Below are 72,089 nucleotides of genomic sequence, written 5' to 3'. Positions count from 1 at the left end.
CAGACCCCAGAGGGTTAAGACATCAGATTTAACACACTGTTTATTTTATAAATAAAAAATGTTATAGATCTGAAATTTTTTTTGCTTTTGCAGTCTTAACATATTTTTGATAGTTAATCATACAATCTCGCACACATTCGTAAGAGATTTGTATTTTGTCCCTCTTCCATTTTCTTTCCGCATTCCTCCATTTCTGTCTATGAGTGCTCTGAAATGTATCTACAGCAGGGATGCTGACAGAATAAACCTTTATACGTTTATATTTTTATACTGTTCAATTTAATTCTCTGAATGGGGACTCATCCTTCGTTAAATAGTAAGCCCGTCAGGCTCATGTATAGACCAATTTTTATCGCCCTGACCAACTTGTTCCTCAACGACAGATGATAGAATCCCGAAAGAATAATGGCACAGACGAAGCAATACACGCGTTGGTTCGCCATCACTCCTTTGGGGAATATTCTCTTATTCCAGCCACCTCATTCTGCGGCTGGGCTCACCGGTCCATGCCTGATCCCCTCTGCCGTGAGCAGTTTGCTTTGAATGGTTAGGGGAGAGAGAGAAAGGCAGAGGCCACTCCTCCATTGCCTTATTAAAGTGCATCCTCCCAGAATGACACAGAAAATGACAATAGGGACAAAGGGGACAATTTCTTCCCTTCCAACGACTAATTGTCTCATACAGTGTTTTTTAATGGTGATGGCTCAAGACACGTGTGGTATCTATTTCACACGCTATGTTTGTTAGAAAATGGCCACCAAGCAAGGCTTAAGAGCATGTCCAATGAGACTCTCGCTTTGCTCAGGGGGAGGGTGACAAACACGAGGAAGAATCCGATGTCCGTTCACACTCCAGTTCTCTCAGACAGAAAGTCGAAATCCTAAATGGCTCCCACACACGGAGCTCCAAATTTGGATAATATGTCAAGGTGAGAAATTGCGCGTCTCGAAAAGCACCACTGTCCCTGTCAGATCCTTGTAATGTTTGGAAAAACCCAATCAAAATTGCTCTGAAATTTACACTGTATAAACAACGTCCTTACGTGTTCGCCACTCAAAAGGGAGAATTAATAATCCTCACTTCGAAGTGAGTCGCTAGAAACAAACACGGGCTTAGAAATAATCGTGCACTGAAGAACAGAAAATTGAGTACCTTTATGGAAACCGTGACGCAGGGGTGTTGCTTAAGTGCCATCAGCCAATAAATTGGCTTGATTGTATAAGGGTTTCAGGCCACGTGACACTCAGACGTGTTCCATAGTGATTACAAAGCTCAAGTTTCTATGAAAGGGAACTACATTTCCCATCAACGAACGGACGTGATGTATATTTACATATGTATGAAAAGTATGATATAATAGATAGATTACACATTAATTACACATCTTAAGGCCCAGATATATTTAATATGAAAATCAAGAACGTACGGGTGTAATGAAATTTTTGAACAAAATCTGGCCAAAAAGAAGGTGTTTTTCAGTTTGTTTTGGTGGTTTGTAACAGCTCTCCTGAGCGAACTTTTAGGAAAATTTCTAACCTTACTGCCATTGGTCCATGTCATCGGCAGATGTGACCTGAAGCTCCAACAACTACTTTGTTTACATTTTTCAGTCAGTTTTCATGAACACACCTGCGTGCATTGTTATTAGCAAGCTTGTGCATATTAACCAACAGCAGTATGATCGTTCGCATAGAGACATTTTCCAAGACCATATCATGCATTTCTTTTGTTTTTTGTTGAATTAGTCTACAAAAGGTATCAAATCTACTCAAATACTCTCAAGTGCCCATTCACTCATGAGCCATCTGCAGCCATTCACACCTCTGTCTAAAGCAGTGGTTTTCACCCTTTTTTTGATGAATGCTCCACAAAGCAGAGACTTTGTTGTACCAAAAAAAAAAAGCTTTAAGAGCTTTGAGCTCGCGCTTATCTGTCCATTGAGCCGTATCCATCTACAGAGCCATACAGGTGCATTAGCCAAGGTTGTGCCTTCACCTGTGTATTTGACGCTGCTAAACCAGATACTTCAGATGTGTCGCTAGACTTCAAAATCAGATGATCCGCGGTACAAATGCGTACCAACCCGTATAATTGAGAAACAACTGATTTACTCCAAGTGTAGATAAATGTTTTAATGCAAAGAAGAACTTGACAATAGATTTGATTATTATAACTGATAATACTAATTTGCTCTCAGCTCCCCTGGCAACCTTTGAACATGCCCTGGGTAGTGGTACCACACCCATTGTGGTACCACTACCCAGGTAAGATATACCTCTATCACAATTCTTTTATCTATATTCAGAATATTTACACTCTTTTATAAACCTATCTTTGCAGTAGTATGTATCGTCATAAATTACAATAACAGTGTAAACGGTGCATATTATGGCCACGTATACACCATGAGTCAGTGCATTAGTGTCATGAATATTTGCAATGTAAACAAGACAAATTAAATCTTTTTCTACTGCATATTTTTTGCAAATAATTATTGAGTGGTTAAAACAACTTCTTTTACTGATCTAGTGTTAATTCTTCTCTAGAATGAGGCATGAAGTTTTTTACACACATTTTTAAGGTTTTACATGTAGCGTTCTAATATTTAAATGCACTTCTAAAGTATGGCATGTGTCTGAATGTTCGCAAACAGTTTACCGTTTGTTCGGCTGTTTCGAACTTCTGTTTACCCCTGAATGGAGAACGAAGAAGAACTCCTGAAGTATACTGTGGCCATAATGAGTGGCTTTGCAATTATTTTGTTGCATTGGTTCTAAAAAAAACGTCCTCCCTACATTAGTAAATTAAAAAGAGACAAAGAAATATGTAATTGCAAAACTGTCCCGTTCTTTCCGATTTCATTTGAACACATACGAACTACACAGGAGGACTTAAATGCATCAATATTCACCAACCGCAATATAATTTAAGTAGGCACAATCAGTGCAAATGGAATTGCCCTGTGTCTTGTGTATTTAAATTAAGTCATCATCGGGGGTCTGGGTAGCTCAGTGAGTACTGATGCTGACTACCACCCCTGGAGTCACGAGTTTGAATCCAGGGCATACTGGGTGACTCCAGCCAGGTCTCATAAGCAAACAAATTGGCCCGGTTGCAAGGGAGGGTAGAGTCACATGGGGTAACCTCCTTGTGGTTGCGATTAGTGGTTCTCGCTCTCAATGGGGTGCGTGGTGAGTTGTGAGTGGATTGTGGAAAGTAGCATAAGCCTCCACATGCTTTGAGTCTCCGTGGTGTCATGCACAATGAGATAAGATGTGTGGATTGATGGTCTCAGAAGCAGAGGCTACAATGTAGCACTCTGAATCGCCCCACAAAATCGGAATTGCAAATTCACCTCAGGTTTTGTGGTAGATTTCGCAGTTTTTCCACCGCCTGATCTGCGGAATTCTTTTAGTGAATCGACGCTAAAGCAGGGCAGACAGCGCGTGCAAATAACCGGGTGCAATTTATTTTTGTGTAATTTTCCTTCCTGAGGACTTTTGAAGTGAACGAATAAACTGATTTAGTTTTTCAGGTTAGTGCCATCAAATGTTTGTAAAAAGTAAACTAGACATTGTTGAGTAGAACTTTATTTATTTGTATTATATTAGTTAAGTCGTACATACTATTTAGCACGGACAGAAATTCTGTTCACCACGTGTACACACGATAATCTGTTTTGTCTGTGTTTCCTTTAGAGATAATAATTAATGCATTTGTATATTCAGGTTTTACCTATAAATGTAGATGTTATCTATTCAGCACACTCTATTTGTAGTCAATTTAGACCGGTTTACCTGTAAATGAGAGGAGCAGCAGCTTTTCATTCAGAGCTACGGGCCCCCACCCTGCAGTGAAGTGTGCTTATATCAGCGTAAGTATATTAATGACAAGGTGACTGTAGGGGGTGCAAGCAGAGGGGTTATCATTAGTGAAGCCCGCTGCTGCGGTACACGGCTAGTTCCAGTAATTACCTCACAAAGGGTGCTGTTCGCCGTCCCACTGTTTTTCCCACACAGGGCAGGCACAGAATTCCAAGTGGCCTCAGACTTCCAATCTCCTTGCTTTAACCCGGGAAAATTGCTAAGCTTGGCCATTTTTCAGAGCACTATAATTGCATTTTAATGCTGTTTTTATTGGTGCCGGCTTGCCCAGCCACCCACCCCCATTGCTTTGACCACTCAACACTAAAGGAAGGCAAATTGAGAAAAAATTATTTGTTTATTGGGAGGTTTAAATTAGGGGTTAAATTGGGAATTCTAGAGGATTAGGAAGGGAAAAAATCAATTAAATGGCTTTCTTCCTGTCACGAACCCCGCTCCTCTGCCCCATCCCCGCTTCCTCGAGCACGCGCACGCGCTCCCCTTCGTCCAGCTCACGCGCACGCTCGGCTTCACCAAGCACACACACGCACTCCGCGAGCGTACTCGCTCGCTTCCCTCTCCCTCGCTCCGCCACCTCGAGCTTCTACGCTCGTTTTGCTCGCTCGAGCTTGCACGCTCGTTTTACTCCTACAAGCTCACATGCCCACTTCTATCGCCAGAACATTATGTACACCTGCACTCGCGTCATCTGCACTCCTGTTCATTGTATACACCTGCACTCGTCCCTATCACCTGTCATTGTTTACACCTGCACTCGTCTCTATGAATATCACAGCACATTCGTCTCCCGCTTGTTGGTTATTGTATTTAGTTTCCCGTGTCTTTGCCCCCCACTAGTCTCGTCTAGTTTTGAACTCCTCTTGTCTTCCTCTTAGCTTGCCAGCTCCCCTTGTTCCCCTGTCTTTTGCTCCCACCAGTCTCGTCATTCTTATATCCTGATTCCCCGGCTCTCGACCCTACGCTTACCTTGACCATTCTCCCTCTGGATTTTCCCCACTGTACCTTCGCCTGCTCTTTAAAATAAAAAGCAGTTTTGATTTGCATTGTGACTGTCTCGTCTTGTGTGTGTGTGTGCGGGTTACACTTCCACTGTTTAAACACCATCATAGGACAGCGGTGTCTGCAACATGCAACTTTCTCAACTCCATATTTCTTTATAGATACAGAGCTATATTTTATATTTAAAATATATGTAATAAATATCAAATGTGTTTGTTGTTTGCTCAGCAAAACTAGCCTCCTCAATACTAGATTGCGCAGGAGACTGAAAATGAAATGTTCAGGTTCCAACATCCTGCTGCCTACTTTCGAATTGGTAAATTGGTAAAACTTTAACCGGATTGTTCCCTCAGCACCTGTAGCACAAACAGTGCTGGACGAGTTACGTGACTAAAGTTCAAATTTTTGTTGAAACCCTAACCCTAGGTATGAACTAATAAAGATTTGGCCGAGTAACAATTCAGCACATATTGCATTCTCAATTATCAAGATTAAAAAAATACATTTAAATCCACTCACATACACTTTTCTCATGGATACTGGCATTGGTATTGGTCAGGCTAAATGTGAATGCTGAAGTCCATCTCATTAAAAGACTCAAAGAGATCTAATTTTGTTTTTGGCTTGATCAAGCTGCTCTTTCTTAAGTGTCTCAGCGTCTCATTGACAGCACAGATACATTCCAGAGCTGGACAACCAAACAAGTGCTGTTTGCATTGAATAGAAAACTGAAATGGTCACGGGATTAAGGGATCTGAACCGGATAAAAGGATAAAAGATTCTTGGTGTTATCCATTTTAGCTTCAGAAATGGAGAGTCTTAACTGGGATTTTGGACCTCACAATGCTTAGAGCCTTTATTTCAGGCCAGACTACTTTCATTACAACATGTCTGTGCCATTTGTAATGATCCAAATGGACATTCACACTTTTCTTTGTTGTATTACTTTGTGCCATTTGGTAAATTGATTAGTAGACTGAAAAGGGTTTTAATGAGTGATGAGCGCAGTTTGAAGCTACACAAAATTGGCATGTTACAGCTTGAAAGTAATAATTAAAAGTCAGCTTTAAAAGGAGTAGTTGATTTTCTTTTAGGTTGGGGTGGTAAGAATTTTGATTTGTGACTCACAACTCTACTGTCATCATGTCTGTTCGTCAATTAATCTTTCTTGCATCCATCCAATGGTTCTTTCCAACCAGATCACAAGAAAATTACATGACTGTGGCAAATTTATATTTCATGGTTCCTTACACATATCGTGGCATTTTCAAGGTAAAATGTCAACTGTGAAGCACTAAAAGAGAGTCAAATTTTCTACCAAAAAGATGAGGTTTTTAAGTGAAATGCTTTATGGAGTTCTAAATCAACAAAACCGAATGTAAAGGAGTTCAATGGGAAGGAGGAGGCGAAAACCGGCTTGGCAATATAAATAATATTTTAATGAATAACTTAAACCAAAAGACAAACACACGCATGACTGACATGTCCGTAAATCTCTCTCTCGTCGCACCACTGTCTGTCATCGGCCTTTATCCCTCTCTGAGGCTTAATTAGCCTGATAAGGGACCGGGTGTGTATAATCACAACCCAGCCCTGCCCGCCGCCCTGCCACATTCCTCCCTCGTTCTCTCAGGCTGGGGAGCCACCGGCCTGACGTACATCCCCCTCACCCCCTTCCCTGGGGGAGGGCGTGCTTTAAGCCTGGTCTGCCGGCAGGTCATCCCCATCTACCTGGATGAGGGAGGGGACAAGGGGAGTGAAACATAAATAATTAAAATGGGGGGGTACATCCTGTAACAGTGTAGTACCCCCCCCCCAAAAAAAAAACACTAAAATTTAAACGAGAGGGAAAAGGCCAATGCAGAGTGGCAGAGAGAGAGAGGGTAGAGAGAGATGAAGAAAAAAAAAATAACCTACTCGCCGGTTCTCCGATACACCGTCGCTTGGTCCTCGATCACTTCTCCACCCTCTCAGGCGGACGACAGCCGCTTCTCCCCAGGTGGACCGGAGTCAGACTCATGCCCCTCCGTGTTCTCGGTGACTCGTGGGGACACTCCTCTGCCCCTGGCAGCGGCTCTACCGCTCCAGGCGGTTGGGGAACACTTCCCTCCTCCCCTCGTGGACGGCGGTTTTCCTCCGACCCCTCTGCGTTAATGGGGGATGGCAGGGCTCTCCTCCGCCCCTGGCAGCAGCTCCATCGCTCCAGGCAGTCGGGGAGTCCAGTCCCCACTCGCCTCACGGACGGCAGCTGTTCACCGCGTCAGGGTGGTCCGTCTACTGCCTCCCCAGGTGGATGGCAGCGGCGCTCCCCAGGGTGGACAGCAGTGTCGAGGACTCCGCGACGGGCATCCCTCCTCCTTCCGGGCGTGTATAATCACGACCCGGCACCGCCCTCCGCCCTGCCACACCGACATCCCTACCCTAAACTTAAAACCATGTTGACTCGCATTCTCTTCAGGACTCATACACTGGTTCTTTACTTTGCTAGAACAATGTTGCATCAGTTGAGCTACTGCGCAATTTGATCGTGCCTGAACAAGCTTCTAAATATACAGTGGCAAGAAAAAGTATGGATTACCTGCATTTATCTATACATTTGTTGCTTTACATGAAGCTGGAAAGGGTTACAAACTTGTCACGAAGAGATTAGATATTCATCTATCCACAGTTAGACACATTTCCTATAAATGGAGATGATTTAGTACTGTGGCTACACTCCCTAGAAGTGGCCGTCCAGTCAAGATGACTCAAAGGCCACACAGCAGAATACTCAATGAGGTAAAAAAGAATTCTTGAGTGACAGCTAAAGACTTAACTGGAACTGGTTAATGTAACACAGTTAATGAAGGGCAAGGAGGAGGTGAGAACCGGCTTGTCAATATAAATCATAATTTAATGAAACTCAAAACCAAAAGCACAAACATAAACACACACATGACGGACATGCCCGTAATTCTCTCTCTCTCGAACCATCGTCACCGGCCGCCTTTATCCCTCGCGCGCCTCATCAGGCCGATTGGGGACCGGGCGTGCAATATTCCGGCACGGTGTGAAAGAGAGAGAGAGGAGAGAGAGAAAAAGCTCACTCACCGGTTCTCTGATGTACCGTCGCGTGGTCCTCGAACACTCCTCCACACTCAGGTGGACGACAGCCGCTCCAACCCCGGGCGAACCGGAGTGAAACCTTCGACCCCCAGCGGGCAGAACATGCCTCCGCTTTTCTGGCAGCAAATGGGGACACTCCTCCGCCCCTTGCAGCGGCTCTACCGCTCCGGGTGGTCGGAGAGTTTCTTCCCTCCTCCCCTCGCAGACGGCGGTCTCCCTCGACCCCTCCGCGTCTCTGGGGACGGCAGGGCACTCCTCCGCCCCCGGCAGCGGCTCCCTCGCTCCAGGCGGTCGTGGGTGGACGGCAGTATCGAGGACTCTGCGACGGGCATCCCTCCTCCTTCCCGGGCTTCGGCACCAATGTAACACAGTTAATGAAGGGCAAGGAGGAGGCGAGATCCGGCTTGTCAATATAAATCATAATTTAATGAAACTCAAAACCAAAAGCACAAACATAAACACACACATGACGGACATGCCCGTAATTCTCTCTCTCTCGAACCATCGTCACCGGCCGCCTTTATCCCTCGATATTCCGGCCCGGCCCGGCCCGGCCCCCCTCCGCTCCACAGTTAACATCTCTGTTCATGAGTCATGAGTGTCCATGGCAGACAGTGGTGGGTATTAATGTGCTACATTTATTCTGTTACATTTACTAACTTGAGTTAACTGGAAAAATGCAACTTTTATGTTTTATAGTGGGTACATTTCACTCTTACTAAAGTACATTTCTTATGAAATATTTTTGGTAGCTTTCCTGTCGGTACAGTACTGGTTTTAATTTAATAAGTCATAATAAATGTGTAATTTATTGAGGATTTTTGTATGGGATGCTTACGACAGGGGAAATTCCCAGCTGAACGCTGTCACTCAAGACTACAGCAACATTGCACAAACATTTCTTCACTCCACACAATGCCTTCTTTTACACCAAAACAAGGATATATTTCAAGATTAAAATTGCAACTTAAGAAAACACGGTGAGGTAAGTTTTAGAGATTGTGATAATGTGGGCTTGTCTGTGTCATGGTGGTGCTCATACATTTTCAGCGTGAATCTGTATCTATGGGCTCTTTTGACCTCAGTTTCTAAGTTTGAGTTTTTATATCAGCGCTGCAACATATCAGTGCTTACTGTAAAATCCATGTAAACATCCACATTAAGTGCAAATGTTTTGCCCTGCCTATCGATTGTGAGCATTTCTGCATGTGAATGGTTGGCACGTTTGACAGATGTGGGCAGCTTTATCTTATGGACAACATGCTTCCAAACACAGATATAAGGTGCAATTTACCCTTAGTGTACAGAACTAATTATCTAAATTCTTTCGACACTGACAATACTGGACCTTCACTGAACTAAATTCACCCAGGATGTAAAAAGCTGTGAAATAATGACAGAATGCATGAATAAAGCATGATTTGCTTCAGTGTATCATTAAGCATTATATCATTTGGGACTGTGTGACATTGTTACATTTTTTTACTGTAATAATTACAAAAAAAAGGTTTCAATACTTCTCTTCTAATTGACAGATTTGTCCAAATCTGAGAAGCATCCTTAAAGTGATAGTTCAGCCTTTAATTAATATTATATCATCATTTCCCCACCCTCTTGTTCTTCCATCCCCGTGAACCTTTCTGTATTCTGTGGAACCTAAAAGATTTTAGACAGAATGTTAGAAACTGACAGTCTCATTTACCATTCCCCTTCAAAATATGGATGGGGGGAAAAACATGCAGTGAAAGTAAATGATGATTAAGCCTAGCATTCTGTCTAACATCTCTTTATAGGTATAATTTTTCCAAAATTGAAAATTCTCGCATCATTTACTTTTTTTCTGCTGCTGAACACAACGATTTTTAGAAGACTATTTCATCTCTGTTGGTGCATAGAATGCAAGTGAATGGGTACCAATACTTTGAAGGCCAGAAAGAACATAAAGGCAGCAATAAAGGAATTTAATGACACTGGTTTAATCAATGTCATCAGAAGGGATATAATAAGTGTGGGTAAGAAACAGATCAATATTTAAATCCTTTTTTACTAATAAATCTCTATTTTCACATTCTTCTTCTTGTGTTTTTAATGATTCAATTATTTGTGCATATCCTGACCTACTGGGTAGGGAGGAGAATTAATAGTAAAAAAGGACTTTATATATTATGAAGTTATAAATATTTATCTGTTTCTCACCCACACCTTTTTCATTGCTTCTGAAAATCACTGGAGTCCTATGAATTACATTTATGCTGCCTCTATGTCTTATTGGAGCTTCAAGGTTCTGGTCACCATTTACCATTCAATTATGGACCAACAGAGATATTCTTCTAAAAATATTAATTTGTGTTCTGCAGAAGAAAGTAAGTCATACACATCTGGGATGGCATGAGGGTGAGAAAATGAGAGCATTTTTATTGTTTGGTGAAATATCCCTTTAATTTGATGCATGGTAGAAAGAATTAATATGGGTGAATGATGACAATTTCCATTATTAACAATAATAGTTATTGTATTATTATTATTAATCATTCTGTAATGCATGTTAAATGTGTATCATGTACTGGAATATAGGAGAGTAAAAATCCATTACATTATATGTGAAAGTAACTAGTTACTCACTACTTGAGTATTGTTTTTATTGGACAATTTCTTACTCTTACTCGAGTAATTTTTAATATCATTACTTTTACTTTTACTTGAGTAAAAAAAATTAAGTTATTGTACTTTTACTTAAGTGAAGTTTTTGGCTACTCTACCCACTTCTGATGGCAGGACACCATGAAGGAAACCTCTACTTTCCAACAAAAAAATAGCTGTATGCCTGAAGTGTGCCAAATACCACCTTGACACTCCACTGGGAAATATTTTGTGGTCTGATGAAACTAAGGTTGAATTGTTTGGGAAGAACACACAGCACTACCTATGGTGTAAAAAGGGCATCACATACTAAAATGAAAACATCATCCCAACAGTAGAGTACGGTGGAGGGAGCATCATGATTTGAGGCTGCTTTGATTCTTCGGGGCCTGGACCGCTTGCCATCATCGAGGGATTATAACTGTTTGTGTGTTGTCTGTAACATTGTGTTTGTCTTTACTTGTGACTTGATAAAGGTGAGATTTACGACTAAAAAACTTTTTACGACTAAAAAATTGTACGGCACACCACTATCCCACAAAGGCTAACCATCGTCAATATTTTTCCTTTTCAAGACCTTGTCCATGTTTTCTGTACTTGTAATTCATGTCTTATTAACGTCTTTACTTGTAATGTTTGAAATTCGGCTATACAATTTTTTTTTTAACACAAGTTACATAGGTAGACTACCACTGTATGAGGTCACAGGTGGCAAGAGCACTAAATGGGTAGTGAAAAAACAACAAATTTTCTTCTTTTCTAATTTGTTCTTGCAATGCCACAACAAATTTCAAGGATGCAAACTCATGAGGGGTGAAAAAGGTAAGACAATCACTCATATTTATTTTATAGAATAAGGTAAAAGCACCAATTCCTGCTATTTTAGTGATTCAAGTTTATTCAAGTTTACAATTGTGCAGAATTAGCTGCAAAATAAAGAGTATTTTGGTGAGGCTTGCTTCTGTTTCACAAATTTGTTCAATTTTATTAACTGATTTGTTCAGTGACCCCTTCTGGAAATGTTACTATGCGGCAACAAATGAGCATCTTATGCGCTATGAGTGAATCAGTGAATCATTTTGAGTCGTTCATGACCGAAATCTACCAAGAGACAGTGTTTAAGCATTAAAAGAACAAAAGCGAGAGAGAGAGAGAGAGAGAGCATTTACAGGCAGCTGCACGTGTGTGTGTGTGTGTGTGTGTGTGTGTGTGTGTGTGTGTGTGTGTGTGTGCGTGTGTTTGTGTGTGTGTCTTTTTGTTTATTTCTTTGTTAAACTATTGTTTATATTGTAAAGCCGGTTCTCGCCTCCTCCTTTCCATTGAACTGTTTTCTTAGCATCTCTAGTGTTCATTTCACTAGAACACTGCTGTGATACATACAAGTCATGTAAAAACCCTTAAGCAAAAATGTATGTCTAGTACTGGGATTTTACTGAGAATAGGCTGGATCTTATTGACATACATGGACGCTTAAGACCAAAATTGTGATTATTGCACTTCCCTTGTTACCATGAGTGGCCATATCATTGTTTTCCATGGAAAAATGAAGGACAAACTCCATCCAGTCAGGCAAGTATAAATCTGAACCAGTAAAGAGAAGAATTATGAGAGAAATTAGAGTGTCAGAGAATAAATCTTCAGAATGATGACCATTCAACAAAAGTCTGTGGAATTTACTGTAAATCTGAAGACTGCCCACATAAAACATTATCATAATTTACTCAACCTCATGTTGTTTGAAACCCCCTTTTTTTTCTTACCAAGGAACACAAAAGGAGATTTTTATCAGAAGGTTCAATCCATTATTTTCTATACAATGAAAGTGAATGCTAATTGATGCTGTTAATCTCCAAAATTGACAAAAAAGTACCATAAACGTAGTCCATACCATTTGTGTGCTATATTGCAGGTCTTCTGAAGCCATTCAATTGCATACAAATCATTATTCATAGAAAATCTTCTTCAGTTGTCTTGATGTGCCATAAATGTAACATCTGCCAATTAGATTTTAGAGCTACAGCAGAGGATTATCAGCAAATAACTTTATCTCACTTAAAGCCATTGTATGGCTTCAGAAGACTTGGAATATAGCACATAACTCATGTACACCGATGAGCCAGAACATTATGACCCCTCACTGGTGAAGTGAAAAACATTGATCATCTCATAACAAGGCCAAATGTCAAGGTCTAAGTAGATTAGATAGTAAGCGAACAATCAGTTCTCATAGTAAACGTGTTGAATGCAGGAGAAATGGGCAGGAGTAAAGAATTTAGCGACTTTGAGGAGGGCCAAATTGTTATGGCCAGACAACTGGGTCAGAGCATCTCTGAAATGGCAAGGCTTGTGGGGTGCTCTAGGTCAGCTGTGGTGAGTACCTACAGACAGTGGTCTGAGGAGGGACAAACCACAAACCAGTTACATGGTGTTGGGTGCTCAAGGCTTATCAATGTGTGAGGCCAACGAAGGTCTGGTCCAAACTGACATAAAGTCTACTGTGGCACAAGTCACAGACATATTTTAAATACATTTTTTCCCCTTTTTTCTCCCAATTTGGAATTCCCAATGTGTTGTAAGTCCTCGTGGTGGTGTAGTGACTCGCCTCAATCAGGGTGGTAGAGGATAAATCTCAGCTGCTTCCACGTCTGAGAGCGTCAATCCACGCATCTTATCACATGGCTTGTTGAGTGTGTTACCACGGAGACATAGCGCTTGTGGAGGATTCACGCCATCCACCACGGCATCCACGCACAACTCATCACGGGTCGTGGAACCGAGAGCGAACCACATTATAGCAATCACGAGGAGTTTACCCCGTGTGACTCTACCCTCCCTAGCAACCGGGCCAATATGGCTGCTTAGGACATCTGGCTGGAGTCACTCAGCACGACCTGGGATTCGAACTAGCGAACTCCAGGTGTGGTTCTCAGCGTCTACAAAAGAGTCAAAAGATAATGGTTTTCATATTCAGAAATGAATGATGCAGTCTTTTGCTACAGCTGCAAACTTTTCTCTACCCTAGTAATTAATTAAAGGAGTATTATAAGACTGGAAGAACATCCACACCATCCTGTGTAGCCGTGAGAACAGTTCTGAGCATATAAGCACCATGCAGAAGTGGAGAGAATTTGAGTTGAGGTCTACAGCAGGTCAAACCATAGACCAGAGACAGATGGCCCTCTTGGAGGAAGAAAGACAGAGATGGCTAAATATTCTCACAAGACTGTTAGCAATTATACAGTCTCTTGCTAAGAGGATTCTTGGATTTAGGGGATCCACAAAAACTCAATGTTCCTGATAATGGTCACTTCCTAAAGGAAGTGGAGCTCCTAGAAAAGTTTGATCCAGTCATTCAGGAGCACTTGGCTAAAATCAAAGATGGCAGTACACACACACTACTTGGGGAAAGATATACTAAATGAGCTACTGAATCAGATGAGCAGTCAACTGGCCAAAGAAATAGTTGGAAAAGTCCACACTGCAAATTACTTTTCAATCATCCATGATTGTACACAAGACATTAGCCACCAGGAACAGATATCTAAGCATTGTGTAACTACAGTCAGAGCCAGAAATAAAATAACATTTCCTGGGATTCTTGGTTGTGGAAGAGACAACTGGCAAAAATGCGTCAATAATAATCCTAAATAGGCTGAAGGACTTTCAGATGGACTTCATTGACTGTCGAGGTCAGTCGTATGACAATGGCTTCAATATGAAGGGCAATAATCAGGGTATACAAGCCAGACTGCTTGAAAAGAACCCAAGAGCCCTGTTTGTCCCATGTGGGGGACACACATTAAACCTGGTTCTGGAAGATGCTGCAAGAGCTTCAAGGGATGCCATTGGATTCTTTGGACAATTACAGAAACTATTCAGCTACTTTTCAAGATCAACTCAGAGATGGTCTATTTTCAAAAAATATGTGGACCTCACTCTTAAATCATGGAGTGACACAAGATGGGAGAGCAGATTACATAGTGTTCAGGCTGTCAGGTTCCAGGTTGCCCAAATCAGGGAAGCATTTGTTGAAGTATGGCAGAGTTTGTCTGACCCTGTTTCTAAAGTAAATGCCCAAGCGCTTGCTGAAGAATTGGGGTCTTATCGCTTATCGTGTGGTGTGACATTCTGACACTCGCCAACCAGGTCAGTAAGCTTTCCGGTCATCCTCTATGCAACTGGATGTTGCTTCAAACCTGATTTCTTCCACCAAAAGCAGCACTTTCACAGTATAGGGCCTCTGGCTTTGCTGCAGCACAAGCAACTGCAAAGGATCTCTGTGAGTAAATTAATGTAGAGGCAGTTATCGTACAGAAAAGCCTACGTAACACCAGGAAGCAGTTCTCTTATGATGCTGCTGATGAGCCTCTGACTGATGCAATGCGGAACCTGGAAGTGACATTTTTTAACACAGTTCTGGATGTAGCACTTCATTCTCTTGAGGAGAGATTTCAGACCATGGAAAATGTCAGGGACACTTTTGGGATCCTTTTGAACTGTAATGATGTTGCAACCATTTCAAGAGGTACAGCGAAGAAACGATGAGGCAATGGCAGAGGAGATCCTCAACTTTCCACCATTACCGCCAAGAAAACGCAGTCATGGAGCTTCTAACATTTCTCAACCAGAAGCAACTGCAGGAGATATATCAAAATATCTGGATTGCTCTCAGAATTGCAGTTACCCTGCCAGTAACCGTAGCAGCTGTTTCTCAAAATTGAAGCTTGTAAAAAATTCCCTGCGTATCGCAATGAATCAGGAATGGCTTAGTCGACTTGCTTTAATCAGCATTAACAGAGAACTCACCCCGCAGATTTCTTATAAAGCATTTATTGATGACTTTGCTTCCAAAAAATGTAAAAGAGTGCCATGATAGCATCCTTAACAAAGGAATAAGAGATGGTCCAGATGACCTTTCATTCTTTAATTCTTTTTTTAGTGTTTACCTTAGTTAAAGTTTAATTAATATGGACAAATTAGTAAAAATATACAAATATTAATAACAGATAAAAAAAGGCTAGGAATCATTTGTTTCAAGTGTTTTTTATTTGTTCTGAAAGGTGGAGGGGAGGAGTGGTTCGGGGGGGCTCCAACATAAATTTAGCCTAGGGCCTCCCAATGTCTAGAACCAGCCCTGAGCTCACGTCAGCATGGATTGCTTGTGAACAGTCAAAATATGATACAATCTTTACAAAGGAATTGTTATTGAATGATGGGACAGTTAAAAACACTTCAAAAATGTAAGTAAACCATTTCATTCATGAATATTTCAAAGGTAATGACTGTTTATGGTGCTGAGTGTTAACAGTTGTGCTCAGATGACTAGTTTCATATATTCTGATGCAATGTGTTGGATGTGCGTTATTTGTTATCCCTGCAATGTTGTTTTATAATGTCAAGGTTCATTCTCTTCTGATTGAGTTTGCTGAATTTGAGGGGCTGCATGATGTTAGCCAATCAGAACAATGATTACACTACACTTAATTTATCGGGTTCTTGGTCACCTCCCTGACTAAGGCCCTTCTCCCCCAATCACTCAGTTTGGCCGGGCGGCCAGCTCTAGGAAGAGTCCCGGTGGTTCCAAACTTCGTCCATTTACGGATGATGGATGCCACTGTGCTCATGGGACCTTCAATGCTGCAGAAATGTTTCTGTACCTTTCCCCAGACCTGTGCCTCGATACAATCCTGTCTCGGAGGTCTACAGACAATTGCTTGGACTTCATGGCTTGTTTTATGCTCTGACATGCACTGTTAACTGTGGGACCTTATATAGACAGGTGTGTGCCTTTCCAAATCATCTGAATCCAATCAACTGAATTTATCACAGGTGGACTCCAATCAAGTTATAGAAACATCTCAAGGATGATCAGCGGAAACAGAATGCACCTGAGCTCAATTTAGAGTTTTTTAATACATTTGCAAAGATTTCAAACAAACTTCTTTCACGTTGTCATTATGGGGTATTGTTTGTAGAATTTTTAGGAAAATTTTGAATTGGAATAAAGAAATTGGTCATCAAGGATGAAATGTTACAATTTTGTCAGAAGGACAAGTTATCATCAAAGTTCAAGAAATAAAATACAATTTTATCCTTCTTTAAAATGACAGAAAAGATACAGCTTTACAAGTAGTGTATCAGTGTATGATAGAAGGACATGTTAAAACTGAGGATTAACCTTAGGTTACTGTGTGCAGTAACCCAATTTCAAATCAGTTATGGCATGCATAAAAATTCCTGTGAATATCCATATGATTTTGCTCTGATGTCGCATTCTGCACAGATGTACATGTAGATCTTTTAAGCACTGCCTGGACTGACATTCCACCTTCTACACACATCAAACACACATACCCACACACACACAGATACAAAAGTCCCTCAAGAGCCCTTTCATGGTGCAAAAAGCCCTTGTAATTATGATGTTCAATGGTTAGCCTCTGTTCTGTTGTAATCTGTGCGCTAATCATTGTAGCCCACCGCACACTCATAGTGGCCTGACACATTTAACCCCGCACACAGTGTCAAACAGCCTGTCAGTGGGGTTTAATGAAGCAAAATGACAAGTCTCCTGAGACATTACCACACTACCGTGTCAGACGGCAATGAGCAGTTGTTGCCGCCTGCCAGTTACTGAGGTATTTTATTTAGCCTTAAGGAGGACAGGTGTGCTCTGCAGCAGCAAGAGAAAGCAAGAATGCGAAAGGTCTTCTTATTGGAAGCCGCTACAGGTGTTGGCACACAGACAAGTCATTGCATTATGGCAAAAAACGAATTGTTCCATTATCAATGTCCTCATGTATTTGTGAGATTAACATAGTGTCTTTTGATTCCGATAAAAACAACAGGAGGGCTCTAAGTCTGCTTACAAATGTATTACGCAGTTTTTAACTGTCAAAAGTGATGCATACTTTACAATCAATAGACTGACTCTGCCACAAATGCAGGATTAAATATAATTAAAGAAATTACGCCCATCAAGAAGTAAATCCTCTCTCTGGGGATTTGATAATATCAAAAGAGGTATATCGGTGTGATGTGAAATGCAGTGAGGAGACACACCTGGACCACCTTCGAGCGATGAGCTCTATGAAGCTTTGAGAGGCTCTTTAGATGGTTAAACTCCCTTTAACCCTGTTAGGGGAATTCGGCTGCCGTTTGTTAGCCTTCATCCAAAGAGGATGCAAACCCGTGAGGCAAGGGTGGCTTACACATTGCCTAGCATCAAAACGACAATGGGGGACACAGTGCCAAGTGGAGCTGCCTTTGATGCCCAATGTTTGAACTCCACCAGGTCTGCTTCAGCAAGCTAAATTTTCCATAAACCATGCCGAGCAAGGTGGTGCTGGTTCATACTTTAGCCTTTTGGCCTCCTTCTGTTGGCTATATCGATTTAGTTTCAGTCAGTTGCACACACCTCATACAATTTTACATGTACAGTAATGTGCAAAAGTCTTAGGCACATAAGATATTTCACAAAAACTTTTGTCTTAAGATTGTTATTTATATCTTCAGCTTTAGTATGTCAACAGGAACTATAAATGTTAGACTCCCAAATATTACTTTTGCTAATAGAAATTATTAGAAAAGAAGAACAGGGAGCCCTGCAACAGATGTCATGGCCCCCACAAAAACCCCCACTGAACATTGTGTCAGTCTGATATTACATAAAGAGACAGAAGCAATTGAGACAGCTGAAATAGATAGAAGAACTGTGGCAAATGCCCCAAGAAGCTTGGAACATCCTATCTGCCAACAACCAAGAAAAACTCTATCCAGGTAAACCTAGGACAATTGGATCTGTTTTAAAGGCAAGAGAGGTCACACCAAATACTGATTTAGCTTTTTTATGTTTACTGGACTTTGTATGGCATTAAGTGATAAATTAAAACTATTTATTTCATTATTTTTAAAGACACAAGTGCCTAAAACTTTTGCACAGTACTATAAATACAGAAGAAAACACGGTTTCATACCAAAAAATGTGTGCCAATCCTGGTTAACCATTCTATTGTCTTAGGGCCATTTTTGATACAGCATAGGTAAAGAATGCATTATAAAAACAGTACAGTAACCAAATGTTGTGACTTTGTCAAGACCATCACAACAAACAAAATAAAAAAGAACATTTCTTTTTATATATAATTTTTAAGAGAAATAACTATTTAAAACTAATAGTTCCTTCCATTGTCTTTACAGGTCAATTTTGACCCGTATTGGAAAAACCAGTTGTGGCCTTTCACCTTCCGACTTTCTGGATGATTTCAGAGACTATTTAGCAGAGAGGTGCCATTTCTATAAAAATAAATGGGAGAAATTGGAAAGCCTAATGTTCAACAGATATAGAAAGGAAGTCCCACATTGCAGTTAAAGAGTCAGTCACCTTTTAGATACAGCTTGTACATCGCCAGTTTTTAGCATAATCTGAGGTAAAGAACCACAATCTATGATTCCAGTGTTATCAAATTTTATTGCTGATTTAAAATATGTTCTTTGATCGCAATCTTGACCAACTCTTTTGGAGACTTCTGTGTTTCCCCCATTCAAGTAGATAGGAGATGTACAGCCTCCCGAAAGCATTCCAAAGATGGCAAACGGTGGACTGACTTGCTAGAAAGATTATGCAGCTTTAACTTGTTTGCTGTAAATATATTAATACAAATTTGACTTAAAATATTTCACATTTTCCCAAATTTAGCCCCTAGCCCCATATTGTTCTCTAGCTTACCCACCTGAGAACTGCATCTTTCTCACAAATTGCATTATTCTTCTATAAAACGGGATTTTGAGCACACATGCACATGTCCACACACAAATTTTTTTTACCGTTTTGAACAGGTAATATGTAGTAAATACTGTACGTTTACTAGCATTCATTTTTTTTAATCAAAGAGTACAATGGGGCTTTATGCATTTTGAATGGTTTTCAATATGGGTCAAAATTGACTCGAAAGAAAAAAGGAGGACAGTTTCTTAAGTCAATAGGAGGGTTGTGCTTCGTCTTAAATATTTGAAAGATTCCCATTTTTTTAGGCACTTTGTAGCTGGTAATGTAGATGTCCTATGATATACAATATGTCTGAAGAATAATCAGATTGCTGAGCCTGTGAAGAAAACGAAATGATCCAGGCAAAAATGTTCTATACGATGATGTCTTCATCCCGAAACTGCACTGAGCTGCGTTTCCCAAAAGCATCATAAGCTTGTCTACGATCAGTTAAGCTTGCAATGCTTTTGGGAAACGCAGTCCTGGTCAGTAAGACAGTCTCTTCCTGTTTAAGTGGGTGGTTTATGGCCAAAATAAGCTGCAATGTGGACCAGACCTTATGCCAATAGTCCAAAATCTAGCTATGCAAGACTAAGTTCATACTAACAGCACAATGTTTGGCAAACATCCCTCACAACTACATACTAATTTGGTGGTCCAATGGTAATATAGTCATGGTTGTGACATCACAATCGTGAAGATGTTTCAACAAACCGTTTTTGCAGCATTTTTAATAAATGCTATTTCTGGATTGGGCAGGACGTTTTAAGGTCTGAAAGTTGGATTTTTGTCTGCATAGTACATCAAACTGTTATTTCGAAAGATCATGGAAATTTTGGTTTTTCAAGATCTGACCCAGTTAAGGGCAACCCCTTTTCTGCCCCAAGTGTAAAACTGTACCTCTTTAGGCATTGTGTTCCAACCTTGATTCATTACGCGGAACTTTTTGAATTGTGGAAGGAAGCTCAGCATCCGATCTGATCTGACATTGAGACAAATTACGAAGGCTACGCACGTTTCTTGACGTGAATGTGGAAGTGGTGCAAAATGCAATGTAAATCCCCTTAACGACCTTTCAGGCTATCAGTAATCACCACACAAAGGTGATTGGCAGGCGACACTGAGAGACTCATTTATACCGTCGTATCCAGCCCCTCTCCGCATTGACCCCTACTGTGCGAGGCGTGGGGTAGGGTGCCCAACGACTCCTGCTGCCAATACGAGGAGCCAGCGAGTGGAGGGGAGGTGTGGTCATAATGTTGTTTGTTTCCTAACCTGTACCCTTTTAGTATCTTTTGTAGCACAAACCATGAGAACCGAGGGGTGCTTCCACGTCTGTCATTATTTGACGAAAAGCTACACACTAACTCGCTTCCCATTATGCGATAAAGCGAGTTGCGCCGTTCTTGTCCCGCATCTGGTTTACAATTGGAACAAATGCCGATAAGCTTTTGCTATTGTCATCCTTCACGTTATTATTATGACAGACACGCCTAGCATACCAGACGGCGAGTTGCTTCACCAAAGTTCTCAATTGACAAAGCCAGCATGGCTCGCATTTGACACCCCAAGCTCATCTCAATGCATACACATTCTTCCAGAATCCCTTTGAAGGACACACTGTTCTCACACTGTGCAATATTCTGCTCTCCAGGCCTCGTCTCAGAGGGGAACATGGTTATACCCTACTGAGCTGCAAGCCCTACTTCCTACTGAGAGGCCCATTTTTGTCCCTTGGCGGTCTTCCTCCATTGAAGCAGCGCTCCATGCTACCAAACACAAATCTAAGGGGATTATCTTTTTTTTTTTGTGGTGAATGACCCTATAAATAAAACCTGCTACACAGATTGATGAGCCATTCCAGAATTGGTTGCTTTTCAAGATATTTGTCTTTTATTTTGAGTTATTGTTGGTCCCTAATGATAATGAATCTATTAGGATGAGTGGTAAAAATGTGTTAGATTATGTTATACATTCTCATTCATCTCAGTTATAAAGAGTGGTCCAATTTATCTAAATTCCCCTTATATAAAAGTGTATATCCCATTGAAAAGAAAAATTACAAAGGAGAGTCAGTACCTCAATTGTTTCACCTAGACAGCAATCAGATTAAATAAAGAGCAAATGGAGACTTTTGCGACTTAAAATGGGACCCCAGTAATCCAGAGTTTAGAAGTGACCCCAACAATGTCTCAAACTGTTAAGATTTGCCAAAATACCAAAGTTCCTGTTATTAAAAGAAAGATATCTCAATATGAACACAAACATTTCTCATCAAGTTATTGTAAAATTAAATGATCTGAGCTATGCTGGCCACTAGGACTGGGGAAAAAATATACATCAAGGTTAATTGTGATCTTCATTTGAACCACCCCAATTTCGATGTCGGTCAACATTTTCAGATTTCACTTCCCAGTGATTGATTAGTATAGTGTCCAAAAACGAGATCCACACGATTAATATCCACACGATTAATAATTTGAATTAATTGGTATGAAGATTAATCGAATAAATCGCAATTAATCACATACATAAATATTTGCTGAGAATAAAATAAAATAACAATAATGTAATATATTGATTAAATGATTAAATAATTCCAAATAGTTATATTTAAATAATTATACATAAAATATTTATATTTAAAAATATAAATGTATTATTTAGGCACACAGGTTAAGATTTAAAGACAATACAAAAAGTGGCTTTAGAATGCAATATATTGTTTATTTCAATATTACTGAACATAAGCCTATCTTTGGCCTACAGTTCACAGCAATCCATTTTGCAATTTTATTTATCAATCAGTCCGAGATTTATTATAAGGTTTGTCAAAGGACTCGTCAATGTACTCCTGAATCAGATGGACACTTTTGGAGGTTAGGGTTAGTTTAATCCCAATTAATTACATAATTTTTCATGGTTAATGGCAGATTTTAAAAGTGTTTCGCTCTATATACAATGTACTTCTTTTCTTGTCAAAATGCATTTATTTCCTTTTTTTAGGAAGAAAACAAAACAGTAAGTAACAATATAATGCTTTATTAACATTTAACATTATATCTCGTAAACTCTCATCCTCCACAATATTAATCAGCTGGAAGACTGTAAAGCAATTGTGAAGCCGCTTTCATGTTTTGTGTCACATATTTATATACAGGTGAAACTCGAAAAATTAGAATATCGTGCAAAAGTTCATTCATTTCAGTAATTCAACTTAAAAGGTGAAACTAATATATTATATAGACTCATTACAAGCAAAGTAAGATATTTCAAGCCTGTATTTGATATAATTTTGATGATTATGGCTTACAGCTTATGAAAACCCCAAATTCAGAATCTCAGAAAATTAGAATATTACATGAAATCAATAAAAAAAAAGGATTTTAAATACAGAAATGTCGGCCCTCTGATAAGTATAATCATGCATATGTACTCAGTACTTGGTTTGGGACCCTTTTGCATTAATTACTGCCTCAATGCGGCGTGGCATGGATGCTATCAGCCTGTGGCACTGCTGAGGTGTTATGGAAGACCAAGATGCTTCAATAGCGGCCTTCAGCTCTTCTGCATTGTTTGGTCTCATGTCTCTCATCTTTCTCTTGGCAATGCCCCATAGATTCTCTATGGGGTTCAGGTCAGGCGAATTTGCTGGCCAATCAAGCACAGTAATACCATGGTCATTGAACCAGGTTTTGGTACTTTTGGCAGTGTGGGCAGGTGCCAAGTAAAGCTTGTATGCTGAAGGAAGCATGAAGTGCTCTAAAATGTCCCGGTAGACGGCTGCGTTGACTCTGGACTTAATAAAGCACAGTGGACCAACACCAGCCGATGACATGGCTCCCCAAACCAACACAGACTGTGGAAACTTCACACTGGACTTCAAGCATCGTGGATTGTGTGCCTCTCCATTCTTCCTCCAGACTCTGGGACCTTGGTTTCCAAATGAGATGCAAAATTTGCTCTCATCAGAAAAGAGGACTTTGGACCACTGAGCAACAGACCAGTTCTTTTTTCTTTAGCCCAGGTAAGACGCTTCTGACGTTGTTTGTTGTTCAGGAGTGGCTTGACAAGAGGAATACGACATTTGAAGCCTCAGTCCACTCCTTGTGAAGCTCCCCACACATTTGAATGGCCTTTTCCTGACAATCCTCTCCAGGCTACGGTCATCCCTGCTGCTTGTGCACCTTTTTCTTCCACACTTTTCCCTTCCACTTAACTTTCTATTAATGTGCTTTGATACAGCACTTTGAGAACATCCAACTTCTTTTGCAATTACCTTTTGAGGCTTTCCCTCCTTGTGGAGGGTGTCAATGATGGTTTTCTGCACAACTGTCAGGTCAGCAGTCTTCCCCATGATTGTGAATTCAACTGAACCAGACTGAGAGACCATTTAAAGGCTCAGGAACCCTTTGCAGGTGTTTAGCTGATTAGAGTGTGACACTTTGAGCCTACAATACTGAACCTTTTCACAATATTCTAATTTTCTGAGATTCTGAATTTGGGGTTTTCATAAGCTGTAAGCCATAATCATCAAAATTATATCAAATAAAGGCTTGAAATATCTTACTTTGCTTGTAATGAGTCTATATAATATATTAGTTTCACCTTTTAAGTTGAATTACTGAAATGAATGAACTTTTGCACGATATTCTAATTTTTCGAGTTTCACCTGTATATATACACCTGTACATCTACATATTAATGCGATTATCTAATCTAATGACAGCAGTATGATGTATAAAATCATGCAGACATGGGTCAGGAGCTTCAGTTAATGTTCATATCACATTCATCAGAATGGGGGAAAAATGTGATCTCAGTGATCTAGACTGTGGCATGATTTTTGGTGCCAGACGGGCTGGTTTGAGTATTTCTGTAACTGTAACTTTACGCACTAGAAACTGTAACAACAGTTTCTAGTGCGTAAAGAGAATTGGTGCGAAAAACAAAAAACAACCAGTGAGCGGCAGTTCTGCGGACAAAAACACCTTATTGATGAGAGAGATCAACAGAAAATGACCAGACTGGTTTGAGCTGACAGAAAGGCTACAGTAACTCAGATAACCATTATGTACAATTGTAGTGAGCAGAATAGCATCTCAGAACGCACAACATGTCCAACCTTGAGGCAGATGGGCTACAACAGCAGAAGACCACTTTGGGTTCCACTTCTGTCAGCCAAGAACAGAAAACTGTGGCTGCAGTGGGCCTTCCATTTGTGTACCTCAGTAGAAATACTGATTTGTTAGACCAGGCGATGTTTTTCCAATTCTACCTACCATTTTTGGTGAGCCTGTGCCCACTGCAGCCTAATTTTCCTGTTCTAAGCTGATAGTAGTGGTACCCAGAGGCATCTTCTGCTGCTGTAGCCCATGCGCTCCTGCCCCATATTTGAATGATTTTATACATTACACTGCTGCCACACGACTGGCTGATTAGATAATGGCATGAACATGTAGATGTACAGGTGTACCAAATAAAGTGGCCAGTGAGTGTATATGTATATATTATAATATATATATATTATATACTGTACAGTATTTGTGCAATATAATATAAAGTATGCAGTTTCAAGATATCATAATAATTGATGGAATACAATGAATGTGTAAATTTCTCAGAAAAGATCAAATTTGACCAAAATTAAAATGTTTTTTGATAATGTACCAATTTCGAAAGTTCCCTGTATATTAACAGCATTAGCTACAAGATCATTTTTTTAATCCACATCAATACCCAGCCCTATTATCCACATTCATTTTAGAGATCTTACACTGTCAACACAATTGTGCCCATTTGTATTTTTCCTAAGGAATTATAGTGGGGAAAAAAATCTGAGACAAAGTTGATACTTTAATGAAACATAAAAGAGAGTTCAGTTAAGTCTCCTGAGCCATGAAAGAGTGACAAATGACTGAAAACAAAAATTGCTCTTTGATCCTGTATGGTGATATTTCTACTGTAATGAAAAAATTATTATTGACTGTAAATTATTGCAAATGTATATCTGTACGCAAAATCAGTTGTACTCTAACTACAACATTTTTAGGTAGGGTACCAGTAGTGACATTAATAATTTAGCTTTAGATTTAAGGTTTATTATAATGTGACCTGATTAGGTATAACATACCTCTTTATTGATTTCTATTTTATATCTCATGTTTACTTTAGCAAAACACAAACTTGCAGCAAATCTCTGGATTGTGCAAAGGTTCTTTGTGGATTGTACATGAGCTTCAACACACAATTATGTTGACATGCAAATGTCTTGCACACTGTTTTCATAACAGTGAACTCAGTGAATCCAGTGGCTTTTGTTTTCTTTGTTGTTGAAGTAGCAGCAATGCAACTTCGATGTGGATTTGACACAAAGCCATACAGGTGTTTCGCTGAGAGTGAACATGTCAAAATCTCTCTCCATCTGCTGCTGTTGAACTGTTGGACGAGGATGGATGCGACTCCTATTGTCACTGATTCCAGTCTTCCTTCACCCTGAACAGGACTTTGTTGCTGTTGGATCTGGTTGACTTGATCTTGTTAAGTGCATTTATTAATATGGCCCCAGGTTATTGGCTTGACGTCTGTTTTTTTTTATGCCATTACACAACTATGCTGACTGCCTCTCACAAAAGTTTGCCTTGTCAAATTAAACTGTTTAAATGACCTGACAATTCTTTGTTTACTTATTTCACTTATAATCAAAGAGGACCAAAGTTTTATTGTGCATATTGTTACATATTGTGACACACACACACATACAGTACATCATACTAGATCATTTTCACTGACAAGATATGTGTGGATCTTGGATAGCGATGTGTGCCAGCCAGATTTGATTAAGGCTTACCTCGTTAAAGACTTTTATGTGTCAAAACAAAAAGCAGACCTTATCGTGCAAGCTGATATAAGAAAAGCCCCAGCAAACACCCATGCAAATAGTAATTTCTGGGAAAAAATTAAAACTCTTGCAGCATCTTGTGATACACACATATATAGCACTGGTTCGTCCGCTAATGGGCTTAATAAATATAAGAATGACCTTGTAAAAAGTTAAAATCATTTGCAACCATAATTTCTGGAAAATAGTACTCAGTCAGTGCATATTCTTATAATCTTATTATTAACCATAAAACTTTGATAACCATTTATTGTACAACTCGTAACTCATCATAGATCAGACAAATATCTACAGTAGAATTTAGACTCTTGTTTCCCATTGAAATCTATAAATTGTACTGCATTGTCCTATAAATGTACATCATTAATGTTTAGTATGGAACTCATTACTGCATTGGGGTTAGTCCTCATTGAGCATTTAATTTTTTTTATTTTTTTTATTTTTTTTTTATTGTTATATTTTTTTATTTAAATCAGACAACATTACAACATAGACAACATGTTAAAATGTCTAAATACATATATATATATATATATATATATATATATATATATATATATATATATATATATATATATATATTAAATGTATATATATATAAATATATATTTCGCTATCCAGTGGCGTCATTCACCCTTGTATACTTCACTTCTGCCTTCCGAATCCGGAAATGTAACAAGGGTCCATAGTGATGTCTGTAATTAAAGCCATTTATTTAGCTACAGAACATAAATATGTGTTTATTAAATTTTTTGGATTACAACTCAGATAAACAACTTAGATATATAATATAATTTAGGTGTCAATCTATTGTTTGGTGCATTTCTTCATTAGTTCCATACAGTACCTGCTGTGATCTTGCTATGCTGCCCCCCTCTAGTGGACTGATTCATTTACTGCCGTACACAAAGGTTTATGTAAATGTTGACATGAGATGCAGATTTCTATAGAAGACATTTCAAATAATATCATCTAATGTTTCTGGAAATACCCCATATGATACTCCAGACCAATGGCACTTTCTAGTAATCTAAGCAAGCCAGTCTTAGAAAGGAATGGATTTTATTATAAAGCTAATAAGTAATTGGTTGGTTGTCAATTTCTAGTTCCATGCTGTTACAGCAGCTCTCAGCATCCATATGCACCTGCCATTAGTACATACACAGGGTGCATTGTGCTGCTACACTGCCGTGTTAATATTTCTGTGCCAGCATGGAGGAAACAGGGAGCCAAGGTCTCAAACCTCCACCCCCAGAGGTGTAGCAGCTGTTAACCTGGCCTTGGGAACATCTCATGAAAAGAGTTGAGTGAGTTTTCTTCTTTCAACATACTCATATGCGAGTCTAAGAAAATGAAGCCTTATATAATACACACATATACAGAGTTTGGAGGGTTACTTTTGAAATGTATTCCACTACAGATTACAGAATACGTGATTACTCCAGGTCAGTAATGTATTCTAAATACTTTGGATTACTTCTTCTACTGGTAGATTTTTTCACTTGTTTTGACAGTAAAAACTCAAAATACACATGTTAAAAATACATTCTCTGAAAAACCGAAATATCTTATTCAGTGTTGTTTCTAAAACAAGATAAATCAAATTGATCTTGTTTTAAGGATTTTTTTGATATTTTTACAGGAAAACAATACAAAAATTATTATCAAGAATATGATTTTCACCCTGATATCAAAGATCTTACTAGAAAAATATTAATTATGATCTAATGTGAATTTTCTTGATAATAAATTATGATCGTGTCTGGTAACATGTGCATGTAAAATGAACAGAAATAGCATTTAGCTTAGCGTAAAGCTAACAATTTACACAAGGTTTATTTCTATTTCTTGTGCTCCAAGCTTACTTCAAACTTACTTCTCTGTCTGCTCATATGAATGTAACACATCATAAGAAAGTGTTTCACGCTGTTCAAATGCACTTTGTATCATATCATTTATATGTATAAATGTTTTCCATCTGAAAGGACTAAATATTAAATGAAACAAATGACAATAAAATGCAAAGTAATCTTTTCAATAATCAAAATACTTTTTGATTGTAACTGTATTACAATTACAATTATTTAAATTGTATCTGTAGTGGAATACAGTTACTTATATTTTGTATTTTAAATACATAATCCCATTACATGTATTCCATTACTCTCCAAACCTGTTCATATGTAATTTTATTATTCCACTGTTTTTTAGTGGAATACAGTTACCGTTACATGTATTCATATATATAATTATACAGTGATGTGCAAATGTTTTAGGCACTTGTGAAAAATGTTGCATAGTGAGGATGTCCTTAAAAATAATGCCATAAACAGTTTTCATTTATCACTTAATGTCATACAAAGTCCCGTATACATAAAAAAGCTAAATCAGTATTTGGTGTGACCTACTTTGCCTTTAAAACAGATCCAATTCTCCTAGGTACACCTGAAAACAGTTTATCTTGGTTGTTGGCAGATAGGATGTTCCAAGCTTGGAGAATTCGCCACAATTGTTCAATTTAGGATGTCTCAATTGCTTCTGTCTCTTTATGTAATCTCAGACTGACTGATGTTCAGTGGGGGTTTTGTGGGGGCCATGACATCTGTTGCAGGGCTCCCTGTTCTTCTATTCTAATCTTTTCTATTTGCAAAAGTAATATTTTGGAATCTAAAATGTATTTTTCCTCTTGACACAGTAAAGCTGAAGATATAAATAACCATCTTAAGACAAATGTTTTTGTGAAATATCTAAGTGCCTAAAACTTTTGCACATTACTGTATATATATATATATATATATATTCCCAAGTCAGTTAATCCCCAATCATTTTCAAATTCAAGAGAAAATGTAACTATGTTGCAAATAAGTACAGCAATACCACGGTAAAAGATGGTAAGTCCTGTTATAGGCTATACCGTGACACTGAATATTTACTATAATCACGTCCCATGGCATTTACATCATATTACAAGCTACTTCGAAAAACACCTTTATTTTGCTGGCGTTACACTGACAGGGGCGTAGGAATCATTTCAGTGAAGGGGACAGAACGATTAGTGCAAGACGAACATAAAATTATAAGATCTATTTTTAAGACACTCAATCGATTATTTTTTTTATTGAATTAATTACATGATTGACCAGTGAATTTGAATTTTTGTATTTACACATTTGCTGTATGAAAGACAGCGCAAACACCTTTGACTTGTGAAAAAGTGCGGGGGAAGAAGTTTGGTTTTATTGAAAGTTAGGGGGACACGTCACCTGCATCCCCCACGTATTCTACGCCCCTGTACACTGACATGTAAATAAAATCAGTTTATTTTTTCTAAAAACATTGATAACAAGTTTTTTGGCAAACGTTTCTGCCGTAAATACTTGTTGACAAAAGTTAATAAACCATTCTCCAGTACTATCAAGTGTCAAAAACCAAAACACTTAAGTCCACTCACGCAATGTAATACCGAACCTGACTAACGCTCTCTGCTTTTAAAGGGTAACTAAACCCCTGCTCAGAGTCTGACTCCACCCACTAGCAATATTTGAAAAATGCTTGAAAAGTGGGCAGACCCCAGCGGGGATAGAGGGGACGAAACGAGGGCGGGGCTGAGCGGGGGGGGCGTGCACCTGAGACCCGTAGTGACGGATTAGTTGACAGCTGCTGTCAGACTCTAAAATGGAGAGTGACTGGAGTGACGCAATTAGCTTTGCCACGGAGCGGTCTTTTGAAGTCGAGGACCTTTCTCCCCCACCTTCACCTGAAGTGGAGGAGGGTGAATTGTATTACTATTATGTTATTATTATTCCTCACACGGTCGCAAGACGACATGTACATGAATCTGATGAGTTTTATCGTCAATAGTGCGCGCTCTGTAGGCATATTCAGATTTTGCCGCTATGTGAAAAAATCCAGCAAAATGCGTTTGTCGACCCCAGAGGATTAACTTTAGCCTAACCATAAATTGTGATTAAAATATATATGATCACTCACCTCAAGACACCGCTGCGGTGGTAGAGTCCATGCAGGAGGAGCAGCGTTTGGCACTGCGTCGCTTTTCAGCGCGAGCTGTTTGGAGAAGCCCATTTCCACCTCCATTGCGTTGGAGAAGCAATCCCGCGTAAAATGCAGTTTGCACACTCCTACAGCTCTAGGCGGGAACTCGCGGTCTTCCAGCCCAAGGACATGCAACCACTGGCGCCTAATTTCCAAGTCTGCTGGAAAGCTATACAGTCCAGCAGTGCTGTTGCAACCAGCAAAACTACACCTACGTACCATCCTGACCACTGTTCTGAATACAGATAATCTACGCTAACATGAAGCTATCCTAACTGACGCAATACTATGCTACTAACTAACTATGCTTCTAACAATACTACACTAACAAATATGCTAATTAACTACCTAGGCTACACGAAATAATCTAAATAACTATATAAATGCTATGCTAAATAGATGCTAAAATACTCTATCCTGATCGTTTTCAATACTCGCAATTCCATCTCCTGACTCGCTACAGTGGTTTTGACGAAACAAGATGGTTTTAATACTGCCATGGGCGTGGTAGCTCGTACCAAGGGCGTGGTGAGCTGGAACCTGCTTACGTCAGCTGTCACCGCTTACGTCACGAAGTACCGCAAACAGCCAATAGGAAAATTCAACTGCAGTAGCCACCGTTCAACCTGAAGAGGGCAGCACTCAGACGTTTTTACACCATATATTGTGGAATTAAAACACTTTATACACAAATGTCAAAAAAATTACTTGAATCAATGACCAGTACTAATAAAGCCCCATTCTTACAGATCATTAACTAAAAAAAGTTGGTTTAGGGTTTAGTTACCCTTTAATTGTCTTTTCTGACGGAAGTGACGCGATACGCACTGACGTGGCCGGAAATCCGACATCTTGACGGAGGAAACACCTCGGAGTTGAGGAGGAAACTTACAACTGTGAGTGTTAAAAACTTATTTAACTTCAAATGTAACGATTCTCTTCGGTATTTTATCTTAAGGGAAACGAACGAACCTTAATCCACTGTAAAATAACGTATTACCCGTGGAAAGAGAAAACTGAATTAAAGCTGTCGTGTCTGTGACAAAGAAAACAACAAACTATTGGCGTCTTTCAACTTTGTATTTATATGTATGTCCTATTGATTATTAAATACATCGGCCTGCTCCAACTATTGAGATCAAGTTTATTATTAAATGGTTTTTTTTTAGCATTGCTGACTTAAATGCGTCCATAATTGTTCCCTTTCCCTATATATAAAAATATAAAAAGATTTTTATTGATTTAAAATGTAATATTAACCTCTACAATTATTATAGAAACTTTAATACTATCAACCTTTTTAATTATAGATTGTCATATCATAAACCTGCCCAATGTGTTGTTAAATTATTAAAATATGTGTATTATTATATAGATTTTGTTTAATAGATGTGTATATGACCTTGTCATACAAGCTTTTCACAGCCTGTCCTGGTTTTCTACAGCAGCGAGCAGCTGTGTGTCTTATTCTCCTGGAGAATCAGGAATGACTTGTAATGAAATGGACTTGAGTTCTTGAAATGAATGTTTAGCTGCTCTGTTTAAAACTGTGTGAAATTTGGTGAACCAGTTTGTGATTTTGTTTTCAGTTTCAGCGGCGTGAAAACAGCATTTATCAAACATGGGCAATTTATTCGCAAACCTCTTTAAAGTCTTTGGCAAGAAAGAGATGAGAATTCTCATGGTGGGTCTCGATGCTGCTGGAAAGACGACGATTCTTTACAAGCTGAAGCTCGGCGAAATTGTAACAACCATCCCAACCATCGGTAGGTGTTTAAAATCTGCTTCCTGTATCAGAACTTTTAAAAAAGAGAAATGCATTTGTTTAATTTTCATTTATCGCTCATATTGAAGGTTTTAATGTTGAAACGGTGGAGTACAAGAACATAAGTTTCACCGTTTGGGACGTTGGTGGTCAGGATAAGATTCGACCATTGTGGCGTCATTACTTCCAGAACACACAAGGTAATATTTCCCACAGTTACACTGAGTATTAAAATTAGGCCTGCAGATAATCATAGGGAAAAGATGGACAAACTGAGAGTATTTTCAGACCTGTAGACAATTTGCTTTGTTCCAAAACGGGGACTAAATTGTTAGTGTTGCATTTTCTTCATGGTTCGCTTTCACAAGTTGCAAATGTTACATTTCAAAACAGACCAAAACTATGTCAATAAAAGTCACATGTGAGCAAGCTGTCCCCTTACAGGTAACTATGTTTGTTTGCTGTTCCAGGATTAAGCTTTGATATACCGGTTAAAATGATATGCCTGTAAACATTTGTCAACCATTGCAAATTTGAGAGAATTTTCGAGCATCGCCAGTTAGATGTTGTGCTCCAAATACAAATAATCCGGTAAAGATTCTGTCATGGTTATTTTTATCCATCATTAGTTGCTTTTGCATTATTTCTCCATTGAAACGTGCCTGTTCTCACAGATCTCTCCCTCATGTACACACACAGCAGAGTAAAGCCACGTAATAATGTTTTTTATTTGTAAAAAGATTGCTAACGCCATTCTACCTGTGTTTTGCCACTATCCAAAAGAGAGAAACGATCGTACTAAAATTACCTCAGGAATTATAAAACGGCATTTTAAACATGCAATTATATCTAATATAGTTGCCAAGAGGCTATATCCATGTTTTGATGATGAATTACAAAGTGCTGATCTGCAGATGTCTTCTCCAAAGATCCCTCAGTTATGTTCATGGTTTTATAGGGATATTGTTTGGTCCGTTGGGTCAGTTTGCATTCTCACCACAAGTAAACCACTCCAGAGTTCATTTGCAACCGGTGGGACCAATTGTTTTGCTGCTGAACTGAGTGCGATTGCTGTGTTCACATATGCCTAAACGAACTGAAACAAGGAAGAAAACGTGCCGGGTTACGAAACAAACACTCGAAACGAGCCAGATGTGAAAACGAGTTGATGCTGTTCGTAAGGCTGACTCACTGCTGTATGTAGAACCAAATATAATTCGGATATTTGCATGTTTAATTCCACATTTTCACTTTTTGACAAGACCCTGCACAGATTAGACAAGCCTGTTTAATACTTCAAGAATAGTGAATAAAAGCAAACTTTTCAGCACATTTTCTTTGAACAGGCAGTTTTCATCATCGATTTCTCTTTTGTTGCCTAAGATTTGCATATGTGCTGACAACTTTTCTGTAACAACTGCAGTGATAATTTTCCTACTTCTGTAGATTTGACCACACACTACACAACTAAGCAATTTATATAAATACATTTGATTGAAAAAGACACAAATGGTGGATCCATGTTTAGCAAAGCAGTGTAACTAAACTACTGCCAGAAAAGCTTAAACACGTGCCCTGGTCTGGACAACTGATGACAACTGAATTCTGTTGCACGCTCCATTGAGTGTTGTTAAACTCACTGCTGATTGCTGAGGCTCATGCCTATGAACTGCACAGAGAGCGCTCTGGTATTTCACATGGCAAGGCATCAAAAATCAGTTGGATAGCCAGAAAAAGATGATTGTCGGGCCGGATTTGGCCCACAGGCCACCAGTTTGACTATCCCTACTGTAGAGGAATGAATAAAAATCTATGTTTATAATTTTTAAATGTTGTCAAAAGCTTCTGTGCAATATTTTGTTGACTTTTTTATAGTGAATGCAAATTTGCTATCACTTTTTATTATTAGTAAGATCTATAAATTAGGTAATTTTTTCTTTTTTTGTTTTACATTTTGAGACTGTCACTGATTGACAGATTAAGATTTGTATTTGTTTTGCTAGATACAAATTCCTACTTGTTCGAGAAAAGATTTGCAAATATGTTATTTGTTGGGCTGTGAATCGGTTGAATTAAAAGCACATTTTACTGATTAATTGCGATTAATCATACATGGTACAATTAAAGTTGCTAGTGGGCTTTTCTACTGCTGTTGCTCTAACGTTATTGGTGGACTGCATGTCTAGCCATATATTTTGAAAATATGATCACAGATGAGATATATTGCCAGTAAAACTAAGATATCACTTTAATGTGACAAGGAAGCCTTTTTTTGTAACTAAAATGAACATTCTGCTGTGGAGAGTGTTTTAATATAGAAAAGTGGCTTAATGTGGCCATTTAAAACCATGAGCGGTGTTCTTACAGGTTTTTGAAGACTGCGCTTGTGCGTGAACAGACTGAATAACAAACATTATAGAATGGAGCTCAACAACAAATCAACACAGTCGAAATAATTCAACGTTTCAGTGGGAAAAGCACAGACACTATAACCTATAACCATTTATAAACACCACTGTAAAGCATTGATGGTCCCTCATGTTCAAATATATGCGCTCGTACACTGGGGGAATCCCAGAGATTTATGTAAGAGGGAAACCCCACTATGGCAACATAATTCTGCTGCTGGTAGCATGTATACAGGAGTAAAGTGTGTGCAGCTTATACAGTGCATGTTAACGGATGCTGCGTTTTGCAATAAACCACTTTCTGATGTCCATGGAAACGTAGTCACAGGTGAGGATGACTGTGAGTGAGCAGTTTCTGGCAATGCGAAGAGATGCGGCAGCTTGCCCGTATCTCTCCCACACCTGGCTCACACTTGCAGGTGAAGTCCCTAACCCTCTCCATACAGTAAATCCACTCCTGTGTTAATTACAGTATGCCTGGGACATGCGTCAGTCATATACACTTCTCCACACAGTCAAGCCGCTTTTCCACCATTGGGCCGAACAGTCCTCATTACAAAACAGTACCATGCCGATCCAGGCCAGCTGGCATAGTTACAGTATCTTTTTCCACTGTGGTGCAGTGAAATCAGCAGAATGTACGCAACAAATCCATCTGTTGGCAACAGTGTGATTGCATATTCAAGTTACAATACTAGTTAAACTATCATAATAAAATCATGACGATACACTAAATGAGTCGCCACGTACTAAAGCCATTCCAATAGCATGGTTCAGAATGGTTGAGTACGGTTAGCTGACCATGCTGAGAATTCTGTGCCGAGAACAGTTTATAATCGTGCCGTGCTGAACCGTGCTCAAGTGGAAATGCTACTGTAACTGTACTGTACTGTGCTCGGCCTGATGGTGGAAAAGCGGCTATAGTTTCTGTGCTACAATGTGCAGTGAAGTCCAGCAGCACCTCCTGGAAACTTCTATAAGCCAATTTTTGTGGGGGGAAATGGATACTGCATTAATTGCTTTCATTGTTTTAATGCTTTAAACAGTAAATGATTAAATGCAGAAATGAATGTGTTCAATTTCCCAGCCCTAGTCATATGTATAAGATAGATTGATAGATGTAGATATAGATAATAAATATCCAGTAATCATGAAGGACAGGAAAAGTCATGGAAATGTATCGGTGGGAGCACTGCAAAAAAACATTGTCTCAACAAACGACTTGCTCACAAATTTGCCCTCATAATACTACATGTAGCTGACTGTATCTCAATTCATCTTGTTGTAGGTCTGATCTTTGTGGTTGACAGCAACGACAGAGAGCGTGTGAATGAGGCGCGAGAGGAGCTAATGAGAATGCTGGCGGAGGATGAGCTCAGGGAAGCAGTCCTGCTAGTGTTTGCCAACAAACAGGTACAAACAGCTTTCGTGTGATCATAGTTTATTTCTTCCAGTTGCATGTTGTTACAGATTTGATCATATTTTTTCCGACAGGACCTTCCAAACGCCATGAATGCTGCAGAACTCACTGACAAGCTGGGCCTGCACTCGCTCCGGCACAGGAACTGGTACATTCAGGCCACGTGCGCCACCAGCGGCGACGGCCTCTATGAGGGACTCGACTGGTTGTCCAACCAACTCAAAAACCAGAAATAATTACCTCGCTCTACTCTTTCTTAGTGTGTTGTTCTCAACACTTGCTTTACTCCAATGTTTTTAAACAGACGGTGCTGGAAGCTGCGCTCATTTCATACCTGTCATACAATGTAAATAGTTGCGTTTTTGTTGTGAGACGTTTTTTTGAGCACCATTATGCAATATCAACTTAGCCTTTCATCGTTTTATTTGCATTGTTATTGTCTGAGTCATTTAAAAAGGGGAGATAAGAATATCGGTCCTGTAAACTCCAAAACATCTCATTTGAAGCTTGCACATGTATTTTTTTGTTCTCTGTTTAACAAGACTGTCTCTTACATGTACTGTAAGCTGTTTTGTTGGTCGAGTACAGGAAATCAACCAGTACGGACACTACCTGCACAGATTACGGTTCAGTTTAAAGGAAGAGAAACCAAAAACTCTGCAAAGGTTGATAGGACCTCTAGTTTTACTGTCAGGATACTTCAAGAGCCATAGGTGTGATGCCTTTAATACATTTTCTATCTGTTATCAGACTCCCATTGCACATTTGACAGTTTTTACTTTAGTGTTTACATGTGGGAAATGTTGGTGTATCTCAGGAAACCTGTCCAGAACATGTTTGGGTCATATTTCACACCAGAATAAAAATAAATAATAGATTATTTAAGGAACTTTAATGGAAGTTTTTTTTTGCATTAAAACTGTTTAAAGCACATTTCCTCCCAAATCACATTACTGCAAAATTATTTCATTCTGTAATCTGTAAAAAAAAAAATAGATACTGAATATTTAAATTGTCAAATTTTTTACATCATGGTAGTATTTGTTATATGTTTACTTAAATTACAGTAAGTTTTAGTGTAAATGAGTTTCGTTGTCATGCAAAATGTCTTTTTATTATTATTTCTGTGATTAAATGTGACCTAAACATGTTTTTGCATGATTCACCCTGTAAAAGAAACTGAAGCATTTCAATAAATGCGCCTAGAATGAAGGTTTAAGAGCAAAAACTGATTAATATTTTGTTAAGACACTGTCGACATGCATTCCTCAGCAGATATCTCTTTTGCCTTAATACTTTGGGATTTAAGGGTCTTGCTTACATATAAACTAAAAATCTACCCACCTCTAAGATTAAACAACGGCAGCCTCATCTAAGCACCTGATAACTTGATGTCTAATGAAACAAGCTCTACATTTTGATGAATATATTTTGAGTTCCTCGTGTTCCTGAAAAAATAGAGAATGTGGCATGTTAATAGCAATATGGCATTTGTATGGGCGTATGCTTTGCATATAGGGGTCAGTTTCCTTCAGTAGCCCCCCTGGTACCTTTGTTTCAGAGACAACCGTTTTGAGCTGAAAAATCTTCATGTCTACTCACATGGTCACTGTTATAGCAATGTTTGATCTGATGCCTTCAAGGCCACTTTACTATTTATCTTTTTTCTCGTTTCCCAATTAACCTCTGATTTGATAGATACTGATTTATTGGGGTCAAAAACTGAATGTGAATCTCTTGGCAAAATATGTGTGACTATTAACTTAAATATCTTTTTATAATTATTCTTTTGACAAATGCACTGTAATTAAAGATAATAGTGTAAAACTGGACTTTTATTGTTGCGCTCGTTATTAACTCTGAAACGACTAAGTTTATTTATTTTCTAAAAATAGATTTGAGAAAATATATCTGTTGCCATATGGCAATTCTTAACCACAATAGAATTATTTTCCTCATTCCTGGGAATTTTATTGATATTTTTAATTTATTGCACCCATTTTATTAAAGCGAGAATATCAATGTATTAATTTAAAAATATTCGCTTTTTTGTTATTGAATCTATTTAATGTTCAAATAATCTAATGAGATTTTGAAATTCAACTTCTAAAAGTAATTAAAGGTATGTTTGGGTCCAAGGAGTGCAGCTTGGCTGTGCAGTTTTCTTTCTGGTGCTCTGAAGTTTGTAGTGAAGATCCTTTATCCAAAGTAGTTGTCCAAGACACTCAGAGTTAGGAATGGGAATAGTAAGGAATATAACGATTCAGGTTCCAATTCCGGTTCATGAAGTGAAATGTTCACTAGGTTCACTGCCCTCAGCAGCCGGTTACCAAATAATAAGTTGTAAATTGTGATTACACCAGGATCAGAGATTAAAAATGCCACTGAAAGTGACAAAATGTCCCTGAATTTCAAACTATGGTGCAAAACATGCCTTCCTCTATTATTGGCATACTTACACATGGTATAAGTTAATGTTTATTAAACGTATGGTTGGTTGGTTTTTTTTTGTGTGTTTTGTTATTAATGCCAAGCCAGAGTCCATGTCTATTTTCACGGCTAAATACAACTTAACCTCCTGAGACCGGAGCATGACTGCTGTGTATTTTCCATTCCCTTTTGTGATTTGTAACTAGTAGCACCTAATAAACATGAAAAATAAATAAATATAATCATTTTTACACAAAATAGTTTTGTTAAAATGTACATGTGTACAGGCAGTGGGACATTTTAAAAGCACCAAGCTATAGAAGGTTTAGATTTTTGTTTTTATTTTTTTATCAAATAATTTTTAATGTTTCAAGAGTGTTGGTTATTCATGTTTCTGAGACGTTAGGCATAAAATCAGAAATTTGCATAAAATATTCTGATTCAAAGTAATGGCCAACATAGTCCAATCACTGCCAACCATGTTAAAATAAAATGATCCATTATAAATTCTTAATCTAAGTACTGATTACCATTGTCCCATGTCTGCCAAACATGTTGAGTGGTCCAAACATCATCTGCAGCCTGAAACTGAACTTAAACCTGATTTTAGGAGTGAATGCACAGCATAAGAAAGCTTCAGGATGCTCCCTAATTAGGGAACTACTTAACCTCCAGTGTACTGCCTGTCTAAACTGGTCTCAGAACAGCTTGAAATGCACCGTATTTTCATTCCAACTCCATATGCAAACTCTAAAAGCAAAATGTTCCATCTTTTGGATGCATCCATTGATTCTCAATGTGATAATGCACTGTAAATCTAGGATATTGAGGAAAAGAAGCCCACTTATGTGGTCATTGTGTTTAACAGCGTGCCATTTTGAAGTGAATCGATTAAATATCTAAAACGGCATATCAGATGAAACTTCATTCACTAAAAGAACTGGTTTATACGAGTGATTTGTTCGGGAGGTAGCGCTGTATGTTTTGCATTGTAGATTTAAAAGAAGGGGCTCATAATAGTCATTCATTCAAGAATCAGACCACATTGGTCGCACTGTATGAAACAGGCAGGTGCGTTCCAATCGACCCATAGTGCCCTGTAAAGTGGACTTCTTATGGTATTCAACCATCTTAAGTGAGATTCCAATTCGAAGGGAGTGTACATATTTAGTTGGAATGGCACTACAAACAGCATAAGGAATAAGGCTACATCGAAACATCACTTCACAGGAAGTGAAAGGAAGTCTTTACAGTGAAGTATCTCTGGTAGATAACGGGAGGTTTGGGATGGAGATGAACAGCAAGTGTGCCTGGTGTAAGGGTGTTCTCTTGTGTGTCTAACTGTCATTAACTCTCCACCGAAACACCCTCCAGCTCCCCAAACACCTCCCTTGCCTTCTCAGCAGAAGCACTTTAATAAGTGACAAATAGGATCGGCCGGGCCTGTGCGGTCAGAAGCCTGGAATCAGGCGCCGAGGCTGTCGGCCCAACGAGGGGGAAGGAAAGCAATCTAGGACAATGTTCCTTTGGCCCGATTAGGCTGCCATGGATAATGCAGCCAAGCCCGTAATACATGGCAGAGACGGCATGATGGTGGGAACAGGAGGGGTTCCGCTCTTTTTTGCTGGCTCTCTTACAGGGTGGCTTTTGTTCAGCCCACTCCTGCTGATCCAGCGGCTTGGGGTTTGTGTGTGGCGCTCGGGCCATCCCTGGGCCTGGATTTTTGCACTTGTCTTTTGTCTGCACTTCGCTCTTTTCTCGCACGGCCCCAGGTGCCTGCCAACAGAATGCAGCCTTTCAAAGGAACTCAATGCAAATGCAAACACTCAGCTCTATTATAGCAGCAGGAATACATTCCAACAGTCAGCAAGCAGTACTACAAATACAAACAACATGGATTGAGAAAACAATATCTTCTGAAGTATAGAGATGTTGAGAGCAGAAGCAACCACCCAGCTAAGTGCCAGACCAGCTTGGCGTGAATTTGTACAAAATCAAGCCGTTTGCAATGTGTTATAAAAACATGGTTTATTTCACAAAACATATACAAGAATATAATTGATTGTGGTGCCACCTGCTACTTTGTTTGGTCATGAATTTTCTCTATGGCAAATTGATTTCTAGTTCTCGCCTTACGCAGTGAAAAAAGTTTTTACGGGGTCAATCTTTACACATATTTAGGTCACATTTTACCTCAAAGTCAAAAAAGAAAAACTAATACTTAGTATAAACTTGACAGATTGTGCACATTTACACAACTAATAGGGAAAGTGGTTGCGCTTTGCGTCCAAAATGAGAACGCTGTACGCACCTCAAGCTAAATTTATCAGACAGTTAAGTGTTACTCAAAATTCACAGGACATTTTTGTGGAATTTACCCAAAACACATAGTGTGCTGGATCTAAATCTTTGCTCCGTCATGCCTTGTGGCCTAATTTGACCAGAGTTTCACAGAGGGGCTGATCAGATCCCTAAAAGGGCAAAAGAAGGGGCAAGGGGGGCTCAAGGGCATCAGTCGTCTGAGTCGGTGTCGTGGCGCTGCCGGTGACTTTGTGATGGGGACCCTCGACCAGCATGGTGGCCGTCGGAGGACGAGTCCTTGTCGCGCCTTCGGCGGCGGTGCTGTTGAGGGGGGCTCGGGCTCCTACGGGCAGCCTTTGGCCCCCCTACTGAATGGCTGTCACGAACTCCGGCTCCACTCTGACTGCTCCTTGATGGATTAGGACTGTGGTGGTCCCGTGGATCTTTTCTCCTCCTGTGGAGCACAAAACACACCTAGACAATCATTTATTCCAGGGTGAGCATGGGAAGTTTAGTTCCGTTTGATAGAGAGGGGAGAACTATAATTCAAACATTCACTATTTTGGACATTATATGGAAACTCACTACTGTAACAATCACAGAGACATAATCTGGACATATTATACAGTGGTCCTAAAAATGACATGGATACTTTAGCCTAACATGGTGATGTATAATGTCTTTAGATTAGAATAAAGCAATATCACACAAGCTAGAGTGCTGTTATGGCTGTATATCAGCATGGCAGCTAATTACGATTGCTCCAACTCAGTAATATTTCCTAAGAATCCCTACAGTGTAGTCCCAGAAATTCACTGAATAATTTAATATATTGATTCAAATGAGGCATATAGATTTTGTAATGAGTTTTAAGAGCAACTATGATTTAATGGTAGTAAATTAGCTGTACCAAAAATCATAAATCGAAGAATTATATCTTGGCATTATTGGGAAGTTAAAATAAGGATCCATTGTGCCAGTTTAAATTCCTTTAGAAAACAGCGCGTGGCACACTTGGACGTGTTAAGTTATTGAAATACTGAAAATATTAATGAAAGCTGGAACAGATAATGGAGAATGTTGCGTTATGTCTCTAGTATTATTAGTTTGATCAAACACCAGGGGACCTCCCCCTCCTTAAATTTTTTGTCCTAAGGGGGGTCCCTTAGCTCTCAATTTAAACACTGGTTGCAGCTGTTAGTTTAACTCTATTCCTCAGCTGTAGTGCGATAGTAATCTGCTCCGAAAACATGGAGGACTCCAGTTTCATAACTGTATAATACTTGGGAAACGAATTATATAATTGTATAATACTTGGGAAACTAAAATTATTTTGACATGACACAGAAACCCTTTCCCCTGTCATGCTGAAATTTTACATGTCCTCCCAACTTTTAATCTTGTATGAGGTAGAGGCCCCGAGCATGCATGATTACTCCGGCTGTAATGCTGAAGCTGTTAGTTTAACTATTTCTCAGCTATTTCTCACACTAGACAACCCAGTCTATCTCAACATCAACTTTACTCACTTGTAAACACATACACACATAAAAGATGGTCTTTTGTCGCCACTTACTGGCTGAAATCTTAACGTCACAGGGATGAATAAAAAAATCCCCACATCTAGCTGCTCTTACACATCTGCACTGCTCTTACACTTTAGTTTGTAAAATTATGAATACAAGTGGAGTGATACAAACAGTGAAGCATCACAAGAGTTTGAACTTGAGGAGAACTGACGTCATACAGTCGCTAAAATCACACTGACACCAGCTGATTAAAAGTTATTGCAAAAATGGCTCAGAAAAGTAAAGTTTTATGACAAAAGCTTTAGCAGGATTTGTTTGAAGATGCCACTTGGATTGCTATGGTTATATCTAAAGTAATGGCATTCAGACCTTTTTAAGTGTGACTTAAGTATCCAAAACAATACTTTTTGGGGCCAATGTTTATCTTAACAGAATGCAAATCCAATTAGTTTGAAAGCTGAAACAGAAATTTCAATCAATCTCAGGGTCCATAAATACTATTGTAAACCAGTGCCATTCATGCTCTCTAATGTAACAAACTTCAGCCTAAACATATTGGCTCTATCCCAAAACCCAGTGGGCTGGCTAACCCCTTGAAAGATCTTGATGAGCACCGTTTTCTGTCCTGTGTTGTGTTAGAAACTTGAATGTCTTTATCTCCCGACACAGCGGTTGTTCCAAATGGTAAGTGGCATAATTATGTTGCCTTAAGATACCTTGTTTGGTAACATAGCATGTCTCTTTTAGAGATAATGCAATTTCAGAGTGCATTGCTATGAACTAAAAAATTCACCCAAGATGGTGGATGAAGCAAAAGAAATATCAGGTGTTAAAAGTCCACTCACCCATGCAAATCATGTGAGGAGTTTATTTTTATGACACACAGAGTTGTTGTCTATGTAGTGGGTTCCAAATCGGTCACTTATAATGTTCCATGTCAATTAGGATGCTACCTTAGGAGGTAACTGCCTATGTAGTGTGATAATTTACTTCAAACTTCAAGTTTAAAAACTGGCATCTGAAAATGATGGCCTGTTTCATTTTAAGCTGATAAGAAAAAAGGCATTAGAAACTGAACAGTGAGAACTAAAATAAAATGTCACAATAACGCCCTCTTGTGAACAAACTCTGGTACTGCTCAGAGACCGAAAAACACTGCAGTTGTTTATCAAAAAGACATTAAAGTATATCGAGTTATTTGATACAGCTGTGCACTAGGAATGATCAAATAAAGATCTGATTACCTTTTAATGTCGATTTCAGAGTCCGAATCAGAGGATGATTCCCTTTTACGATGCTTCTTTTTCTCTTTTTTCTTCTTTTTCTTCTCCTTACTCTTCTTTTCCTTTTTGCTCTTCTTACTGCTCTCAGATCTGTGATAAATGTCAGAACTCATCTTAAAAATTATCTAAAGTCTCTAGATCTTCCACTCTTCTCAGTAATATTCTAAAATGTTAAACTGTGGGCTATAAATGGGGCATTGATACCAAACACATAATGTCAAAGTCAAAATCAATTTGCTTTACATTTCATTTAGACAAATACATTTATAAAATAAGTATGGGTCACATCTAATATCATACCTTTTATCTCCATCTTGTCTGTTGGTCTCTTCTGGCATCTTAGTGGTTGTTTCTTGAAGTCTACCAGATTTGTGATGCTGCAAAATAACAATAATTTCAAGATCTATGCTGATTTACTGTGCTTACTGAATATACATTTTGATATATTAAGTGGCACATCCTCAGGATTAAATTTTGCACATACTGTAAAGACGGGTAAACCCATTTTTACTGCTTCCTTCTCTTGCTTGGAAAGCGGCACTCCTCTCTGCCCAGCCCTAATGAACATGAACAACAGAGTCTCATTATTTATTTCTGTTACACTCATACATTACATTTATAAACTAGAGGTAAAGTTGAGGTAAAGCTGACAAATCCTTGTCTGAAAGGTAAACTAGTTTTAAATGTAAAAGTTTGAAGTTAGATGGTTACACAGACTAGATTAAAGGCCTTTTGTGTCTTTGTTTACATTTGAATTTTTGACAGTTGGAGTTTGAATTAACAGGCATTCCGTTGACCACGAACATTCTGTCAATGTAAATCTTTGGGGTTTTTCAGATTTTTGACCTGCTGTCCAAAGCCCGTAAGTCCGATCAGTTAGAAAAGATATAGCACACTACAGAGCGCAACAGTCTGTTTTGGAATTAAAAGTCCCATTCATTTATCCCATAGGTGAATTGATTTTCAACAATAACGTATAAACCTTTATAGACAGACCTACAGTGAACTACGAGGTTGTTCATTGATGACATATGCTTCTAGTGAAGTCCTCCGTCTGGTTTATTTCAACTTAATTGTTTAAAAATCATGTTTGATAGCAGAATTCATGGTAAACAACTACATTACCCATGGTACATCAGAGAAATATCCACCAATCAGAGAACCAAGGCGCACCAGACCTGCGAAACATGCCTCTGAGCAACCACATGCTCACATGACGCAGTATGAATGACGTAATTGAGTCGGTCTCCTTTCCCCCTTAAACTACTTACATATTTGTACATATTGGAATATTTTGCAATAAGCGTAAAATATATTGCTTCTATACTTATAATAAACAACCTAAAATCAAGATTGTAAAATTGTAGCTGGTTGATTTTTTCATGGCTTAACTCTTAAATGAAGGATTTTATAAAAAGTCCATTGAAGAAATGAATGGGGAAAATACTATATAATTTTTTTAAATGAATGAAATTAGGAAGTTTAAGTAAAAAGTTCAAAGGAAACTATGCCATTATATTGTTCTCTAAATGTAAAAGCCTAGGGAGCACAAGAACAGTCCTATATACTGTATACAGTAGTAACACTTCAAAGTTTAAAAACAACTTAACAGATCTCCATTACTTTTTAATTCATTTTACAAACAGTAACATGATACATCTTTAATACCTCTGCCCCTTACCACCAGACCCATTGTATTAGCTATATTCCTCTACAAAAACATACACCTCAAAGTGATCACCACCAAACATGCAAACCGATATCTTATTCAAATACATTTTGGTCGTTGTGACGAGGAGGGCTACACACGCCTGGCCCCCAATCGGGCTAATCAGCCGAGGAAAGGGATAGGTTCAACAAGATGTGGCAGTTTGGGAGAGAGAGAGAGAGAGAGCAACAGGCAGCTGCCCTGTATGCATTTACGTATGTGTGCCTTTGTGTTTAATTTATTAAAAATATTACTTTGGCACTTCGACCGGTTCCCCCCGCCTCCTTTCCATTGAACCCTGCTACAGTCATTCAATCTAGAAGCTCAACAAAAGGAGCATATGATTTTCTTTCTTTTGTTATAAGAACCTGATTCTGCAATCTAAATCCCTTGTCCTAGATTAGCCAATAATATATACACATTTACTGAAAAGTACTCACTGTGCCACTCAGTTGACATGATTCATGACAGTTGACTGCAAAGAGACATGCCAAGGTGGGAGTCAGAACACAAGTGTGGATTATCTTTTGAACTATTTTTTTAAATGAGGGATCATAAAAATGGCATTTTGTTTTCATTACTACTGCCGTGAAGAAGCTATTTGACATAACAGATCCTCACAAATATTCCACAAGACATGATCCTGTTATGAAGTTGGTTTTTAATATGGTGTGTTTCTTTCTCGATGATCAATGACTATTTGTGTAATAATAGTTCATGAATCTCTGCTTTGTCCTGAGTAGTGAAGATGTCCACTTTTCTTAAGAAAAAAAACCCCAGACTACTGTACAATTATTTAGTTTCTCTGCATCTTCTGCACATTTGAGTTCTTCAGTGGCTATATAGGAGTTCCAGATTTTGACAATTGAGGGACTCATACACAACTATTACAAAAGATGTAAACAATTATTGATGCTCAAGAAGGCAACATAAGAAGATCCAAGTGGTGCAAACTTTTGAACAGGATAATTTGTGTAAATAAGAGTAAATGTTGTATTATGTAGCATTTGAAGGGCAGAACTACATACAAAAATAATCTCTTATTTTAATTTGATTACATTCTGAAAGGAGTGTGGAAAATTACAAAACAAAAGGGGTATGCAAACTTCTGCACTTAACTGTATAGGCTATATAGTTTGTGAAAATTTATATTTTATTTCAGATTTAGTTTTTTCACAATTTAACCACATTTTAGCTTTTTTTAAATGTACAAAATTCCATGAAGCCTATCCTCTCCATATAATGTCATATTGCATGTGATTTATTGCAAAAAGAGTCTTCTTTCAGCTCGTTGTTGACAACACATTTTTTATTGGTGTAGTTCTACTTGTGACGACAGAGGATGACAAAGAATGCATGCCAAACGTATGACGTCATTGCCATGGTAACCAGATACATTTCAGCAGATTTGCAGAAAGACTAGAATGAAAGTCTCGTCAAATCAACGTGCAACGCTTCGAAATTGTATCTCTTCTCTGCAAACTATAACAAAGACAATAGCGAGAAGGAAAACGAGTACATCAAATGGAAGTAGAAACAAATCAGTGAGTCTACCAGCTGAACCAGAACATAATTACAATGTTTAGAGAATTGTTGGGACACCGGGACACACCTCTTCAAAACGGGATGTCTGGTCACTCCATTTAAACACAACAAGAAAACAATCCCTCATGCAACATTTAATGCCATGACCTTATGAAGTAAAGACTTATTCCGATTTAAGGACTGGACTGTCCGTGTCAGTGCCTGATTTCAATAAATTCTGCCAGTGCCACAGTGTGTGATAAAACAATGGCAAAATTCGATAAACTGTAAAACTATATGCGCAAAACAATGAGTTTATGAAAATCATAATTAATGATAATAATATGTTGACATTTATTGATAGCCAGTATTATAAAGCAGCATAACCTAGTATTTGTGTACAGCTAAAATAGCTGGAAGTTGCTTATACCGGAAGTGGTCTACATTCAAGGCTGATAATGGCAGCGCCCTAGTTTCACTGAAAAATAAGGTGGATAGAGTGTCCAAGGGACCCCAAATTTGATATGGGGGCTATTCATACCCAGATATCACTTAAACACAACAAGTAAGCAACATTTAATACCATGACCTTATGAATTTAAGACTTGTTGCTGCGAATTAAGACCTTTATTTGTGAAAGTGCAATTTAAGACTTTTTTCAGACCTGCAGTAACCCTGATATTTCCAGAAACCCAGACAGCTCAAAAAGTGGGCAGGCACTGTTGCGCTCTATTTCAGATCAGTCTGAAGGTCTGTACCAAGTATGGTGGATGTTGCTTGAAAGCTCTAGGAGGAGATAGTGTAAGAAATTGTGGTCTCTGATGAGGGGTTTAAAAAAACCATACATAACCAACTTTGTAAAATAACAGTATGTTGGCTTTGTCAAACCAATACAAGGAAAGCAATACCTCACAGATCAGGGATGCATTTCCTAAAAGCATTGTAAGCTTAAGTTGGCCGTAGAGGCCATTGGCACCAATGGTTTCTATGATCTAATTAGGATTATGATGCTTTTGGGAAACGCAGCCCAGCGCTGTTTCCTATCCTGAAATAGAACAGTGACTTTATTTAAAACTTTCAGCATCACAGTTTTACCTGGAACTTCCAAGGCCAGAGATCCTGTCCACATCCCGCTCCTCTCCTTCCCCTTCTCTCCTGCACACATCTGCAAGATCCTGCCAAAAATGACAGCAAGGGAAACATATTTCATAATAACCCAAATCCCAAATTGTTAATAAATGCAATTGTTGGGATGTTAACAAATGCAAACCTCTTTGGTAAGCCCGGTAGGTTGCCGTTTGATTGTTTTATGGCCCCTAAAAACAGACGAAAACAGATTTTTGAGCATTTATTCTCATCATATTCCACACTTCACTTATCTGTCAATCATGCTTACAGCGCTGCCATCATGGCCTCATGTTCTGCCTCCCGCACAGCTGCCATCTCCTGTTCTTTAGTCAGCAATGCATCACCTTTTTTATCTTTGGCATACCATGTCAAATCCTTCCCTTTCTGCCAGCGGCCAACTGGTGCCATGACGGAATTCCCTAAAAAATATCACAAAACCTTGGTGAATCTCATCAAACCTGTCAAAAACATATTGAGGAGAAATAAGAAAGTATATTTTGCTCAAAGAAAATGAGCCCAGTTGCAAGGACCATTAAATATTTTGCAAGTCGACCAGTTATGTTGATTTATATTTAATTTATAGTTCCTTACATTTGTAAAAAAAAATTATTAAAAAACATAGCTAAAATTTAGCACCAATCCAAAATGATGGTACTGATCTTTCGACTTCGACAGAAAAGATGTTTGAGCGACGTTGTAGATAAATGAAAAGGTCAATAAGATGTCCTGCCAATAAAAATAAACTTAGGTCAAATGCGTAAATATTAAGAATCCTAGTATGGAGAAGGATTTCTCATTCTCGTTGGCCCACTATTTGCCGCTTGACGGCGTCGTAACGTTCTAATAAATTAATATAAATGAGCTACGCATGCGCTTTCCATGCAACATCCACATGACCTCATTAATAATTAAACGCAAAGCCTTTGTCATAGTAGCGTTCGTAAATTGCCGAGTACGAATCTCGTGCGACTAGATACTTTAACTGCAAAGTTCAACACGTCTACACTTACAAAAGTCACAACTGTACACAAGAATACACAAAAGACGATTAAATGAGAGATTATACCAAGAAAGGTAAGATTATCTCTATTTACATGATAAATATGAAGGACGTTCTTTAGAAACTGACGTCTAATGCAATGTGAACTTTAAGGACAAGGCTAACTGACGTGGACACGAAAAACATGCTGGCATCATAGATTAGCTATATATTTGACTGAATGCATTTAAAAAAATCCAAAAATTCATTATAATTATGATTCTAATATCCAAATAAACTTACTTTCTAAACAGGTTATCTTTGTATGATTGCAAAGTGTTACATTAGGAATCCGCTACACGAGCTCTGATATGCTATTAATAACATTCGTTGATGCAATATACAATAACATTCAAGTATACAAGGTGCATATCAATGTTTAGTTAAATGTAATCCTGGTTTTGCGAAATTCACTGGTAGATTCCATCGTTTCATTGTTTATACAGCTGCTAGCAAGAGCTACAACAGCTAACTGGATACTCACCTAAGTAATTTTCTCTGTGTTTGTCCACTTTCACATCATCCCAGTTGAACTGGTCCTGACCCCCTCTCACCCCTCCTGATCTTGATGAGCCAAACATGACTCTTGCGCTTTTTAGACACGTTATCAGTGTCTTGAATGCGTTCAGACGCTTTTACACGCGTGCAGTACAAGAATCAGGCCTCAGTTGACTGCAACATCCGGGAACTGCTAGCTGTCAACACAAAGTTGGTGGATGATTTTTGGAAATAAATATAGCGTGCGCAGCATTTAAACAGCTGCATAAAATATATAAAAGTCATATTTCGTATGACACGACCAGAAAAAAAAATCACCTTTTCTAAATATGAGTGCTGTATTTCCGTAGAAGAATACCTGATCACATAATCATCTGCGTTTTCAGGTCTGTCGCCGCTTCAGGAAGGGCGGGAAATACGGATGTTCTACAGATCTATGAAAAGCGCGCCCTGTTACGCTAGATGACGTCGCTGAGGCGCAGTAATGGCGCTCATGCGAAAATCAGTCACCTGAGTGAGAGAGGGAGAGTTCAGGAGGAGGGAGAGCTTTTCTCCCCATTTTAAATCACACTTTTCCCATCCGATGTATTTGAGGTTTATTTCCCGTCTTTTTTCAGGTGAGTTTAGTTGAGCTATCGATATCCACTAGGCCGCAGATGTCGTCAGTTGCATTCATCCAAATCATCTTTATTCAGTAGAAAAGGGGTGGTGGTTGCATGATTCATTCACAGCTGATTTTCACGTTTGTTCTCATGGAAAGTGAAGCTGCTGTTTTTGCTTTAAATTAAATCAGGTACATGCAATACATAGTAGTAGATGTGTAATGCATGTGTAATAAATGGGTAATGCATGCCAGTTTTAGTGCAGTATCTATCGATCAATTGGTCGATTGTTGTTGTTTTTTTCTGTTGTAACGTCCGATTTAGTTTATGATTTTCTATTATAGTGCAAGTTATATGTGTTTTCGCATTACATTTGAATTTATATACTTAAAAATACTTTTAAAATTCATGCATTTCAATTTCATATCGAATACCATCAAATTGTATTGAGTGGTTTTTAATGTAATATAATTAAAACAATTTTTTAAATTTAGTTAAACATTGCACAATTCAATTTGATATAATTTTGATATGGAATTATAATGCAGACATAAATTTTTATTTTTTTTTTTAAATAGGCTAAAATAATTTTCTTGGGAATGCACAAAATGCCCCTGAAATTAAATAAGGGTGTGGCGGTGAACTACATACAAAGTTAACAGAACTTTCAGATTTTGATTTTATAAAACCCATGCATGTAAATTGCTCTTAGCTTGAAATATTGAGTAAGCTAACTCGTACATTTTAATGGCACTTAACTTGAACTCTTTGTCTGATTTTAAAATAACTATGTAAGCTCAACTTAAATACTCCAAGTAGAAGGAAACTAGCTAGTTAGAACTAACTAGTACAGTGAATGCACTTGTAAAAACTGGCTGTTTCCAATGTGCGTTTTTTGGTGTTCTTACTCGTTCTATGTCATCATCCACTGCCGAAGTTCGATTCTAATCCTCAAGAATGCAGGAAATTACCCAGATGTGTCTTTGAAATTGAGGTTGCATCGTATGGTGACTTGTGGGTAGGGCTGGGTATCGTTCCAAAAATTTGATATCGATACCTTGACTTCAATACCGGTTCCTAAACAAACTTTTACCAATTTTATGAAATCTGTTTTAACAAGATTACAAACATTACACATTACCTCAAAAAAAACTTTGGTTTTATTTTTTCAGTTTGTTTACTTTTTTTTTTTACAAACTCATAGACTCATCTCCTGAGCCTTCTGGTCTCCTCATGCCAGGGTCGGCAGGGGCTGTAACATTAATGTGGAGGGAAAAAAACAAAAAACAAGAAAGATAAACTGTTAATTCAGCCAACCCTAAGGATCAGCACGGTTTAACAAGATAACTAGTTTAATGTGAGTTAAACTTGATCAGTTACTGTCAACCTTAAAGCGTTTTTATCATTGATTTAGCTAGCTATCTATAGCCATACATCCAAACAATATCTAACGTTACGTAGGTACCAGTTTATAGGACTATGTCACTGCGCACAGAAACATTAATTTAAACATGTACACAAGCATGTACATCTACAAGTTAGATGATTTTGTTTGTTGGTTTGTTTGCTAAATGTTAACATTCCCTGTCGGAGTCATAGTGCCGCTGCATTCATCAGTAGTTTTGGTCGAAGTCGAAGATGCAGCAACTTTCTGCTCTTAAGTTTATTCCGTTCTCTGTCAAGTGCTTCATCGGGTTTGTCGTGTTGCCGGTCTTGGCAGCAATTATCTTGTCACAAATATTGCATTGTGCGCAGTTATCATCGAGCCTGGTGAAATGTAGCCACACTTTTGATCTTTTCCACATCTTTTACATCTAGGGGGGTTGAGACGCATACACACTACAGCCTCTTGTATGAGCCGTGTCTCTGGGCGTAACCGGCGTAAACTAGTGTTTTTCCTTGATGCCTAACCACAGCCAATCACCAGCACTTTTAGATTTGGGCGACCGTTGGCGCTAGATGTGGCCGTGTCCAGCGACGTGACAAAGTTGAGAAAAGTTCAACTTTGGAGCGACTAACGGAAGCGACAGCCAATAGGAGAGACGACGGGAGAGCTCACGTGATCCTTTCTCTCTCTCTCTCTCTCTCTCTCTCTCTCTCAGCTCCTGCAGTAACGGAAAGATGGATGAAAGGCTAATTCTTGCTGTTAGAAATTTTCCAGTGCTCTATATGTCTCTTCCCATGTACAAGGACATTTTTAAGAAAAATACTGCGTGGAAAGGTGTATCTGAGATCGCGGGGATTTTATGGACCCAGACAGACCGGCGTTTGCATTTTCACCGCAGATAAACAGCCGCTATGGCAAACAGAACACCTGGTTTCTCATTCATCTTTGATATAAAGCACTTTATGTACTGATTCCATTTATATTTAATCTTTTCCCTCCAAAATGTTTGTTTTTAGTGGCAAGAAAAGAGATTCGCTGTCAACAGCAATGGAGTGGCATCCGTGAATGTCATTTATAAACGTTACTAGGCAACCAGTAGTGGGAACACCCACTAGCGACTTCACCGCCAGCCACTGGCGACCTGCAGCGATAAAGTCGCTGGCAGTGTGTACGCACCTTTAGGTATCAATTTGGTACCGAACGGCAATACATTTTTTGATAGTCCATTGTTTAGAGGCAATTCGGTCGGTGCCTAAAATGTATCGAACTCGATACCCAGCCCTACTTGTGGGCAAGAACTCGGTATTGCGGTGGCAGACGAAGTACATTTATTTTTTTGTTTTTTCCCTCAAGATTTTTACGCTTTTAAGCTCGTGAAAGTTTGACACAGCTCGTGAGAGTTGCTATACTCCGTCGACATTTGTTGGGGAGCATAATTTTAATACAGTAATAAACATGGAGAAAACAAGAGTTTACAGACTTTATTATTTTAACTTGTCACTAGTCCTGCACAACCTCACTGGTGTGATGATATTAATGCTGACACTGGTGTGGTAATGCCAGTAAATCTCTCACTGGATTCAAATGTGCTGTGATGGTTAATTGTGCAACATGAAGATCTCAAAGCTCACAATAGATTTGTTCTACGTACTCCTGTTCTTCCGAGATCATTCTTCCAAGGATGCTTGGCAAGACTGGTCTTCATCAGAACACAAGTCTGTTCCAGTGCAGTCTTAGAATTGAGAAACACCCACTATGCTAAGATTAGCATAGCATTTGCTCAACAACTAAAGAAATACCATGTAGAACCATCTTAAATTGTACCTGTCCTCAATTTATAAGATCACGTAACCCTATAATGGTAACCCTCAAAAACTTTAACATAACAGCAACTCATCTAAATAGCACAATAAAAGAATGTTCAATACAAGTTGAGCTCCATCAACAGCATTTGTGGCATAATATTGATTACCACAAAAATGTCATTTGACTCGTTCCTCCTCTAAAGCAAAACACTTACTTTGGAAGTGAATGGGGCCAATTTTTGAACATTAAAATACTCAAAAATATAACCACAACATGTAAACAATATGCATGTAAACATGATTTTAGTATGATAAAATCACTTACTAACCTTTTCTAAGATATAGCCAATTTTACAACTTCATTACTATGATGATGTAATGTCAACAACCCCTAAAATGACTGTAAAAATGACAATTTAAACAACTTTACAGCTCAAATAACACGTTTTAACAGAAGAATTAATGTAAATGCTTTTATAAAATTATAAGCTTCACATTTCTGCCTTTTTAAACCCTCCAAATATTTACCACATTCACTTTCATTGTAAGCGCCTCACTGTAACCTCCATTTTTTTATTTATTTATTTTTTTAAAGAGGAGGAACTCATTTTTGTGGTTATCAGTATTATGCCACAAATGCTGTTGGTTGAGTTTAACTTGTACTGAACCCAGATTATTCCTTTGAACACATACAAGTCTCCCTGACTCCCTCTTTTCATTCATCTTGCACAAAGCCACATTATATAACATGTAATTTTACCATTAACTCTGTTAATGGTAAAATTGTGCCATGCAAAGCATGCTGGGAAATAGAAATCCCCTGCCCAGTTGCAGTCAAATTAAAGTTCCTATAAATTTAAAGAGAAGTTAATTAAACTCAAAACAATAAAACAAGTCAGGTTTCTTAAGGTGTACATTTCGTGAACTCAAAAGAAAGAGACATTTCTAAATATGAATCAAGGTTCATTTAATTGAACTAATTTATATGATTTCATTTTGCCGTGGCGTGGACTTGAGTTGTGTGCAAAACCTGATGATCCATGTTATCCAGAATGATTTGAGAAAGTTCACTTTCAAAACAGCATTTTTGAGTGCTTCAGCGGAAGCAAGGAAGTCTGACCTTTTCTACAAATGAGTTAACATGATCAGAATCACAAATTAGCTTACATTAGATTAGTGACCTAGAATCATTTCTTTGTTTTAACATTTTCAAAATCCTTAAACTTTATTTACAGGTTTATCAAAATCTACAGACTTTCAATGTGGTCTCAGAGTTTTGAATCTCCACTCTATGTCCTCTATTAGTTGTTGCATTAAACATTAAACCCTGTAAAGCTAATAAGGAATCTAGCTACCTTTTAAAAGTGTGGATTTTCAAGCACCAGCTAAGATTGATCACATGATGGGGGAATTGCTGTTTGACTTTCAGTAAAATGATGGTGCAGATTTCACGTGGAGTTCATTTATTTAAAAGTAGGAGTTCAACTGGTTTCATTTCAGGAAGCGGTTGCCTGTAGCATTAGCCAATGCAATGGAAATGTTGTTGTGCAGGACACTAATTTTGAGCTGTAGATAACTGCAGACAGTTGCATATTGATAAGCAAGAGAAAAGCCTTTTCTGGGAAACCTTCTCTCTCAGTATACGATGGCATGTTTTCATGTCCATTGTAAGACTTGTTTTTTTTTTTTTTTTTTTTTTTTTCCCCAGGCCATATGCGTGCTTGGATGTCATTAAAGATGTTGTTTTGAATTATAATGTTGTCTGACATCCTCTTAAAATCTAATGAATTATGCAATGACATAGATGTATCCTGTTTGTTTTCATGTCTTGATTGTTTAATTGTAACACCACAAGAAGACTCCATAGAGACCCAATATAGTGTAAAGACAAACGTTGGCAAAACTGGTTTGAAACGTCAAAGGCAGTGAGGGTTGTGGCTGGTGATTTTGACAGGGAAAACAAGTTTTCCAACCCCTGTTACCTTCAATAGCCTTCTGTCACTCTCTGCTGTGTCTGCTCGGAGACGTCGCTTTAGAGCTCAATGCTATTTTCAAATCAAACATTCCATTTAAAGATATTTTAGGATATTTGCTTTGTTTTCATTGGATATCCTGCATTATTATGTAGTTTAATGCGAATGCTCAATACAGATATCTTACAAATGCTCTTATCAATATCTGACCATTTCCATTCAATTTCACATGGTGTTTCACTAGACGGGTGATTTTCAATCGCATTTCGTGTTGGGATTATCTGTAAATTGGTCAGGCAGGACATGTTATGCCAATGTTGTGCAGTGCTTTCTTTGTGCAGCTGTACAGTACCGTGTTTTTGATTAGACATATCCAGACAGCCATGTCTTGGCATTGGACCATTCGACTACTGATATGTCATCTGTTTAACCAGGGGCATTCCACATCTGACAGTGTCAAGTGCACATCATAGATTATCTTTATTTGAATGTTGTCTTTTACCTCAAAATGAGATTTCTGTAATAGAATACATTTCTTAAGGCCTTTGGGAATCGGAAATATCAGAAGCCAAGAAATCCTCGCTGCCATTAAAAGTATGGTTATTGGCTCATTACGATGCCAATATATAATAATGATAATTATTATTATTGGTGTGGTTAAATTATTATTATTATTAACTTACACACACACACACATTTTAAATGATCAAAATATGTTGGTTGGGTGACTAAACTACACATGTTATTACATAGCTCTCTGAAATTCTTGATTCTGGTCGCTCATCCTGAAACTCCGGCTTCTTTCATGTCTCACGCTCTCTCCTTTCATACAAACACAACTGGTTTCATCGTGTGTCTCTGTTAAAGTTAGTATTGAAAATTAAATCGGAGGACTTGGTATTTGTATTGGATGGTTGTTTTGTAGACTGTAATGGATTATAAAATAATTAAAGAACCGATCAAATTTTAAAACATTCATCTCAAATCCCTATTTCATGTCCCCATAATTATTTGAAAAGCCGTGTATTAGTGGTATGAATGTACACCACTTAAATGTCTCATGTATTCATTACTGTCTTGTTTTCTTGTTCGTTTGTCTTGGCTCACAGCGATGCACTTGCTAGGAACTTTTTCTTAGCGGAAGCTTGCGTTTTTTACAAGTGAGAAGAAATTATTTCAACCCAATTAAATATTGTGTTGCACTATTGACTTTTCCTCACACGTTTCCAAAACTCATGCTCTGAGCTAAAAGTTAACTTGCCTTGCATGCACTATAATGTGATGGATGGTTGTCACTAAGATGACTCGCCAGACTGGACACGTTGCCCCGTTTAGCAGCGACTTTCCTCTGGCAAGCTCTGCAGACAGAGTTACCATCTTCTACTAATTTTCCCTCAGCATTCTTATAAAATCCAAAATATGACTACACTTCTGATAGAGCTGAGCGACATGGCAAAAAATATTATCACGATATTCTTTTTCATATCATGATCTTCAATCATGTTTGCACATTGCAAATTTTTTTTAATCCTAAATGGTCTAAATAGTCTTTAAAAAACTTTGTTGGGGGCCCAAACACAGCCAATGCAGTAGTATTGTTCCACTGACGCAGGAGAAATCCTTGATTAGAAGCTTGATTAGAAATGATGGAAGGGATGACTTGACCTGATGGCACGACTTGACTTCACATGTCGGTTTGACTTGGTGTGGTGGCTTGATTTGGTGTGATGGTTTGGCTTGGTGTATTGGCTTGGCGGCATGACCTGGGAGCTGGACAGGCTCAGGGAACTAGATGGACTCATAGACAGAATGGCTGAGCGACGTTTGTGGAGAGCAAGGCTGTGAGAAGAAGAACGTTAAGGATTGACACCTGTGGGAAATTATATCTAACAGCTGTTTGTTTGCAGTGAGAGCTAAGAAGGATAAAAGGGCAGTCCAGACCACCGAAGGGGAGAGAGAGCGACACAATTGAACTGTGTGCGTGTTGAATGTTCGACTGAAAAGCCAGTAGTGCATGTTTAAAACTGACAAATAATTGTTTATCCGGCTCCCGCTTCCTCCTTAAACAAGAGAGCTTGTAAACTGTCACAATTTTGCCTTATTTACACTAGCTTAGCTTAGTTAAGAATTTTGTTTATCATTTGTGGGCCTACTTGTGGTTTGAATAATAATGACATTAATAAAGTAAATGTAGTATATAGTTAAATTGCTCTTTTGTCCCCAATTTAGTGCTAGAATTAGCCTAATACTTGAACGATGCCACTTTGAGTTGTGTTTGAAATGATTGAGTGAATATTCAGTCAATTATTCTATCGTGGAAAATATCCTAATTTACAAACATTGCTACTCACAACACAAGTGTTGTGTTATTGAAAGCAGGTGTGTCTCTTAGTGCTGAATTGCTATTTCTGTTTGATTGCCATGGCAGTGTCTTGTGAAAAGAGGGCTTGGCTGTTGGACGGTTTGGCTTCCAGCAAATTGATCAGAGCAGATTATCAAAATGTACACACACCCTCGTGTTCAGATCATACAGAGTGCGGTGCATGTTTATTTGTTTCATTGGTGCACTCCGAAGTGACGAGATAATACTTGAGCAAGGTAAGTAAGCTATACAGAGTGCTTTTTGGAGTGTAATAGATTTTTAAATTATATTTAAATATGTAAATATATGTAGCTATTTCCTACAAAACTAAAATACCTTTTTCGAGTTTTTTTTTTTTTCACAATTTTTTTCACAATTTTTTTATTTTTGTATGGAAGAGACATGATAAATGTCTGAATTGTAAGTATAAGTGTAAGCTAATAGACCTGCTGCCGTCTAGTTTGACATTATAATAATCAAACAACCATAACAAGTAAACAAGGAAACACTCACTGCCCTTGACTGGGTAACTTTAGTAGCTTTAAAAAGTATTAATGTATTATAATCATACAGTGAAGACCAGTAGTAGGTTTATGTTGCATTTCATTCTGAATGTTTCCTTGAATACTTGAAACTACTGTTAAAAACAAAATCACTGAATTTTCTTAATTTGTGTTTTTGTCCTATTATTTTTAATCTATTTCTATTCATTGCTGTTTTTTAATTATTATTTTATTACTGACTGTCTGTACTAGTCTTGAATAATTACTTAAGAAAAAAATTTGCGACTACTGAAATTTTGGTATCATGTATAGCCTTTATTGTACATGGTAGATCTTTCTGCAATAACATGATGAAAAAGTAGATCTCATTCCATAGAAGTGTGAGCATCCCTGCTGTTAATGTTAAAAAGACAATAAAACAAGCTGCCCTCCCTGTAGTTATGCCACTGGTACGTTTGCTGCTGTCTGAGTGTGGTGGTTTTATATGTTGTCATGCAAAAATGCATACACTAGTTATTTTAGTTCCTGAGCAAGTGCGGACTGAAGTACAGGTTGTGTTCTCACTTAAGCAAATCATGCCACAGTTCCATTGCAACTGAAATTGGACCACCTCCTACAGGTAGTCCCGTGTCCGGTATCAAAGTCTGCTCCCCCTTTTTGAATAACAGCTTTCATATTACCAATTTTTCATACAAACAGTACTTTGGTTTGGACTAAACTGACAGCGTGAAAGGCCACCCAAGTAATCCAACAAACTCTGTCTTTGTCTCTGTTGTGACTAGCGATGGCTGGACCGAGGCCGGTGGTCATTAGTGGACCCTCTGGGGCTGGGAAAAGCACACTGCTCAAAAAACTGCTCAAGGAGTTTGATGGTGTATTTGGCTTCAGTGTTTCCCGTAAGTCTGATAATGAATCTGTAAATTCCAATTTCATGATACCAAGAAAAATAGAAAAAAATCATCATCAGTTGCCAAATTTCTAAATAACTGTTCATCTGACCCAGAATTGTTCTCGTTACCAGATACGACACGAAGCCCCCGTCCAGGAGAGGAGAATGGTAGAGGTAAGACTGTGATTGAATAGAAGTGAACATGACTTTTCTAATTATATTTTCTTCATTGTCCTGATAAGACACAACCCAGTAAGCACAAAAAAAAACTTTCACTACATTGCAGTTAGGTTACTAGTTTTATCACAGAATAATAAAAAATTGTTGTAGAAACCAAACCTGAATGTAATAAAATATTGTAACAAACACATAATGTGCAGTTTATCTACCTTAAGTAGCCTCCAAACATCATTATTGCATTTTGTAGATTTATGTAAATTGCAAAATTTTTAAAACTTTTGTTGTGGTTAAAAAAAAAAAAATCATGTTTTGTCAATGTGAAAACTGCCCTTTGTGTTGTTTGTTTTATTTTTGAGAGCTTAGCTTGGTGGCATAAAGTTAGAAATTACACCAACAAAATTTATGAGTGTACTATATTTTATATTTATCATGCTGTACAACTACTAGATCTATTCTCCACAGTTATGTTTTATATAAAATGTAACAAACTTTATTAGATAAACAACCAGCTAGTGCAGGGCAATGAGACAAAAAAAAACAGAATAATGTTTTTTGTGTCCCAAAGTGGCCGCTGCGTCCATGCGCGCCGCCATCTTCCTGAACTTGTACTTCATATGCACATGGATTAGCACAGCAGAAGAAGACTTTGTCCATAAAAAGGTGGTTAGCAGTTTAATGGAGCTCTGCATTTAGTAGTATTATACACATTGATGGCCCATAAATGTACATAAATGAATTGCTCATAAATGTGTCGACTGTAATCTACTGCATTATAAAAAATTGTGTTGTTTTTAACTGATAACAATGACAAAATAATATTTTACTCAAACTCTGATCTCAGATTGTGACTATGTTCACATTAATCTGGATACATTTAAAAACTGCGTTTTTGTTTTCAGAACGCTCTCCATCCAAAATGCCGTTTTCAATTGTTTTCCAAAAATTGCTCGTCCACACTGAAACGTATGATGCAATTTTCCTTGTGTTCCATCACCAGAGTAAACTTCCCGTTGCCTTTAAAGGAATGCAATGTGTAGGTTTTACAAAGTGAATATCAGGCACAACATCACCTCTACAACTGCCATATTGATTGCATTGGGTTGAATGGCTAACATGACTGCATCGCATACATGAAATACATCATTTTCGCTGTCCACACTATTTTACAAGTTAAGTTTTGAGTTTTCAAATTAAAACGTATTAGTGTGGATGTGGGCTTATGTTTTAATCTTTTTTATTTATTTATTTATTTTATCCTAAATTTGGAATTCCTTATGTCCTCGTGGTGGTGCAGTGACTCAATCCGGGTGCCGGAGGACGAATCTCCATGTCTGAGACCGTCAATCCGCACATTTGATCACGTGGCTTGTTGAGCTCGTTAACGCGCAGACATCGCATGTGGAGGCTTCACGCTATTCTCCCCGGCATCCACGCACAACTCATCACACGCCCTACCGAGAGCGAGAACCACATTATAGCGACCACAGGGAGGTTAGCCCATGTGACTCTATCCTCCCTAGCAACCGGGCCATTTTGGTTGCTTAAGAGACCTGGCTGGAGTCACTCAGCACACCCTGGATTCAAACTCATGACTCCAGGGTTGGTAGTCATTTTATTTTTATTTTTCAGATTACCATTACGTGACCAAGGAAGATATGCAAGCAGCCATAGCAAATGGGGAATTCATTGAAAATGCTGAATTTTCTGGGAACATATATGGAACGAGGTATAATCCACCTTGCAAAATGATTTATGTTTGTATATGAAGGAACAGCAATGACTGCAAAGTACATCTTTCAACCATCAATATAATTTATCTTTGTTTTATTATTGAATGTCCTGTTGAATGTTACTGGGGTTTTTAAAGGATTGTTCAAACAAAAATTAAAATTCTGACATCATTTACTCATTCAAAACCCATTAGTTACAAACTAACATAATCTTTGTCTCTTTCACAGTAAAGCAGCTGTACAGGCCGTACAGGCCAAGAATTTGATTTGTATTTTGGACATTGACATGCAGGGCGTGCAGAACATCAAGAGAACAGATCTTAACCCAATCTATGTGTCCATTCAGCCTCCATCAATGGACATCCTGGTAGGAAGTACTCTGAAATTTGTGAAAATGTCCTCTTTCTCAGGTGTTGATTCTGGGGTTTTGTGTTTTATTTCTTTCTATAATTAAACTTTAATCAACCTCGTGTTTTTGTTTTTTTTTCTCCAGGAAAAAAGATTAAGAGACAGAAAAACTGAGTCTGATGAGAGTCTACAAAAGCGTTTACATGCAGCAAAAGTTGACATGGAAATAAGTAAGTGTTATTACACTAGTGTTCCCTTTGTCATTGAAATCCTGAAAATATAAGGAAATTGTAAAATTGTGATTTCCAGTGGAAAAATCTTGTCACATTTCTATAGTGAATATAAAATACTTTGAAGTATTTTATAAGCTAGAAATAGCTTTTTTTCTCATTTATATATAATATTTTTTTAATACTTTAACAGTACAGTAAACACAAACAACTAGACAAGTCATAGAAATTCACTGGTCATAAAGTTTGGGAACCCTACACTGAAAAATGGGAAAACGCAGGTAGTCTGATTTAGAGGTCAACCGACACTTGAATTGGGTTAAGAATTGTCCAACGCATTATTAAAACCTGAAAGGATAGTGATGAACTGTCAGCTTCACGGAAGAAATGTGGTTGGGGAAAAAAAATCTTGAATGATTGTGATCGGAGATCACTAAAACGCTTCGAAGTCACATCGTAAAAATCGACAGTAGAACTCAACAGCTATGTTTAATAGTGAAAGTAAGAGCATTTCCACATGCAACAAGAACTTACAGGATTGAGCCTAAACGACTGTCTAATCAGAAAAAAACAACTTCAATTTGCTAGGGAGCATAAAGATTGGACTGTGGAGCAATGGAAAAAGGTAATGTGGTCTGATGAGTCCAGATTTACTCTATTTCAAAGCGATGGGCATGTCAGGGTAAGAAGGGAAGCGCATGAAGCGATGCACCCGTCATGCATAGTCCCCACTGTACAAGCATCTGGAGGCAGTGTTATGATCTGGGGTTGCTTCAGTTGGTCAGGTCTAGGTTCAGCAACATTATCCGCGATAAAATCATCTGACTACCTGAATGTACTGAATGACCAGGTTATGCCATCAATGGATTTTTTCTTCCCTGATGGCACGGGCATATTCCAGGATGACAATGCCAAGATTCATCAGACTCAAATTGTGAAAGAATGGTTCAGGGAGCATGAGCCAATTCATTTTTACAAATGATTTGGCCACTACAGAATCCTGACCTTAACCCTATTGAAAGTCTTCTTTGGGATGTGCTGGAGAAGACTTTACGGAGAAGTTTGACTCTCCCATCATCAATACAAGATCTCGGCCAAAAATAAATGCAACTCTGGACGGAAGTAAATAGTTGTGACGTTGCATAAGGTTGTCGAAACAATGCCACGATGAATGTGCACCGTAATCAAAGCTAAACGTGGTCCAACAAAATATTAGAGTAAGCGACTTATTTTTTGGTCAGGCAGTGTATAAACAAGCCTGAAATACACCGGGGACTTGGCTCAGTTACAAAGCACTAGACAGTCAGGTCCATAAATATTGGGACATCGACACAATTCTGATCTTTTTGGCTCTATACACCACCACAATGGATTTGAAATGAAACGAACAAGATGTGCTTTAACTGCAGACTTTCAGCTTTAATTTGAGGGTATTTACATCCAAATCAGTTGAACGGTGTAGGAATTACAACAGTTTGTATATGTGCCTCACACTTTTTAAGAGACCAAAAGTAATTGGACAATTGGCTGCTCAGCTGTTCCATGGCCAGGTGTGTGTTATTCCCTCATTATCCCATTTACAAGGAGCAGATAAAAGGTCCAGAGTTAATTTTAAGTGTGCTATTTGCATTTGGAATCTGTTGCTGTCAACTCTCAATATGAGATCCAAAGAGCTGTCACTGTCAGTGAAGCAAGCCATTATTAGGCTGAAAAATCAAAACAAACCCATCAGAGAGATAGCAAAAACATTAGGTGTGGCCAAATCAACTGTTTGGAACATTCTTAAAAAGAAAGAACACACCGGTGAGCTCAGCAACACCAAAAGACCCGGAAGACCACGGAAAACAACTGTGGTGGATGACCAAAGAATTATTTCCCTGGTGAAGAAAACACCCTTCACAACAGTTGGCCAGATCAAGAACACTCTCCAGGAGGTAGGTGTATGTGTGTCAAAGTCAACAATCAAGAGAAGACTTCACCAGAGTGAAAACAGAGGGTTCACCACAAGATGTAAATCATTGGTGAGCCTCAAAAACAGGAAGGCCAGATTAGAGTTTGCCAAACAACATCTAAAAAAGCCTTCACAGTTCTGGAACAACATCCTATGGACAGATGAGACAAAGATCAACTTGTACCAGAGTGATGGGAAGAGAAGAGTATGGAGAAGGAAAGGAACTGCTCATGATCCAAAGCATACCACCTCATCAGTGAAGCATGGTGGTGGTAGTGTCATGGCATGTATGGCTGCCAATGGAACTGGTTCTCTTGTATTTATTGATGATGTGACTGCTGACAAAAGCAGCAGGATGAATTCTGAAGTGTTTCGGGCAATATTATCTGCTCATATTCACCCAAATGCTTCAGAACTCATTGGATGGCGCTTCACAGTACAGATGGACAATGACCCGAAGCATACTGCGAAAGCAACCAAAGAGGTTTTTAAGGGAAAGAAGTGGAATGTTATGCAATGGCCACGTCAAACACCTGACCTGAATCCGATTGAGCATGAATTTCATTTGCTGAAGACAAAACTGAAGGGAAAATGCCCCAAGAACAAGCAGAAACTGAAGATAGTTGCAGTAGAGGCCTGGCAGAGCATCACCAGGGATGAAACCCAGTGTCTGGTGATGTCTATGCGTTCCAGACTTCAGGCTGTAATTGACTGCAAAGGATTTGCAACCAAGTATTAAAAAGTGAAAGTTTGATATATGATTGTTAATCTGTCCCATTACTTTTGGTCCCTTAAAATGTGTGAGGCACATATACAAACTGTTGTAATTCCTACACCGTTCACCTGATTTGGATGTAAATACCCTCAAATTAAAGCTGAAAGTCTGCAGTTAAAGCACATCTTGTTCATTTCATTTCAAATCCATTGTGGTGGTGTATAGAGCCAAAAAGATTAGAATTGTGTCGATGTCCCAATATTTATGGACCTGACTGTATGTTAGTAATTAGGAGTGGTGGTGGTGTAGTGGCTAAAGCACAGTACTGTTAACTAGCAAGGTTAATCAGCAAGGTCACTGGTTCGAACCCCACGGCCACCACCATTGTGTCCTTGAGCAAGGCACTTAACTCCAGGTTGCTCTGGGGGGATTGTCCCTGTAATAATTGCACTGTAAGTCGCTTTGGATAAAAGCGTCTGCCAAATGCATAAATGTAAATGTATTTACCAAATATAACCGATATTTCCATAAAGCGACTATCGGCACTGATTAATCGGTAAAACCGATATAACGGTCTACCTCTAGTCTGATTTACTAAATCATATTATTTGTGATCTACACAACACAAAAGTGTTTCTCTGCTAAACTTGGATTGTTTGCTTTCGATTAATGTAATTCTCTAAAATGTGCACTCTACTAGATTGGTCTGGGAATTTGTAGTTCCCAGTTTGCTTTGCATGGGATTTGCACCACGAGCAAGATGAGAAAAGCAGGAGACTTCATATTGTTTAATGTTGTTATTTTGGGATTTACAACCACTTTTGGGTTAACATTATGGTGAAGAGTGGAGCTTTTGCTTGGGATGAGTTTGTTGTATGTTGCTTTACTACATAAAGGAATTAAGGAGCAGTTACTATCTAGCATTGATCATGCTAATATACTCTATTTCTATAGTTTAAATTTAGCTAACTAGCATAACCTTGTAAATGTGTAAAACTGAAGAAATGAATCATGTTAGGGCACATAAATCACTTCAAGGCTACTGAATTGGTTAATTTAATAATAACGTTATTCCATTATGTTGAAATTACATGAGCAAATATTTTTTTTGGCAAACAATTAATGAACTAAACCAAGAGGAAAAAAATATGTCGATGCAACTTCATTGATTCATGTGGAACTGATGTACATGATTAAATCACGTACAACCCCAATTCCCCAAAACTGTCTGCCAGAAGGCAACAGTTCAAAAAGGTCGTGGGCAGGGTGAGTGGTCTCCAGAGTGATTTTACCAGCCTTTTTCCTCACTCTGGAAGTGTATAGTTCTTGAAGGGGGGGCAGGGGGCAACCAATAATCCTCTCAGCAGACCGAACTGTCCTTTGTAGTCTTCTGATGTCTGATTTCGTAGCTGCACCAAACCAGACAGTTATTGAAGTGCAGAGGACAGACTCAATGACTGCTGAGTAGAACTGTTTCAGCAGCACTGGTGGCAGGTTGAACTTCCTCAGCTGGCTGAAGGAAGTACAACCTCTGCTGGGCCTTTTTCACAATGGAGTCGATGTGTATCTCCCACTTCAGGTCCTGTGAGATGGTAGTGCCCAGGAACCTGAATGACTCCACTGCTGCCACAGTGCTGTTTAGAATGGTGAGGGGGGACAATGATGGGGTGTTCCTCCTAAAGTCCACAATCATCTCCACTGTTTTGAGCGTGTTCAGCTCCAGGTTGTTTTGACTGCACCAGAAAGCCAGCCGTTCAACCTCCTTTCTATATGCAGACTCATCATCATCTCGGATAAGGCCGATGACAGTGGTGTCGTCTGCAAACTTCAGGAGCTTGACAGAGGGGTCCTTGGTGGTGCAGTCATTGGTGTAAAGGGAGAAGAGTAGTGAGGAGAGCACACATCCCTGGGGGGCACCAGTGCTGATGGTACAGGTGGTGGAAGGTCAATTTTCCCTGCCTCACAAGCTGCTGCCTGTCCATCAGAAAGCTGGTAATCCACTGACAGGTAGAGGTGGGAACAGGGAGTTGGTTTAACTTAGTCCAGAGTATATCTGGTATGATTGTGTTGAAAGCCGAGCTGAACTCCACAAAAAGGATCCTTACGTATGTCCCCGGTCTGTCCAGATGTTGCAGGATGTGATGCAAACCCATGTTGACTGCATCATCCACAGACCTGTTTGCTCGATAAGCAAATTGAAGGGGGTCCAGAAAGGGTCCAGTGATGTCCTTCAGGTGGGCCAACACCAGTCTCTCAAATGACTTCATGACCACAGATGTCAGGGCGACAGGTCTGTAGTCATTAAGTCCTGTGATTTTGGGTTTCTTAGGGACGGGGATAATAACGGAACATTTGAAGCAGCATGGGACTTCACACTGCTCCAGTGATCTATTGAAGATCTGAGTGAAGATGGGGGCCAGTTGGTTAGCACAGGAACGAAGGCACGCTGGTGAGATGCCATCTGGACCTGGAGCCTTCCTTGACCTTTGCTTCCGAAAGACACCGCACACATCGTCCTCACAGATCTTGAGTGCAGGTAGTGTAGCAGGAGGGGGTAGGAGGGGGGTTGCAGGAGGTGTTAATGGTTGTGTGAAATGAAGGTCCGAGTGCATGTGGGGTGTGAAATTGGGCCTTTCAAATCTGCAATAAAACGCATTCAGGTCGTCAGCCAGTCGTTGGTCCTCCACAGGGTTGGGGGTAGGAGTCCTGTAATTAGTAAGTTGTTTCAGGCCACTCCACACTGATGCAGGGTCATTAGCTGAAAACTTGTTTTTCAGCTTCTCAGAGTAGCTTCTTTTAGCCCCTCTAATTTCCCTATTCAGTGTGTTCCTGGCCTGATTATACAAGACTCTATCCCCACCCCTGTAAGCCTCCTCTTTGGCATGACGAAGCTGTCTGAGTTTTCCTGTGAACCATGGTTTATCATTGTTGAATGATAAAAATGTCCTAGTAGGGATGCACATATACTCACAGAAACTGATGTATGATGTAACAGTATCTGTGAGCTCGTCCAGGTCTGTAGCTGCAGCTTCAAAAACACTCCAATCAGTGCAGTCAAAGCAGGCTTGTAGTTCAAGCTCTGCTTCATTAGTTCATCTCCTTACAGTCCTTACAACTGGCTTTGTTGATTTTAATTTCTGCCTGTAGGACGGGAGAAGATGAACCAGACAGTGATCAGAGAGTCCCAAAGCTGCACGTGGGACAGAGCGATATGCATCCTTTAATGTTGTATAGCAGTGATCCAATATATTCCTGTCTCTGGTGGGGCATGTAATGTGCTGTCTGTATTTGGGCAGTTCGCATGTGAGATTTGTTTTGTTAAAGTCCCCAAGAATAATAATAACTGAGTCCGGGTATTGTTGTTCTGTGTCTGTGATTTGATCAGCCAGCTGTTGCAGCGCTAAGTTCCCAGACGCGTTTGGAGGAATGTAAACACTCACCAAAATAAACGAAGAAAACTCCCGCGGCGAGTAGAACGGCTTACAGTTAATAAAGAGCGCTTCCAGATTTGGGCAGCACATCCTCTTTAATGTTGTTACATCTGTACACCAACTTTCGTTGATGTAAAAGCATGTTCCACCGCCTCCCGTTTTCCCCGTTAACTCCGCGATGTGATCCGCTCTGAACAGCTGGAAGCCCGGCAGATGTAATGCGCTGTCCGGAATGGCTTCACTCAGCCAGGTTTCTGTGAAGCACAGTGCAGCAGAGTTTGAAAAGTCCTTATTATTATGTGTGAGGAGATGTAGTTCGTCAGTTTTGTTGGGAAGAGAGCGGAGATTCGCGAGATGACTGCTCGGCAGTGCTGTTCGAACGCCGCGCTGATGGAGTTTAACCAGCGTGCCAGCTCGTCTCCCTCGCCTGCGTCTCGTAGCGCGTCTAAACAACACAGCAGCGCCTCAAACTAAAATGTCCAGAAAAACGTCTGAATATTCAAAAACCGGGAAAAGATTATCTGGTATGTGCTGCCGAATGTTCAGCAGTTCGTCCATGGTAAAACTGACTGGTAAAAGATTGCTAAACACAGGACATACAAACAAAAACAACAAAAGAATTGGAGAGCTCCACACCGAGGCAGCCATCTGCGGCGCCATCATATGATATACAGTAGGGAGTCTCCAAAAACAGCCTAGTCCTTCAAGAGCAAAGATCATTTGAGACTTTTCAATTTGCCAACAGATGCTTCAGCAAATAATCCAACACTTTGAGAACAATGTTCCCCAAAGACAAATAGGAAAGATTTCATCATTTTACGCTCTACAGTGCACAAAATAGTTAAGATTCAAGGAATCTGGTCAAATCTCAGTGCATAAAGGGCAAGAAGAAAATCACTTCTGAATGTGTGTGATTATCTAATCACACCGACATCACTGTCTTAAAAAACATAATTAATTTGTAATGGATATCATGAACATGGGCTTAGGATAACTTTAGTAAACCTTTGTTAGTCAACACCATTCACCGCTGCATCCACAGATGCAAGTTAAGACTTTACTATGTAAAGCAGAAGCCATACATCAACACTGTCCAGAAGTGCTGCCGACTTCTCTGTACTCAGTCTCATCTTAGATGGAAAGTAGAACAATGAAACTGTTTTTTGGTCTGAAGAGTCCACGTTTATTTTTATTTTTTTGAAAAACAGCCCAAAGATGAAAAGGGCCACCCAAGCTGTTATCAGCATCAGGTCCAAAAGCCAGTGTCTGTATGAGCCAGGGGTGTGTCAGTGCCCATGGAATGGGTAACTCGCACATCTGTGTGAACACCATGAATGCAGACAGATATGTATATATTTTGGAGCAGCATATACTGCCATCCAGCACTGTCTTTTCCAGGGACATTCCTGCATTTTCCAGCAGGACAACTTCAAACCGCACACTGCCCGGATTTCAAGAGCATGGCTGTGTGAGCAGAGAGTGTGGGTGCTAGATTGGCCTGCTTGCAGTCCTGACCATCTCCAATTGAGAATTTGTGGTGCATTATGAAGCACACCATGTGACAACAAAGACCCCGTACTAATGTGTAGCTAAAGACCTGCATAATGGATGATTGGGAGACAATTTCACTTTCTAAACTTAACAAACTTGTGTCTTCAGAGCCCAAATGCTTAATAAGTGGTATTAGAAGAAATGGGGATGTTTCACAGTGGTAAACACTCGACTGTCCCAACTTTTTTGGAGCTTGTTGCAATAATTTGAAATTACTGTCAATTTTTTAAAAAACAATGAAATTCACAAGGTAAATCATCATATAATATGTAGTTGTAGTGCTTTAAATATAGCAAAAGGTGAATATAATTTACAAATCACACTTCTTTTTTTATTAGCATTTTTCATATTTTCAATTGGGGTTGTAAATTCACTTTTACAGTTTTAATGAAGTGCTCCTTGATAATAAGTTGGCACACTTACTAATGGTTATATCCATATTTCAGGCAAAGAGCCGGGTTTATTTGATTTGGTCATCATTAATGATGATCTTGATGTGGCTTACGGCAAATTAAAAGATGCTCTTCTTGAGGTAATTTTTCTGTCTTAATGTTCATCACTTATCAATTTAAGTCATTTCTTTTTTAAGATGACCTCTAATTTTCTCTGTGACATCTTCAAACATTCATTCAGCATTACTTTCTATTTGGTTTCTCTTCCTCAAACAGGAAATCCATAAGGTCAATGATATGCCAACACGGCCTAGATGAAAACCTACATGCTAACCACAGCAACCTCTCCATTCACGCCATTATCATAGATTTCAGATCCGCACATTCCATCCAGGGAAGATTTAATGAACACCAACAGCAGCAGAATGTTAAATGCATTCACTTATTTAAAGGTATAGATTAATGTTAAATTCCATGTTGAATAGAAAATAGCTGAAATTACCATTTATTAGAAGAACATGTGTGCTATTAACAAGAGGTCAAAAACACATGGCTTTATTTAAAACACGTAAGACTTTGTCTTTGAAACAGGTTTGTGTTTTGACATTTTTTTATTGAAGGACGAGACAATGCACAGATCAAATTGCAGACTTGAGTTGTCTATTATTTTGATGAATTTATTTTATACGTTTATCCACGCTGATGATGTTTCTGGTAACCTGTCAAAGTTACTGCTGCATACACATGAATAAGAAGTTTTCTATAGACAATATTTACCAAATTCAAAGCTAACATCTGCACAAATGGATGATGTGTTATACCTGTGCTTATAAAAGGTTGCAAAGGTTGTTATTGTTCTTAACTAATAACTCGTGCTTTATTAATGGTTGTGTCCCTTTTTCTTTGCATAATTATATTGCACATGCATATTACATCCAACTTTGTTCATATTTAAGTGAATTATTGTCCATAATTATAACATGTACCTTGTTTACCAGCTCTGAGAGTTTTAAAAAGGATTCAATGCTAATGCAGGCATTGTTTTTTGTATAGGGCATCTTATAAACACAGCCATAAGTCTTGTAGCACCATAGGAAGTCTTAAGAAACCGTATGTTGAGATGTGTGCTGTTATGTAGATATGGAAAGCTTTTAGTCTCATATGGCCGATGCTGGCTTGTTTTATAGATTTTCAGATGCATCAAGTCTTTCTAATGAGTATAATGTCTGAATTAAATGTGTACTTAAAATAGTTTGGTAACCAAAATATACAACCTGCTAAAAACTGTTTGTATAAAGTGGATCCCACTGGTGCAGGTCACATTTCAGCCCGAAATCAAGTGAAAGGGTGAAGAAATTATATTTGGAAAATTCATTGTCCTAAACAAATAGACTTTATTTTCTTTTAACAAAATATAATTGGGTTTTAGTTTGAATTGGGGTCAAATATGATGCATACATGTTCTTCATTTCTTTATTATTATTAATTTATTTTATTCTTTGTGTCCTTGTGAATCAGTTACACACTTCTGTTTAATACAAAACTACATTTATTAAAATAAAAGTGCCTGATGCTGAAAAACAGACCTAGTTGTAGGTCATAAAAGATCTTTAATTTGTTCAAATAGGCATCAATGATCAAATCACTGTATCTTTTGCCATATATGGCAAAATCACACTGTCCACCTAATATATTAATGTATGGATTGACTTTTAAAATGTGTTTTTGTATCTAGCTAGCATATAAACAGTGGTTGAAGTTGAGCAGGAGTGAGGTTGCCATCTCCCTAAAGTTTTAGTTTCTCTCAAACCTTGAAGTACTGTATACATAACCCATCAGTTGCATTACAATTTCTTCAGGGAGAATAATGATGATGTAATATGTCAATTTTGATGTATAGACAAAAATTAATCATGGGCAAGATTATCAAACTGGAATAAAGGTTTTCATAAAATGGCACAATGGAAGTAAAACCAATTACCTGAAGATAGCTGTTTTTGAATTCCATAATGATCGTGTATGTGTTGTCAATCAAATTCTAATGTAATTATTGCACATTATACAACAAGTGTGCATTTAGTTACAGCTAAAAATGTCTAGTTTTGTGTTTGTAGACTTGAGAGTAAGACTTTTAGGGTTTGTTACTTCTGTAGAAAACTGCAGAACTTTATCTCAGTTTCATCTCATTCCTTTGTGCATCTACAAACAATTCCTAAAGTTGTGTTCGAGAGAAACCTGTCAAACATTTTGTGGTGTTTATGAAATCTGTTTGAGAAATGCATTTTTAAACGGCTTTGCTCTGTTTTACTTTTTTATTCTAAAACTGCTAACATGTACCGTAAGTGTAATAAAACTCCACCATAACATTGTGTTGATGATATTATTTCTCAATTCAAGTTAATATTGTGTAATTGAAATTGGCTGTTGATGAATGACACAAAGAACTTTTGTTACATGGTTTGTTCATAATATTTAAGTGAAATATATTTTGTCAGTGCTATGACCAGAAAAATCTGAAATTCAAAACTGATTTAAAAGACTAAATTAACAAAATATATTTTATACTACTCGTGTGTGTGGTGTGTATACCACAGTTAGTTCTGGTCCTCGAATCTGACTGGACGTGAGATGTTCCATCAGCACTCCGACGCTTCACTG

The 72,089-nt window shown here is 38.6% G+C and overlaps 3 protein-coding genes across 5 annotated transcripts; 2 read left to right on the top strand and 1 right to left on the bottom strand.

Annotated features, from left to right (window-relative positions):
* The first annotated feature begins 31,180 nt into the window (after window positions 1-31,180).
* LOC127649284 (ADP-ribosylation factor 1-like) lies at window positions 31,181-36,879 on the top strand. Its single transcript, XM_052134327.1, has 5 exons — window positions 31,181-31,245; window positions 31,939-32,115; window positions 32,204-32,314; window positions 35,811-35,935; window positions 36,017-36,879. The coding sequence occupies exons 2-5, from the start codon at window positions 31,971-31,973 to the stop codon at window positions 36,176-36,178; spliced, it is 543 nt and encodes a 180-aa protein (XP_051990287.1). The 5' UTR covers window positions 31,181-31,245; window positions 31,939-31,970; the 3' UTR covers window positions 36,179-36,879.
* A 3,406-nt stretch (window positions 36,880-40,285) lies between these two features.
* On the bottom strand, window positions 40,286-49,821 carry LOC127648845 (multiple myeloma tumor-associated protein 2 homolog). Its single transcript, XM_052133627.1, has 9 exons — window positions 49,701-49,821; window positions 49,369-49,579; window positions 48,114-48,264; window positions 47,988-48,033; window positions 47,813-47,892; window positions 43,970-44,042; window positions 43,786-43,862; window positions 43,447-43,575; window positions 40,286-41,127 (listed from the first exon to the last, which is right to left on the bottom strand). The coding sequence occupies exons 2-9, from the start codon at window positions 49,463-49,465 to the stop codon at window positions 40,884-40,886; spliced, it is 897 nt and encodes a 298-aa protein (XP_051989587.1). The 5' UTR covers window positions 49,466-49,579; window positions 49,701-49,821; the 3' UTR covers window positions 40,286-40,883.
* LOC127648846 (guanylate kinase-like) lies at window positions 48,788-71,800 on the top strand. Of its 3 annotated transcripts, none has more exons than XM_052133631.1 (8): window positions 48,788-48,919; window positions 58,797-58,910; window positions 59,036-59,077; window positions 60,713-60,809; window positions 61,042-61,180; window positions 61,307-61,391; window positions 69,486-69,571; window positions 69,708-71,800. In XM_052133631.1, the coding sequence occupies exons 1-8, from the start codon at window positions 48,898-48,900 to the stop codon at window positions 69,747-69,749; spliced, it is 627 nt and encodes a 208-aa protein (XP_051989591.1). In that variant the 5' UTR covers window positions 48,788-48,897; the 3' UTR covers window positions 69,750-71,800. The 3 variants fall into 3 exon arrangements, with proteins under 3 accessions (XP_051989591.1, XP_051989590.1, XP_051989589.1); XM_052133630.1 differs by lacking the exon at window positions 48,788-48,919 and adding an exon at window positions 49,833-49,999; XM_052133629.1 differs by lacking the exon at window positions 48,788-48,919 and adding an exon at window positions 57,619-57,747.
* The last annotated feature ends 289 nt before the right edge of the window (window positions 71,801-72,089 follow it).

Source organism: Xyrauchen texanus, chromosome 9 (genome assembly GCF_025860055.1).
Source record: "Xyrauchen texanus isolate HMW12.3.18 chromosome 9, RBS_HiC_50CHRs, whole genome shotgun sequence".
Classification (NCBI taxonomy): Eukaryota; Metazoa; Chordata; class Actinopteri; order Cypriniformes; family Catostomidae; genus Xyrauchen; species Xyrauchen texanus.
This window is presented reverse-complemented; position numbering and strand designations above follow the sequence as displayed.

Excerpts from the sequence above, each read along its gene's own strand:
- LOC127649284 (XM_052134327.1), top strand. The coding sequence starts at position 31,971 with ATGGGCAATTTATTCGCAAACCTCTTTAAAGTCTTTGGCAAGAAAGAG. Across the intron at positions 32,116-32,203 it reads AACAACCATCCCAACCATCG|GTTTTAATGTTGAAACGGTG; the intron begins GTAGGTGTTTAA and ends CTCATATTGAAG. Across the intron at positions 35,936-36,016 it reads TAGTGTTTGCCAACAAACAG|GACCTTCCAAACGCCATGAA; the intron begins GTACAAACAGCT and ends TTTTTCCGACAG.
- LOC127648845 (XM_052133627.1), bottom strand. The coding sequence starts at position 49,465 with ATGTTTGGCTCATCAAGATCAGGAGGGGTGAGAGGGGGTCAGGACCAG. Across the intron at positions 48,265-49,368 it reads ACACAGAGAAAATTACTTAG|GGAATTCCGTCATGGCACCA; the intron begins GTGAGTATCCAG and ends GATATTTTTTAG. Across the intron at positions 47,893-47,987 it reads CTACCGGGCTTACCAAAGAG|GATCTTGCAGATGTGTGCAG; the intron begins GTTTGCATTTGT and ends CATTTTTGGCAG.
- LOC127648846 (XM_052133629.1), top strand. The coding sequence starts at position 57,693 with ATGTTTATTTGTTTCATTGGTGCACTCCGAAGTGACGAGATAATACTT. Across the intron at positions 60,810-61,041 it reads GGGAACATATATGGAACGAG|TAAAGCAGCTGTACAGGCCG; the intron begins GTATAATCCACC and ends TCTCTTTCACAG. Across the intron at positions 61,181-61,306 it reads CTCCATCAATGGACATCCTG|GAAAAAAGATTAAGAGACAG; the intron begins GTAGGAAGTACT and ends TTTTTTCTCCAG.